This window comes from Barbus barbus (genome assembly GCF_936440315.1).
Source record: "Barbus barbus genome assembly, chromosome: 37".
Classification (NCBI taxonomy): Eukaryota; Metazoa; Chordata; class Actinopteri; order Cypriniformes; family Cyprinidae; genus Barbus; species Barbus barbus.
Window position 1 is genome coordinate 27,579,295 of NC_136715.1, and position 62,114 is coordinate 27,641,408.

The 62,114-nt window shown below is 39.8% G+C and overlaps 3 protein-coding genes across 6 annotated transcripts; all 3 read right to left on the minus strand.

Annotated features, from left to right (window-relative positions):
* Positions 1 to 13,600: 13,600 nt before the first annotated feature.
* On the minus strand, positions 13,601 to 23,137 carry LOC306857174 (5-aminolevulinate synthase, non-specific, mitochondrial-like). 3 transcript variants are annotated; one of them, XM_079396937.1, is made up of 11 exons: positions 22,814 to 23,137; positions 21,659 to 21,873; positions 21,399 to 21,575; positions 20,138 to 20,263; positions 19,828 to 20,050; positions 19,509 to 19,693; positions 17,781 to 17,960; positions 17,536 to 17,700; positions 16,119 to 16,387; positions 14,776 to 14,938; positions 13,601 to 13,954 (listed from the first exon to the last, which is right to left on the minus strand). In XM_079396937.1, the coding sequence occupies exons 2-11, from the start codon at positions 21,852 to 21,854 to the stop codon at positions 13,794 to 13,796; spliced, it is 1,845 nt and encodes a 614-aa protein (XP_079253063.1). In that variant the 5' UTR covers positions 21,855 to 21,873; positions 22,814 to 23,137; the 3' UTR covers positions 13,601 to 13,793. The 3 variants fall into 3 exon arrangements, with proteins under 3 accessions (XP_079253063.1, XP_079253064.1, XP_079253065.1); XM_079396938.1 differs by having other exon boundaries at positions 22,804 to 23,092; XM_079396939.1 differs by having other exon boundaries at positions 22,850 to 23,046.
* A 9,213-nt stretch (positions 23,138 to 32,350) lies between these two features.
* On the minus strand, positions 32,351 to 33,848 carry npffl (neuropeptide FF-amide peptide precursor like; the record flags this gene model as incomplete). Its single annotated transcript, XM_079395880.1, has 3 exons — positions 32,351 to 32,560; positions 33,356 to 33,477; positions 33,693 to 33,848. 3 exons carry the CDS (start codon positions 33,846 to 33,848, stop codon positions 32,440 to 32,442), a joined length of 399 nt encoding a protein of 132 aa, XP_079252006.1. The 3' UTR covers positions 32,351 to 32,439.
* A 3,166-nt stretch (positions 33,849 to 37,014) lies between these two features.
* Positions 37,015 to 58,010, minus strand: slc11a2 (solute carrier family 11 member 2). 2 transcript variants are annotated; one of them, XM_079396106.1, is made up of 18 exons: positions 57,721 to 57,833; positions 55,626 to 55,766; positions 54,721 to 54,857; positions 53,957 to 54,016; positions 52,645 to 52,760; positions 50,727 to 50,846; positions 50,023 to 50,142; positions 48,621 to 48,727; positions 47,467 to 47,537; positions 47,315 to 47,382; positions 47,067 to 47,222; positions 45,797 to 45,955; positions 45,611 to 45,697; positions 44,459 to 44,578; positions 44,222 to 44,371; positions 40,920 to 40,993; positions 38,715 to 38,868; positions 37,015 to 38,298 (listed from the first exon to the last, which is right to left on the minus strand). In XM_079396106.1, the coding sequence occupies exons 4-18, from the start codon at positions 53,991 to 53,993 to the stop codon at positions 38,191 to 38,193; spliced, it is 1,647 nt and encodes a 548-aa protein (XP_079252232.1). In that variant the 5' UTR covers positions 53,994 to 54,016; positions 54,721 to 54,857; positions 55,626 to 55,766; positions 57,721 to 57,833; the 3' UTR covers positions 37,015 to 38,190. The 2 variants fall into 2 exon arrangements, with proteins under 2 accessions (XP_079252232.1, XP_079252231.1); XM_079396105.1 differs by lacking the exon at positions 54,721 to 54,857 and having other exon boundaries at positions 57,721 to 58,010.
* Positions 58,011 to 62,114: the final 4,104 nt, after the last annotated feature.

Here is a 62,114-nt window from a genome sequence, read left to right on the forward strand (position 1 = left end):
AAGTAGTAATATCGTGAGATCTCGCGCGCTCCCAAAAGCTGGGTGAAACGGATGATTATAATAATATCATATCGGCGTATGTGAATAGCAAATAAAGAAACCACTCACCATTGCTCCAGAATAAAACAGCAATTCCACGGTCGAAAGATTTACATTTTGCCACAAATGTAAATCACTGTAGTGATGTTCAATTCCTGAACGAATTGTTCTTTAAGCCTGTTCATTCATAGGAAGTAACTGAACTGAATCGAATTTTAGTTCCGGCTGATGACGCAAGAAGCACAGCCGAAATCTGTTGATCTGTTGATAAATAACATTAAAACCTTCAAATTCTAGGCCAGGGGCATGTCGAGTTCGAATCCCCACCCCTCTCTCTTTTCACTTCTCTTGTCAGATCTAAACTGTCTTATCATATTAAAGGCAATACCACCAAAAATACATCTTAAAAAAATACCAATGCAAAATCATTACTGTAGAGAAATGTAAATAAATTGTACTATAGTTTATTGTGCATGCAGATTAGGCTATATTTTAAGTTGTCACACGAAATCAAGGAGCTTATAAGGAGTTTATCTCTATATACTTTAGAACATCAGCGTTTCTGCATCAATGTATGTAATGTGTGCTGTAGGTGCGAAACTTTTAGGAATCGTATCAAAGATGTAGATGATCTTAGCCCCAGTGAACGGTATTTAAAGTGCCTCCTTACAACCTGCTCAAAATTGAATTCATAATGAGCTCATGTATTACTCTCACTGTGAGGATCGTGTGATGTCACTGTGGTCATCGCATGATCTCACGTGTTGACTGGGCTTGTCATCTTGTCATGTTGTTCTGTAATGTTGTCATGTTGCGTGTGGTTTAGTCTGCTGTTGTTGTGTCAGCGCCGCTGGAATGTTTCTGGGTGGGAACATGATTGAGATTGTGTAGTGGAGCAAAGGCACCAGACACTGAAAACGTATTGACAAGTTCATAGCACTGCACTGCACTATAAAACAATTTAATGTGTTATCTACATTTAACATATTAGTTTACTCTTGTCACCAGGGCGTTGCTAGTGGGGTGAAAGGTGGTGACCATTATAGGGGCCCACGGCTGAGGGGGCCCCCCGGCGATCTCAACCGACTGGCTGAGGCCAGCCTAAAAAGACGCTCAGGACGGTTGATGGGCTTCTGCTGCACATCGTCACGAAAGCTAATCATTTGCACGTGTTTTAAGCCTTGCCAATTTATACATTCAAAAGAGTTTAAAGCATTCAAACTAGGGATGCATGATATTATCAGAATCGGCCGATAATGGCTTTAAATGTAAATATCGGCATCGGCCCGATATGAAAAATTATCCAGATATGTCTTGCCGATAAAGGAATGGGTTAACTCGCATGTGTTCAGGGTGTGCTAGTAATTAGATCACGTCAGCAGTGTGGCTCATTCTTGAAGCAAAGTTTTGTCTGAATGACGATTAGATTGACTATTTTGGATCGCTGCATTTAATCTGTGAAAGCAGGTACAGAATGAAGGTTCGGTGTGTGATAGAGTAAACAGTAATAGCCTCCCCCGGGTCCTAAGGCCCGCTCAGTAGGGAGCTTTAATCTGTAGGGGGCGCTGTTGGTCTACTTCTAATTAAATTAAAAGTAAAATAGCCTACACAAATAACATTTAGACTGTGTTTCTGATTAAATAAAGTGTATTAAAATAATGAGTATATTTTGATTTAATGGTCAGAAGCTGTAGCTTACATGGGGGGAAAAATCACAAACATGACACTTGTAAATTAAACAATTTTATATATACTGATTTATTCATTAATATGTAATATGTTTTATTTTTTAAACAAATCATGAGCTCTAAAAGATTTTCAGAATTTTTACATCTCTGTTGTTTTATACCATCTACAAATGTTAAATCTTAATATAAAATGTTAGGGTTAACCCTGCATCTTTCTGGGGGACTAATGCAGCGATTGATATGTTTATAGTTATTTTCAAAGGTTGTACTGTCAAAAATCCTTCATTATTTTTTTATTTAATTCTAATAAATAAGTTATTGTTAAAAACTAACCAAAATTAAAAATATTTAGCTTATAATTCTGCACAGGAGAGACTTTGTGTTGTTTCCAAACAAAAGGAAATATATCGGCATCGATATCGACCAAAATTAGTTTAAAAATATCGGCATATCCTGCATCCCTAATTCAAACACAAGACGTGGAAAAGCTCAACTACTCTACTCGCTCGCAGAGAGCCACGTCTCACAGACAGCAAGACCGAACCAAGCTCTCATTCACGTCCTCCTGCACCTGAACGAACAAATACAAATCGCAGTTTAAACATGCAAACAGAAAAAGATTTGAAAGACCCCAATTTAGCACCCACGTGCGGTGTTCTGTGCGCATAGGGACACACAGAGAGATGCGTCTCAAAGCGCATCAACACCGAATCTTTTTGCTCTTGTACCGACAAATACATACAAAATTGTCAAAATACCTTTTGGTCTTGGAGAGTATCCTTGAAAAAAACTGTCAGTTATGTCTTAAGTGAAAGTAAACAGTTCGGATGTTCATCATTAAATTGGATGCATTGTCTCTTAAAGTGACCGTGCCTAATATTGCTGTCTGCTTTCGGTGTCCTTGATGTTAATCCAAGAAAATTAAAGAAAGAAAATCCCTCTCTGCTCTTGACTGAATTACTTTTTAGTAGTTTTAACAAGAATTAATCCACAGTCAAACCAAAAATTATTCTGAAACTAGATATAATTTTTGATAGACTATTTTTTTTACTAGTGGGTGCAGGACACTATAGTTCTTTTATGTAAGTGAGGATAGCAAAATAAAGTAAACTGTGACATATTACACCCAAAAATTCTTCATACAGTTGTGGACAACCAGTAATTGATAAAATTTGGGACCAACAATTATTCAGACACTTTGACCTGACCGTGTTTTGCTTATGTGTTTTTTCTTTAATTGCTAATGCAACCATTTTACAGACTGAACAAAATTAAACATTGCTTGGTAATTGGTTAACAAAGTATCATAGTTGTGTAAATATTGTCATACTAACAGTTGTCTGAATTTTTGGTTGATTGTAATCCATTACATACCTTTCTATCAAAGTTATCTGACATTATCAATATGAATTTGTTCTGACACAGTTTAACTCTGAGTTCTTGTTATATTTTATTACCATTTTTTAAACTATTTACAAATAAACTGTGATAATGTGAGAAGGGTTGAATGTGTCTGAAGAAATTTTGGTTTGACTGTATAGCCTATTTAATTTTTACAGTGAAGACTATGCAGTGCTATTTTACATTTAATTATTTGTTTTCTGTACCTGGACACCTACAATCTTGAAAAACTTAAACATTGTGTAAATAGCACAAGTAAATAAATAGAACGGACATACAAATTTCAAACAGGGCCCACTGGCACAACCTGCACCGGGGCCCCGCAAACCCTATTTACGGCCCTGCTTGTCACTGCTGTAGCATTTGACTTTTAAGGTAAGACAACAATTTTGAGATCTTGGTCTATTTTGCTTCCATAATATGTCATCTTTCAGATTAGTGGAAAGAAAACATCTAGTGTTGTCAAATGATTAATCGCATCCACAATCAAAGTTTTTGTTTACATAATACTGTATATGTGTGTGTATTGGTATATTTATTACATGTGTGTGTAATAAATTTTCATTCCCCCAGCTCCACCTTGATCCTCCGAATCCAGGGCTCCACCTAGGCCAATCGACCCATCGGTACAACCATGGTTTCTCCATCTTCACTGGGGTCCCTTATCCTACCATCTCCACCTTGGTCCATCTTTCTCCTGGCTTCCTTCAGACTTCCAGACTTGTGGATACATCTGGTCCCTCCACTCCTTCATTTCCACCAGGCTCCTCCATCCCTTCAGCTCCACCATTATCTTCATTCCCATGGCTCCACCTTGACCCTCTGAGCCCAGGACTCCAACTAGGCCAGGGGTAGGCAAGTTCAGCTCCAACCCTGAAAAATAAACCTCACCTGCCTATAGCCGTAGTAATCCTAAAGACATTGATTCGTTTGTTCAGGTGTGTTTGATTAGGGTTGTAGCTGAACACTGCAGGACTACGGCTCTCTAGGACCGAACTTGCCTATCCCTGGCTTAGGCCCATTGACCCATCGGTTCAACCATGATTCCTCGCTCTCGACTCCACTGTGTCCAGTCAACCCTCCAGCTTCACTGGGGTCCCTTATCCTACCATCTCCACCTTGGTCCGTCTTTCTTCTGGCTTCCTTCAGACTTCCAGACTTGTGGCTACATCTGGTCCCTCCACTCCTTCATTTCCACCAGGCTCCTCCAACCCTTCAGCTCCAGCGTCATCTTCATTCCCTTGGCTTCACCTCGGTCTTCCTAGCCGCCAGTTCCTTCTTGGTCCTCTGATCCCTCGGCTCCACTTCGGTCACTGTTCCAGCAGTGTCACCCCGGTTCTCCAGGCCTCCAGCTCTACCTTGGTCTCCAGCTGACCTGACTCCACCTTTGCTTTCCGTCTCCCCGGCTCTGCCCTGGACTGCTCTGCCATGGGGCTACATCCCAGATGCACTGATTTGTGACTGCGTGTTTTGAGTTTGAGCTCCATCAAGTTGATTCTTTATCGTCTATTTTCTATCTTAAAAACTATTTTATACACTATCATTTTCGTTTCTATAACGTGTGAATATATCCCCTATAGCATTCTAAAACAAAAACAATCAGAGCGCCTTGTTATCACTAGTTTTATTTTGATTTCTCGAGTCTGCTATTAGCTTATAGCCCGTTAGCATCGGCAGTGTGGCTACCGCTAATCTCGCTTACACTGCTAATACTCTATTCACACACATTACCACTGTTTCACTGGTACTTGCTTAAATGGCGGATTTGTGTCTACCTTTCAGTGCAGGTGAGGACACATTCGAGCTGCATTCGGTGCAGCTGGAGCTGAAGGCCGTGGAGAAGCAGATCCGTGACCTGGTGGAGAAGCAGGCCCAGCTGAGAGAGCGGAGAGCCGCGCTGGAAACATCCCGGGCTGACGCTCACAAGTCTGGGGTAAGTATACAGCACGCTGCTAGCACTCCCACCACCTCTACTCCGTGTGTTCCTCTGCACAGACCCTGTGCACCCAGGACGCGATCTTCCCAGATGTCCTTCACTCCAGCGCCGGGATGCCACAGACCAGCAGCGGAAGACGTGAGCCAGGCCCCGGGCGACGACCTCTCCCCCTCCGCCGCCTCCGGTCTTCAAGATCTCCACCCGGAACCGCTTCGCTCCCGTCCACGAGACGGAACTCGACACTGTGATTGTCAGAGACTCCATCATCCGGCACGTCCGTGCTAGGTTAGCTGAAGGTAAAGTGCACACTCACTGTTTCCCCGGTGCTCGTATTCTCGATGTTTCTGACGACGATCATCGTGTCAGGACCGCTTCCTACTTTTTGACTTTTTGACTTCCCACTAAGACTTTTTTCATTAAGCGAATGGTTATTGTCATGGTGTAAAGAACAGAAACTGCTCTTTGTTAATAATTGGAATCTTTTCTGGGAGCATCCTAGGCTTTTCCGTGCTGATGCCCTGCACCCCAGCAGAGTCGGAGCGGAACTCCTGTCGGACAACATCTCCAGGATGCTCCATCTGACTAGTAAGCCAATTCTCAAATAACTGCTATGATGACTTTTGTTCTACCCACTTAAAAGATAGAAGTACTTGCGTTGTCCAATCTATACAGACTGTGTCTGTTCCCCGAATAGCGAGGTCAAAATATAAATTTAATGCAGGATCTAGAAAAAATCTGATCGTGATTAAATCAGAAAAACGCAAAATCAATGAACAAAAACTATTTTTAAAGCTTGGGCTCCTAAATATTAGATCACTCGCACCCAAAGCAGTTATTGTAAATGAAATGATCACAGATAATAATTTTGATGTACTCTGCCTGACTGAAACCTGGCTGAAACCAAATGAATATATTGGTCTAAATGAGTCTACTCCACCAAGCTACAATTATAAACATTAGCCCCGTCAGACTGGCCGTGGCGGCGTTGTGCCAACAATATATAGTGATATTAGAAGCTGTTGCTCCCCTCAAATTGAAAAAGGTTAGAGAAAAACGTACTGCGCCATGGTACAACAGTTATACCCATTCTCTCAAGAAAGAAACTCGTAATCTTGAGCGCAAATGGAGAAAAACTAAATTAGAAGTTTTTAGAATTGCGTGGAAAAACAGTATGTCCAGCTATAGACGGGCTCTAAAAGCTGCAGGGTGGAGCATATCCGCAAACTCATAGATAATAACCAGAACAATCCAAGGTTCTTATTTAGCACAGTGGCTAGATTAACAAATAAACAGACACCATCCGATCTAAATATTCCCTCACAGTTTAATAGTAATGACTTTATGAATTTCTTTACTGATAAAATAAAGGGGGCAACACCTCCCCCTTTACCTTTTGGACGTGGCTCATTTTTATAGCAGTAATCTTGGGGGGTGGACTCATTTAAAGTAATGTATTCATCTGGTTTTAGCCATGTTTCTGTCAAACAGAGCAAATCTAGGTTATGATCATTGATCAAATCATTTACAAAAAGTGCTTTTGTAGAAAGGGACCAGATATTCAGTAAGCCAAGCTTTATCAATTGTTTCTCTGTATTGTAAACATTTTTTATTTGTTGAGCATCAATTAAATTGTTACTCTTAATTTGGTTTGGACGGTTTTTGTATTTGCTAGTTCGGGGAACAGACACAGTCTCTATAGTGTAAGATATCACAGACTGAATCAGACAAAGTTAAGATTCCATCACACCATCGAAACATGAGAAGCTGAGATTCCAGATAGAGGGGCCTCAAAGCTGTAGCAGGACAACGTCATAAATCGGATTCCTGGCTCCATCTAGTCTGAAGCAAGCCTAACCAGCAAGCCTCTTTCACAAAACAGCTTGCAACATTGAGACAAAAGAACACTTATTGATAATTCCAATTCAGGAAAGAGACTGTCACATTTGGGGCAAGTAATCAAGACTGATGGTCAAAGAGATGGCCGTCACATGTAAACCTGTGATAGAAAATCACGAGCTACAGACTCTCTTGGGCAGGTCTTCCCCCATACAAGACAAAGACAAACCAAAATTCCTTTGTCTAAAGAACATGCCTTCGTTCTCCATAGAACTACACAAAGACTTTCTTTTTCATATGCACATAAAATCATCCTAAAAGGACATTTCTATGCAGAACACCATATTATGTTTGTAACCTACATATTAGACTATCCATGTTTTAATCACTCATTGTGTATGTCTTGCTATAAGTATTGAATAGCTTAAGCCTTAAAGGGTAATATTCATGTTTAGAATGTATGAGTTTGAAAATTCATGCTTTAAATGTTTCTTCCAATCAATTCTTTGTCAAATGCATCATAGTCTTGTTATAGAAATCATGTTCAAAAATATACTTTGCAAGAGCCTGTAAAGTTCGGACCTCTGTTTGAACAGATAACAACAATTTATTAGTGGGGTGGAGAAACAAAGTCCACATCCTCTGCCAACGCCCAAGACCTCACTTCAAAGACTACTGAACTTCCAGCCAATCAGCAACTTCGGGGAACCCCCTGTCTGCAATGATGACACAAAGGAAACCCCTTAACACAGGCAAAGCAAGCAAGTAACACCTCCAGATTCTAACTGAATCAGGCGCATTTAATACCAATTTTAGCCTCATTGAGAAACTCAAAGCGAGGGTTAAATAAGTGATTGATGGTTGTTCAGGTCTATGCAATTGAACATATTGCTGTAAACTTGGGATTTCACATTTCCATTCTCTTAAACTCATCCTTTCCTCACTTTCTCTCTTTCTGCAACGTGTGAATGCTTGTGTTCATGTGTTAGATTAGTTTATGTCTTAGGTTTATATAAATAAAATCTGATTTATATTGAAAAGAGAAGTATTTTGTGTTTTGTGCTCACAAGTTAATGTCTTAATCTGCCGATTTTGTTACTGTTCTGTTTAATAGTGTTTTCACTATATTTTGGATTTTAATATCCAGTGCAGAGTTTGTCATACGGCTGGTTCAGTGAATCGCCGTAACACTGATTCTGTTCAAATCCCTATAAGATCATAAATGATTCCCTTTGAGCTAAATTAAACTATTTCTTTAAATTACATATTAATATTACGTATTTATTATGTTACAATAGTGTGATATCTAGGTGAGAAAGTCTCTATGTGCTGAGAATTAACTGACTTCTGTGACGTGAGGCGGCTAGCAGACGGACGGTTTAGCCAGTCTGTCTGCTTCCTGACCTGGGCCCCAGTTAGTCAAGTACCAACTCTAAGACTATGTGCCATATTTCTAGAGAGAAGAGCGGCACCACCCCAGGAGGGATGAACACCATCTCTTTTCAACAGGTCAGTTCTGCCCCAAAAACTCTTCCAATTGTCTATAAAGTCTATGTTATTCTGAGGGCACCACTTAGACATCCAGCCATTGAGTGACAGCAGTCTGCTATGAATCTCATCACCCCGGTAAGCAGGGAGCGGACCAGAGCTTATTACAGTGTCTGCCATCGTACTTGCAAGTTCACACACCTTTCACACACCTCTCAACGTGTATTGAAATGGCATCGGTAGTGGATCATTTTTGGGAGTCTCCTTCGGAGGAACTGCTTTTGTCTTATACAAAAGAGCAGTTATTGCAGATTCGTATAATATTGAAATAGCTCCTAGGTATAGGAATTTAAAAGAGACCCTGCGTAACGTTTTGAAAGGCATCTTGGTGGAGTTGGGCATTTTAGAAATGCCCTTAGAAAATGTTAGTGTTGTGGAGGAAGATTGCTGATCCTTCAGTAAGTGTAACCATTATTTGTTTGAGAGAATTGGCACTGAAAGAAAAACAATTAGAGTTAGAGACTGCAAAACTAGAGTTGCAAAATTATCAGTTTGCTTTAAAATGAATGGAGGTAGAAATGAGTGCTAGTCTGTCGCTGTTGCCTCTAGTGAATTTGATGTCGAAGAGGAGGATGGTTCCTCCTTTCCTGGAGGCATATAGACAGCGTTTTAGATACTACATAAAGCTTCCAAATCAGACTTACGTGGAGTTTGTGCGTGAGAAGGAAATTTAGTTTGATCGTTGGTGTGCGTCCCAAAAAGCTGAGAGTAAAGAACAAGTCAGACAGTTAATTCTTATGGAAGAATTTAGACATTATTTACCTGCTGCTCTTTCTACTTATATAAGAGAACAGAAGGCAGACACACTCCGCAAAGCTGCTACTTTGGCTGATGATTTTATTTTAAGGCATACAGTCACGTTCAAATAGAGACTACTGTGAACTGTGATCGTAATTCGTTAACTTTTCTGAATTCAATGAGCCACATTAATCAGTGTTTCATGAGCTGGAGTTTATATTTGCAGCCATATGACCTCGACATTGAGTATGTGAGAGGCTGGGATAGCGTGGTGGCTGATGCACTATCCCGGATGTTTTTGGGAAAGATGTTTTTTAATAGATGCTTGTTTCTCTTATGGTGACGGTCACTTTTTGGGGGATGAAGGTGTTACATGCGCATGTATTTGTATTATTATTTGTCTGCTCTCTAGGGGGCTGGAAACCTGTGTTGCCTATGCTTGTAGTTGAGCAGATTTCCTACAGCTGTGGACCATTAGCGCGTGCTGAAAAGAAGCCACACAGCTGCACTTGAGTGGTGGGACTTGAGAGGCCGTCCACACGTGGTGATGACTAATTCTGCTCCTATTCGTGGTTTATATTTTGCATCATTTCCAATACGTTTCCCTATTAGACCGAGCCTTTGTGTTATCCCTCTTTTGTGTTATGGCAGTGGCTGTAACAGCCCCCCCATGATCCTTTACAGGGATTCGATCCATGATGACGGCGCCTCCATATGGGCACGGGATGATGACACAAAAGGGCACTTCAAGGAACAGTTGTTTGGTCCCCTACACCCTTCAACCCTTCAAAGCTCTCACTCCGGAGGGTAAACCCTTTGAATAGGGCATAGGGATGAGCCCTCCCGAATGGAACGCAGGGACAGACAGACATACTCCTCCGTGGTCTCCTCCTACACCAGCTTATCATGGTCTCTTCTCTTGCTGGCTGCTCTGTACTAGTACTCCTTCCTGGAGGTCCATCACCTCCCTCCTCTTTCTCGTTTCTGTTTGCGGTGCAGAATAAGACGAGGAGCTAATGTAACATACAAGGACTCCTGTTGTGTTTATTTCATCCAGTTGTTTTTGAGATCTAGTTTCCTGTGTTTTTTGTTTGTTTGTTTGTTTGTTTGCTTAGTTGCCTTGGATTTTGATTTAGTCGTAGTTTGTTTCTATGGTTTCTGGGTTTAGTTTTTTTAACCTGTGTTTTGTTTGGTTGTTAGTTTTTCCATCTGTGTTTGAATCAGTGTTAGTTAAAGTACAGTAATTAATGTTCTAGGGAAGTATGGTGACATCTGTTAGTTAAAGTGTTTACCGTATTCACCTGTGACGTCTTGCCCTTTTGCAGCCTGGCTGGTTTAAGATGAGTGAGTCTTCATTTGTGTAGTATGTTGTAACATGCTTAAGAGCTTCAAAAACACACACATTTCATCTTTGAATAAAGGAAGTGTTTAAAGTGACACACTAAGGTGATTAAGTAATCAAGGAGTTTGCTCACATTGTGCCTGTAAACACTGTTAACACCTTGAGTGGCTTATTGCTTAAACTCATGGCAGCAGTGATAAAGCCAGAGATTTATTCAGTTATAAAAGTTAATCTGCTAATATCATTTTAATAACTGCAGCTGTTGAGTAGTTTATTTCTTCATTAATGCTGGCCTGTTTTCTGACGGTCTATCATGACAGCTCTCGTGAGTGTCAAGGCCTCTAAAGAGCAGCTCCATGAAGAATCACTTGACTGATTATCATGTGCTTGACATTTCCCTTCATAATCATTTCAAATGAACCATAGACGTGTCTGACCACACTTGGAGTTTCTGCAGTTGAGACATATAATGACATTAGTTTCACTGTGACGATGAATTACTTTCATGTTACAGAAAATGCCAACAATAATCGCTTTGTAATTACAGTATGTGTGTGTTTGCAGGTCACTCTGAGCTTTCTGCTGGAGGGGTTTGGAGTGAAGCCTACGTGACGTGAGTGTGATGCTGAGTCACATGACCACATACCAGATGCGCCTGAATCCCTGACAAACAGGCCTTAATGAGCTCTGCCTGCTTTCACACAGATATAATGCACAAATTCCGGCGCTCAGATCAATCTGTGTGAAAGCATGTGGGAATTTCCTCGGTGAAAGCAGCATTGTTCCTGGTCTCAGGTGTGTGTTTGCCAGCGGAGGATTAGAGGACCGGCTGACTTTGATGTAAACGAGCCCGAGCTCTGAGCGCGGGAGATCTGTACATCACGTGCGTTTGACACCTGTAGATGAAGGAGGAAGTGAAGCGGCAAGTGTTTCCTGTCATGCTGCTCATTGAGGGCTGCTGAAGGAGGCAGAGAGATTAATTCGGTGTGTGTTGAATGGAGGCGTCAGCATGAGATGATGCTTTAATGAGTGTTTGGCAGAGAACCTGTCCAAAACATGTGCACAACACACTTCACGTGGAGCAAAGAGAATGTAGGCAAAGGGCTCCTGAGTTGTAGTGCTACGTCATTCTAGGCTTTTTATCAAATTTTTTGTTGATTTTGATTGCTTCCATTGTCCTGATTTGTATGATGCTTTGGATAAAAGCATCTGATATATGAATAAATGTAAATGTTTAAGGGTGGGTTAAGGTGTAAGGGATAGGTCAACAGTGTGACTATAGATGTAATTACAGATGTAATTGCATGCAGGTATGATTTATATATATATATATATATAGTGGGACCAAATAAATAATGAAAATGCATTTTAATTACTGTAATGCAAAAAATCTAACTAGTTTACTATTTAAATTATGGTAGTATATCATACTACTCTTCGGGGTTGGTAAGATTTTTTCATGTTTTTAAATGAAGTTTCTTCTGCGCACCAAAGCAGCATTTATTTCATTGAAGTCAGGAATACTAATAATATTGTGAAATAATATTTCAATTAAAAACAGCTGTTTTCTCTGTGAATATGTGTTAAACTGTAATTTATTTCTGTGATCTGCAGCTGTATTTTCAGCATCATTACTCCAGTCTTCAGTGTCACATGATCTTCAGAAATCATTATAATATACTGATTTATGATCAAGAAACATGTATCATTATTATCAATGTTGAAAACAGTTGTGCTGCACAATATTTTTGTGAAAACTGTGATATATTTATTTTTCAGGATTCACAGATGAATAGAAAGTTCTAAAGAACAGCATTTATTTGAAATAGAAATCTTTCACATTATAAATGTCTGTACAGTCACTTTTGGTCAATTTAATGTGCCCTTACTGATTAACAGTGTTCATTATTTATTCAAATAAATCTTAGTGACCCTGAACTTGAATGGCAGTGTGTGTTAGCCTTATTTGTTGAGCAAAGGAATGATTGTGTCAGACAGGTTTGTATGAGACATTAGTGCTCTCGAGCGTCTTCTCTCGTCATCTGTCTGTCTGGACAAACAGCCTGATCTGACAGAAACACAACCCTCACATGATGGATCTTCAGTGGCTGAACGCAGAAAAATCACACACTTCTTGTTTCTGTGACGGAGATGGTTGTTCAGGGTTATTCAAACAAGCATCTTACAATTGTGTTTCCTCTAGGGTTGGCAATCAATTCAACTTCTTTTTAAAATTACATTTATAAAATGATAACTTATATTCACATTGAGATTGTGGAAACAACAAAGACAGCATTTTAAATATTTGATATGTTTGTTTGATGGCATCTTTTACTAAATATTATAAATGAAGGCCTCGTATCAATACTGAAAACACTTTTCATCCGTGGCTGTTTGGTGATGTTTCTGTCAATACTCGTTTTTTTCACCTATATATAGCTACAGTTTGCATATTCAGTTTCATGATAAAGTAATGAAATTACTTATTAAAAATATTTGATACCAACATATTTATGCAGAATTTATACAGGATTTGAACTTGTTTAACTCTAAATACTATATGAGGAAATGAGCAAGTTATTTTCCCCAGCTCTAGTTTCCTAGCCAGACTCAAATCAAAGCAATTTTATTTAATGGCTTCCTACACTGATTTTCTCAGAAAATTGTGTACCATGTGACACACTTCACCAAATTAGGAAGTGACTTGTGGAAACTCAGCTGACGTCTGAGGGGCGTTTATCATGGTGTTATGATGGTGGCCACAGATCGTTCCTCTTTCTGAAAAGCGTTGCTCATTTGCTCCAGACTCAAGTGACGGTCACTGCAGACCTACGCTCATCTGAAAGCAGTGTTTGTCCTCTGATGTGGGTCAGATGATGATGTCACACACACCTGTTTCCAGCGCATGACCCGTTTGTTACCCGACCAGTGCAGATCCAGGTTAGTGTGCCAGTTACAGACGTGATTTACAGCGGTCACTGTCACTAACCCAAACAGCAGCGAGAAACAGGTCAACATCGTCACAATCATCCAGACGCTTCTCCGGTTCAAACAATAAACACAGCCAGTGTGTGTGTGTGTGTCATCAGTTTATTAAAATCCATCCATAATGCTTGATTGATTAAATACGACTGGCCTACATCAGCCAAACATCTTTAAATATAAAATACTTCAGATTTACTCTGTTAACAAAATACATACATACACAGAACAAGATGTCTAAATATTTATTCTCTGGATGCGATGCACATGGAGCTGCGGGGGGTCAGCCGCAGGCAGATATGGGCTGGCTCAGGCCGCTGAAGTAGGATTTCTCTCTCTCGCTCATCAGCTCGAAGTGCAGCGGCTGGCGGCAGAAGTTACACTCGGCGGAGGAGTGCGGCTTCAGCTCCAGACCCACCTCCTTCCAGGCCTGCGTCAGCTTCTCTGTGAGGCACAAACACACACAACACTCAGCACACGCTACAAACTCAGACTCAATGCAGGTTTGTCATGCTTGTGGAGAGAGGAACAATCTGGCCAAAACTGTGTGATTAGATTGCAACCCTAGTAGAAAAAAAGTCATATATTTAAAATGCATTTATTTCATACTAAGTACAGTTCAACTCTATTATCATATCACTAGAGACTTACTGATATAGAAATGATAATTAAACTTTATTTGGAGTACTGTTTGTGCACAATGCACATTTCTTAATATTAAGCCTAAAAAGTGTTTTAATATCACTATTGATGAGGATTGTAAGAAAATAACAGTGAAAGAAGTCTTAACACATTCTGGCACGGGGCTAGTTGTGCTCACGAGCCCTGCGCTAGTGTTAGTGTTGCCAGATCTTCATAGAAAAATACAACAAACAAACAAGGACAAGCACAAAAAACACGAAAACACCCAAATGCTTTGTTTTATAACACCAAAAAAAATCTTTATGAGCTAAGACCAAACAACAAGCCTAAAAGCGTGTGTAAATATGAGGATATGGCAACACTCCAAGACAGCGCTCTCTAAAGCAGAAACAAAACACAGCACGTCTATCAGCGGCAGTTTTAGTTCAGTTTGACGGACAATAGAGTCTTTAGCCAAAACAATGTCAGAAATCAAACGTCTAAATTCTTCTTCACTCCCTCAAGATGGCAAAATGTTGCAGTGGTTACAAACGCAGGAGTGACTGCTGCATTTAAATGCGTTTTTGTGAAGGTGAGTGTGAAGGTGGCCGTCGTGATTGAGTTTAGTTTGCAGACGGACTCACCGACGAAGTAGCTCATCATCTGCGGCGTGTGGTGTGGCGTAGGAGCGATGCGCAGCAGTTCCTCTCCGCGAGCCACCGTGGGGTAGTTAATGGCCTGGACGTAGATGTTATAGCGGCTCATCATGATGTCGCACACCTGCGTGTTCTTCTCAGCGTCTGCCACCTGAGGACACACGTCAGTGTCAGTCTGAGCCGCGTTCACATCAGGAGATTCCTATTACACTTGTGCACAAAACTGGAATATCACATAAAACATCTGTGAATAAAGCGAACAAAACTGAGAGAGTAAGGAGAAGCTTCAATGAGAGTTAGTCAAGTTATCCCGGCCCTTCACGCAAAGTCACATGACTCTTTTGATGCGCATGGTGGAATTTATTCTGTAAATGTGTTTCCATCGTAGTTTATGCACATTTTCTCTGATCAGATAAAACATTTTAGTCATTTAGCAGTTAGTAAATGAATAGAGTGCAAGTCTAAAAGGGGCAAGTTTTTTAAGAATAGAATTAGAATAGAGAGTGCTAGAGTTGGAGGGTCAAATAAAGATGGAAGAGATGTGTTTTCAGCTGATTCTTGAAGATGGTTCAGGACTCAGCTGCTGGGATTGAGTTGGGCAGGAGGGAACAGTTCATGTAAAAGTCTGTGAAAGTGATTTTGTGCCTCTTTGTACTTACTATATGGTTAGGATTAGGGTTTGGTTTAGGGCTACTTGCATGTAATTATGCATAATTTATTGTTATTATAATAGTAAGTACATGTAACGTGTAACAAGGACACCTTAAAATAAAGCGGGTAACACTATTTTAAGGTGTCCATAATACAGAGTAATTACCTAGTTAAGTACTTAGTAGTAACTAAGTAAGGGAACAGCCTGTAATTACAGTTAGTAATTATGTAGATGTAATAGTCAGCTGCTGTTACACACATGTATCAGACCGAGTCTGTTACACAGCTACTAGTACACTTAAGTACAATCTTGATACACTTTATTTTAAGTAGCTTATGTCTGTGTACTTACATTTATAATTACGTTGTATAAAGTCTGCAACACATATGTAACAATCTTTTGGTTACATAAGTAGCTGTGTAACAGACTCGGTCTGATACATGTGTGTAACAGCAGCTGTCTATTACATCTACATAATTACTAACTGTAATTACAGGCTGTTCCATAACTTAGTTACATGGTAAGTATATTATTGTTTCATGTACGTACAGCGGCTACTCCTAAATACTTAATTAGGTGATTACTCTGTATTATGAGTGCTTAAAATAAAGCGTTACCATAAAGCGTTATTGCGTGTATTTATGCTGATTAGAGGTGTGGAAACAGCGAGTGTGCGCACCCTGACGGGGATGATGTGGCTGGGGCAGTGCACCACCGGCAGGCCCGTGTCCAGCAGCATCTGCCGCAGCAGCTTGACGTTGCGCTGGTGTTTGCGGCGGAGCACGCGGCCCTCCTCGCTTTTCAGGATCTGGACAGACTGGCGCGCCCCGGACAGCAGCATGGGCGGCAGAGACGTGGTGAAGATGAAGCCGGCGGCGTACGAGCGCACCGTGTCCACCAGAGCGTTAGTGCTGGCGATGTATCCGCCGACGCAGCCGAACGCCTTCCCTGCACAAACACACACACAGAGGTCAGACGCAGAAACACACTACCACTGTCATCACTGATCACAAGCTAAAACACACACACATGAATCACGGTATCATGAATAACAAAATACAGACTCATTGATCTAAATACAGTCAAAATCACTATATGATCTAATCACAAAGACCAGGATTTCATTAAATAATCCTGTTCATTACATGCTTTAGAGTGAAGCAGTAAAGCTATAAATGTTAGTATTAAAAATGCGTTAACTACTAAAAAGACAAGATTATTTCACTGTATACATGTTTAAAACATAAAATACATTCTTCAATTTTTCATTCTTACAGTGAAATCATAACAGTAGTTCTTATTAATTTTAGCAATAGGCAAAAAATAAATTACTAATATAATTTTGCTGTAAAATAATATTTATTCTTATACTCATTTTTTATTTTACAGCCAATTACAAAGGCAATTTCTTATTTTGATTTTACTCATTTTCTGTATTTAATAATAACAGCACCACAGTATTATTTATAGCGCTGTCAAACAATCATCCAAAATAAAAGTTTTGGTTTACATGTGTGTGTGCGGTGTATATTTATTGTGTATATATAAAGACACACACATGCATGTATATATTTAGAAAAAATGTACATGTATATTTTTATATTCATATAAATTGTATCATATATAAAGTTATTTAATATATAAACACATTTTTTTCCTAAATATATACATGCATGTGTTTGTATTTATACATACTTACAATAAATATACACCGCACACACACATATATTATGTAAACAAAACCTTTTATTTTGGATGTGATTAATCGCGATTAATTGTTTGACAGCACTAATTGTTGTTTTAATAGCCATATTATATAAACCAAACTAAACTTTGGCTAAACTGCGGCGCCCAACAAACAAGCACAGCAAACCTGGATTTAGAAATAAAATAATCAGAAAAACAAAGAGCAATCATGATTTTTATCAGTAAAATTACAATCCATGCCCCCGAACCGTGCAGCCTTGGTGTGGAGTAACAGGAACAAACAGGTTTGGTTGGTTTGGTCAGAGGCCATTCAGCGGCCGTCAGTGTAATTCGATGAGAGCCAAACGAGGTCTCCGGTCTCTAAGCAACAGCGGATGAGGCCGACTCACCCAGAGTGCCGGAGATGATGTCCATCTTGTGCATGACTCCGTCCCGGTCTCCGATGCCGCCTCCTCGGGAGCCGTAGAGCCCCACCGCATGCACCTCGTCCACGAAGGTGATGGCGCCGAACTCATGAGCCACGTCACACATCTGCTCCAGCGGACACACGGCGCCTGCGGCACAAACCAGAGTCTACGTGAGCCCCGGAGCACAACCTGACCTCAGATCAGATAACAGAGGGCCTGTGACTCACCGTCCATCGAGTGCACCGTCTCAAAGGCCACGATCTTGGGAGCGGAGGGATCCGATTTCTCCAGCAGCTCGCGCAAATGCTTGGCGTCATTGTGACGGAAGATAAACTTCTTGGCGCCGCTGTTCCTGATGCCCTGAATCATTGAGGCGTGATTGCCCGCGTCTGAATAGATCTCGCAACCTGAGGAGAACCACAGAAGCGCCGCTCTCAGAAACCTGACCGTACAAATATTACAAAGCAGCACAAAAGGAACAGAAATGGAAATAAAGCCTGTTTTCAGACTTACATGGTCATTTTCTTCATGAGAATCACATAAAAATAAATCAATCTCATTGTGAGGTTTTTTATGTATTTCTCTGCATTACAGCAATGAGGTTTTGTAGGGGCCTATGAAATCCGTTTCATTTTTTCCCAAATTCTGCTTCCTTTTTTTACATTTAAATTTTTCTGGACTAAATCAAACTCAATTTTATTAATCAGAAAGCCTGTTTAAATAAAAAATCATGAACCTTATACAATTTAACATAATTTTATTAAAAGTTTAACAAAAATGACACGTTTAGGATCCTATGAAACATTGAATGTTTTATGGTTATAAAAATATTTGAATTATTTTTCTGATTATTTGAATGCATAAAAACTATTTAATTTATTCTTACATTGGCCTTATGAATTTTTTTCTGGTTATGTATTTAAATCTGGTTATCTGGGGGGAACCTGGGGGGAAGTCGTGGCCTAATGGTTAGAGAGTCGGACTCGTACTCGAAAGGTTGCGGGTTCGAGTCTCGGGCCGGCAGGGATTGTAGGTGGGGGGAGTGAATGTCCAGCGCTCTCTCCACCCTCAATACCACGACTGAGGTGCCCTTGAGCAAGACACCAAACCCCCAACTGCTCCCCGGGCGCCGCAGCATAAATGCTGCCCACTGCTCCGGGTGTGTGTGTGTGTGTGTGTGTGTGTGTGTGTGTGTGTGTGTGCATTTGTTCACTACTCACTGCTGTGTGTGTGTGCACTTGGATGGGTTAAACGCAGAGCACCAATTTCGAGTATGGGTCACCATACTTGACAATACGTCACGACTAGACTTATCAAGTGACAGCATAAATCATCAATTTAATTAATCCTTTAATTATTGAAAATTAAACAATCTATTTTTTGACAACCAAAGAGGGTTTACTATTAAAAGTAAACCATGGGAGAAATATTGTGTGATTATTCCTTTAAAAAAATTAAGTTTTAATAATTTATTATGAGTAGTAGTAGCAGTATGTACATTCTACTGGACAATAATAATATATTTCTGTCACAATTTCTTCAAGTAAACTGAATTTTTATTTCTGTTTGTATTTGATATGATCTCAAATAAAGGGTCAAATGCTCATGAAGTGACTCTCAGAGCAGTTCTGGAGATGTTGTGTGTGTATTTATGCTTCAGTGTGTGTGTAGTAAACGAACCCATGCGTCTGCTCCATTCATTCACACAGAGACACGCAGAACATGCAGGATTCATGTTAAATAGTCTTTTTACAGCTTAATATTTACAGATACTAGTCCATATTTGATGTATGTGTAATGACCTACTTTTGATTAATTCATCCAAAGTTTCCATGACATTCTGCATTACACAGTAAATTCAGTTTTTATTATGACTGGATTCATCACGGAAATCATAAGACCCTAATTTTGGCAGAATGTGCTTCGCATGCAAAATATGAAAGGGGAATAATCACCAGGCAGCATCTTAGCCAGCGTGAAGAGCGTGGAGTCATTGGCCACGAAACACGAGGTGAAGAGCAAGGCCGCGTCCTTCCCGTGAAGATCGGCCAGCTCGTGCTCCAGAGCCACATGAAACTTACTCGTCCCCGATATATTTCGAGTCCCTCCGGCTCCTGAACCGTGTTTCTCTAAAGTGTCCCTGTCAAAAGACATCACAGAGACGTTCATTTCAGCCCAAAAGCATTATATTTGGATCTATTTTAGGACTTTTTCATGAGCCATCTGCTGAAGAGATCAAGGCTAGACCCAAACCATGGTCATTAGGTCACTCACATTATGGTCTGCACCACCCGCGGGTGGCGGCTCATGCCGAGATAGTCGTTGCTGCACCACACCGAAACGTTTCTCTTGAAGGACAGCGACTCGGTGTAATCGTCTGCCATCGGGAACTCCGTTGCCCTGCGGTTCACCGTTTTAAACACGCGGTACGTGTGATCCTCCTTCTTCTCCTCAATCTTCTTCTCAAAGAACTCATCATAGCGAAAGTTGGACACGGCTGGAAGAGAACAGCGAGTGTGAAACTGCGTTTCAAAATAGGAAGTGGTTTTCTGTAGGAGTTTCTTCACTTTAACAGAACACATACTTTTGGGCATGTTCTCCTGCAGCAAGTGAGAGACCCTGGTGGGCCGCTGCTTCATCAGCTTCTTCATCAGGTTTCCTCCAGTCATGGTGTCCTTCACCAAAGGATTCAGCTCAGATGGAGAGACGTCTGGAAAACAGAGACGACAGCACAACAGTGGGTGGATTAGAGAGATCGAGTAGTTTGCAAAGCACCTTAACAAAAGAAGAGGAAAAGCTGTAGTTGTTAACCAATTTAACGACAATTACTGAAGGAAGTCATGGTTTAACGGTTCAATGTTTGAAAATGAAGAAATTAGGACAGCCATAAATATTTGTATTGTAATTTGGGAGGTATTATTATTATTAAATTAACATTTTATTATTTTTCTTACTCAGTGAAATATTACAATAGCATTTTTTCATTTTGCTTTTCATATTTTTAGTAATAACAATAATAATAGTATAATAGCAGTAGTTATATTATTTTTCATTAAGACTCAATTTTTTATTTTTGTGTTTTTATAGTATTTGTTTATATTTAAGTAATAATAACAATATAAATAATAACCCTATAAATACAAATAATAGTAGTTAAATTTCTTCCTAAGTACTCTGTGTTTTATTGTTTAGTTTTCTATTTTTGATGAGAAATTTCTTGTATTTTTAGTAATAACAACAATAAACATAGTAATAGTTATAATTAATTTGGAAACACTTTACAATAAGGTTAATTAGTAAACATGAACTAAGAATGAGCAATACTTCTACAGCATTTATTAATCTGAGTTCATGTTCATTTCAGCATTTACTAATGCATTATTAAAATCTCAAGTTGTGTTTGTTAACATTAGTTAATGCTCTGTGAACTAACAATGAACGACTGTATTTTTATTAACAAAGATTAATATTGTAATAAATGTAGTGTTCATTGTTTGTTCATGTTAATTAATACATTAAGTAATGTTAACAAATGACACCTTATTGTAAAGTGTTACCATAATTTTTTGTTCAGTACTCAATTTATTTTTAATTTTTTTTCTGTTTTCAATTAGTATTTTTTATATTTTAGAAATAATATATATTTTTTTTTTCTGAAGTACTCAATTTTTTTATTTTACATTAGATTTTATTTTATTTTTTTATCGCAAATTGCAATTTTTCCCCAAATCGTGCCATATCATCAGGCCTCTGACCAAACAGTTTTGTAAATGTGTTACTTCACAGCCCCTAACACACAGTAAACCACAGCGGAGCCAAACACAACAAAACCCTTCCTCACAAACCTTTGCAGACGGAGCGGACTTCAGAGACGTCCTCCTGAAGCGCCATGCTGGCCTGCCGCACCACGCCGCTGTTCCCCTGCCCCATCTCGGCCGCCAGGAACGGGCATCTGGAGGCGGCCGCTTGACCGGCGGGCGGCACGGGGTGACCCGCAGGCACTCTGGCCGCCTCTTTGGATTCTAATGCAAAGACAAGAGGGGACATCCTTCAGCAAGACAAGCAAACGCACTGAACTCAAGCACGAACGGCGGTGGATACTGACCCTCGCCGGCTGGAGGAGTGCTCTCACTCTTCTGGAAGCTGGAGGACGAGGAGCAGAGGGAACGCACCAGCGGCCTCGACGCAAGGTCCATCATGACGGGACACTTCACGGCGTACGCCACCAAGGACTTTCTAGCCTGCTGCAGGAAGGTTTGAGGGACGCGAGACAGGAACGGGCAGCGGATGATGGCGTCCATGACTGATTGTCCAGAGAGTCTGGAAAGAAACACAGCAGAAGGTCATTCAAACAGTCACCTACACTGTATTGCCAAAAGTACTGGCACCCCATCTAATGAACATGTTTGACTACTTTAGTAATTTCTATGAGTACAAATCTTAATGTTGAAGCATATTATGATATTCTAGGGAATTGTGTGCTTCTAGTTTTATAGCAACAGTTTGGACAGAACCCTTTTCTATTCTAACATGACAGTGTCTCTGTGTATCAGACACAGTTCAAAAAGACATGATTGATTGAGTCAGTGTGGAAGAACTTGATTGGTCTCTGCTGTGACTTTTTGGAAGTGCCCGTTTCTGTTCCAAAGAAGGGTGTGTCCCAATACGTTTTTCTACACAGCATGTCATACAGGAACGACTCTAAAGGTCAGCAGCACTGGCTGGAGCGGTCTGCTTCTGTAACTCTCACACGCTTGGCACTGAGCTGTGACTGTATTACAGGGACAATGGCTCAGGGTTAAAGCAGACACATGGTTCGGTGTTACAGGAATCAAAGCACACTACACTGAGTACAGTCTGTATGACAGCAATGCTCAACCCCTTACAGCAATATGAGCCTCCAAACACCATTGAGCCCCTTTCAGACAACACTAAACCATGAACATCCTCCTGCAGCATCACTACAATAATCCCAGATATCCTCATTCAGATCATGACTCATGATGATTACTGTATCTGTGACCAAACACTCATATGTATCTTCACTACAGGCTCATTAGGAGCTAAACCCGACGAGTTCTGAGTCCTCAGCCATGGTTTTACTGTAGTAAACGTGTAGTAACCATGGTTTTACTGTAGTAAACGTGTAGTAACCATGGTTTATCTCCACTGAGCTCTCATGCTGTGATTTAAAGACCATCTGTCAGTAGTTTACAGCATGAACGCGTCGATTCTTCATTAACAAACTACCTTTCCTCACCTCACGGATGTGTGTCTGAGATGCTGGTTTCCTCACTCTGGGACTCTCGGGCTCTGGGGCTGTCCGGTTCTCGGGCTGTCGGGCTCTCGGGCTCTCGGGCTCTGGGGCTGTCCGGTTCTCGGGCTGTCGGGCTCTGGGGCTCTCGGGTTGTCAGAGAGCAGTGTTTGCGGTCTCTGGCCTGGTTCTGTGTCGCGGTGAGCGCGTGACCGTTATCCTGCACTGAGGACGAACGAGAGGACACACGGACGCGCCGGGATTATATCAGAGCCCAGCGCCACCAAATATCGCGAGACTTGCGTAACTGTGCGTCAGCGCCGCAGACACGCCCAGGTCCTTCCTGGAAACCTTCAGCTCATAAACCCTTTACTGACTAAAAACATTCTGATTGTTTGTGGTAATAAACTCACTACTTTATTATTTCTTCTTATCTATAAGGTCTGTTTATGTTATTAATGAAACTTGAGGAAGTTAAAAGATACCAGAGACTGAAGGAAGTGTGGGCTCTGACCGGAAGTGAGCAGAAAAACATGAAATAATCATTAAAAAACTCACATGACTCGTTCCAGAAGTTTGCATAAAATCTACTGTTATTATTCACTTTATTGTATCCAGTGGTGTAAAAAGTGCTCAAAAATTTTACTCAATTAAAAGTACAAATATCTGGCCAAAAACTTACTTGAATAAAAGTAGAAAAGTACAACTTCAGATTGTACTCAAGTATGAAAAATGCAGAAGTACTTTTTTTTCTAACAGATATACAGAAGTTTTGTTAAAGAGAGAGAGAACGAAACAAAATGCAGAGGCCAAACACATACATCTAGTAGTACACATACAACAACAACATTTAAAGTTCAGCACAGTGGAACACACACACACACACTCACACACACACACACACTCATAGACACACACACACACACACACACACACACTCATAGACACACACACACACACACACACACACACACACACACACACACACACACACACACACACACACACTCATAGACACACACACACACACACACTCATAGACACACACACACACACACACACACACACTCATAGACACACACACACACACACACACTCATAGACACACACACACACACACACACACACACTCATAGACACACACACACACACACACTCATAGACACACACACACACACACACACACTCAAAGACACAAACACACACACACACACACACACACACACTCATAGACACACACACACACTCATAGACACACACACACACACACATGTTGGTTTTGCTATATTTGAGAGGACTCTCATAGGCGTAATGGTTTTTATTCTGAACAAACTGTGTGTGCTATTGCCCTACACCAACCCTACACCTAAACTTAGCCCTCACAGGAGACTTTGTGCATTTTTACATTTTAAGATAAACTTCATTTAGTATTTTTAATAATTTATTTCCCTTGTGAGGACCGGCCAAATGTCCTCACAAAGTCAAAAATCTCAGGCTTTACTATCCTTGTGGGGACATCTGGTCCTCACAAGTATAGCTAAACACGTACACACACACTCACAGACACACACACACACACTCATAGACACACACACACACACACACACACACACTCATAGACACACACACACACACACACTCATAGACACACACACACACACACTCATAGACACACACACACACACACACACACACACACACACACTCATAGACACACACACACACACTCATAGACACACACACACACACATTAAAATTAATTGCCTTTCATTTATCAGATGACCATAAAGTAAGAGTTTTAGAAAAAGCCCATCTCTCTTTGTATAATGCAGTGTAAGGGACGTCTAAAAATCAATATTACAGTAACTCATTCAACCCATGTCTATGAATCAATGTCTTCTTAAGTGAAACGATAAATGCAATAAATACAAATACCAATATTTTAAATTCAGCCATCATGTTCACTTTGTGTGGTTTCTGAAGTGGTTCTGTCCTCTTGCATTAGACAGACTAAATATGTTCTTGTGTTCATCTGAAGAAAGAACGACCCGAGGGTGAGTAAACGATGAGAACATTTTCATTTTCGGCTGAACTATTCCTTTGAAGAGCAAGATGTGATGCAGAGGCTCAAACATATCCCAGACAGATTACAAGAATGTGTTGCATTAATGAGGAGAGTCATAGAATTAAAATATATTACATTAATGTTTTGAAGCGCCACTTTTTAGTGTTGTCTATTCAACATGACTGTCTAAAACAGGGATGGGGCGCGTTGATCCTGGAGGGCCGTGTCCTGCAGCGTTTAGCTCCAGCTGTAATCAAACACACCTGAACGAGCTAATCAAGGTCTTCAGGATTCAGGTTGGAGCTTATCCACCTGGTAAGAACATCGCTAGGCTTAAATTACTATTTATTTATTATCTTTTTTTGGAGATGTGTAACATTTAATAATAATAATAATAATAAACAATCATTCACACAAAAATATTAGTTGTATTTAAATTCTCATCACTGATTTATTTGCACTCAATCTTGTTCATTCAGCCAATATATTCCACCGCTAAACACTCTCTTTTCTACCTCAACATGCCTCCTCAGATGTGGTGATCTTCTGAAGCCTGACACTGACCTGATGGACGTCATAACTGAAGCAGAAATGTGTGCTTGATGCTGAAAACAGCATCTGAGATTGGTTTTATAGTTGGCTATATATCATAAAGTAAATAAAAGAAGCAACACGTGTGAATGTTGCCTAATCTTCCTAAACATAAATCTGCAGAAATATTATTTTCTTGTCATTCGGGTTTACAATGACATTCATTTTTTACTTAAAAAATAAATAAATAAAAAGTCTTAATTGAATGAAGGACAGGCATAGAAAATATGTCGAGAAGTGCGACACCCTGCGGTCACTTCATCATTATAACAGAAGTTTGATCGCGCCACCTAGTGATGAAGATTGATGTGATTAGTGTAATACAATGAATAAAACAGCTGTAGTCAACATGATCTTCAGAGAAAACCACAGATAGATTTGATTAATGTGATATCTTAAAACCTCCTCGCATAAACAGAGTCTGAAAGGAAGCGACATCGGTGCTATTTAGATAAGAAATATTACATTTAATACAAAAATACTGCCACTGAAAGAGAGATTTAATGTAACAAGCCCTATTAAACCATGTCTGTGGGCTAAAACTCTACTGACGTTCTATTTAAACTATACTTTGGGTGCCTTGGACTACTATTTTTGTATTATCTTAACCTTTACTTTACATCACCATTATTATTGTTCATAAATACTGAAGAGCCACAAGAAACTGCAGAGGACAAAGTAAAAAAAAATATTAATGAATAAAATAGTAGTCGTACATCAGTATGAAGAAACAAAAGTCAATATCAAAACTCCATTGGGTTATTCATTTAAACAAAGCACTTTTTTAACCTTTTATATAGACAGTATATATGCATAAGGTAAAATGAATGTATGCTTGTCTGTATTATGCATTATTATAATACTATTGTGAGCCTGTAGATCTGTAACGTGAGCAGATATAATATGACAATGAGCCTGACATCATCTGGCATGCTCTCTACTTTGACACTTGTAAATATTATTGAGTAGCAAACCTTTTTTAAATGGCAAAATGTCACAAATTATGCCCATTTGGTCAAATGGTAGATCACAGCACTGGCAACAACCACAAAAGTGTCTGCATGTAATGAAATGTAAATGTAGATGTACCTCCTGAGCAGGAGAGAATAAAATGTTAATGACAAACTTAATGATTTGAGTTAATGATCTTGAATGCAATAATTGTGTGTAGCATTTTCTTGATGTTTGCTGCAGGGATGAGACATGTGATTTCCTACTTATAAAGTCATTACTCATTATTCTGTCCACTGACCCAAGCACATTTGTCCAGATATCCACTCACTCTGGTTCAGTGGTGTGAGAGCATCCTCTACTGACACAGAGCAGCTCGTGTTAGTGTGTGGCCCTCCCATCCAAATCTGCTGGGCCTGTGTTCACAAAACATTATATCTTACCACTAAGAGCTCTCTTAAATAGCAGTAAACGGTTTCTCTTAAAGCCTATTCACAAAGCTGCTGAGACAAACTTTTACTAAGGAATAGAGAGTAAAGGGCAGGGTTGAGCTTGTAGCTATGCACACAGTGATGGGATGATAGTCTCTGTCAGAGATTTAGTCATGAAATATTGTAGAGTGCAATATTATGTTGCCATATTCAAATAAAGGTTTAAAAATATTACATTTACATTTAGCTGACGCTTTTATCCAAAGCGACTTACAATTGCTATATATGTCAGAGGTCGCACGCCTCTGGAGCAACTAGGGGTTAAGTGTCTTGCTCAGGGACACATTGGTGTCTCACAGTGGATTCGAACCCGGGTCTCTCACACCAAAGGCATGTGTCTTATCCACTGCGCCATCACCACCCCAAATAAAAATGTTAATAATTGCCACATTCAAATAAAGATTTTAAAATGCAGGCTAAGAGTCACTAATTAAACAACTATATGTTCAGCTAACTGTCAGCCTCTTATATGTATGCTTCCCGTAAACAATTAGTGAATATGCATATAAACAGCCTTTTAATTAATAGAGTAGAATAATCATGGATGAGAGTAAGACTTGTAAACGTAAATGAAATCCAATCTGGACATAAGAACAGCTGTTACTTCTTGTCCAGCTGGTGAATGAAAACAAGGATATAATCAAAGGAAAATCTGGAGTTGGGATAACCTCCAAAACCAAAGGCCATACCTTTATAAAAGCTCATTGTCGTCAAATGTTTCTAAAATGTTTACGTTCTGAGGCAGATTGCCGGAAACAGTTATTTTAGGATAGTTTGTGGCTTGGTCTTAGTGACTTAGGAGTCCTCTTCTCTACTCAGATTTAGGAGCTAGTTTTAGCGCTAAAACACTTTGTGAAACACTCTAGAGAAAAAAATTAGGAGTCCTAAATTTAGGACTGACACGCCCATTATTTTTAAGATTTTCTCCTAAATTGGCGATATATAAAATAGTGTCTAAAATGTAATTCACTTAACATTAACTTATTGTTTGTTGAACATTTGTATAAAACCAATATCACGTTTTGCAATCATTCTCATATTCATGAAAACAGCTCTCTTGCTCTTATTATTTAAAATATAAAAACAAGATCTCATACAAGTACTTTTCTGCAATCATACCTTGAATCTTTTGAGCATTTGTAATAATTCTGGTGAATTCTTTTGACAGACTGAATTCTGACCAGCGCAGCACTATCAAATGTTGTTGTTAACAAATAAATCAGACAATGCACTGGCAATTTAGTGATATCATGCAGTTGTGGTCTTGACTGGTTTTGAAATAAAATCCCAAGTCCTTTTAGTCTGAGACCAAGTGAGTTCAAATGAGGTTGAGACCGAGACAAGACCAAGACCTTCAAAAAATGGTCTTAAGACCAGCCTCAAGACCAAATACTGGAGTACTTCAACACTACCAACAGGTACAAAGACATAGCTGAAGATCTGCTGTCTCACTCTCTGATTCTGTGGTGAATGATGTCTCACTCTCTGATTCTTTGGTGAATGATGTCTCACTCTCTGATTCTGTGGTGAATGATGTCTCACTCTCTGATTCTGTGGTAGATGATGTCTCACTCTCTGATTCTGTGGTAGATGATGTCTCACTCTCTGATTCTGTGGTGGACGCTGTCTCACTCTCTGATTCTGTGGTGGATGATGTCTCCCTCTCTGATTCTGTGGTGGACGCTGTCTCACTCTCTGATTATGTGGTGAATGATGTCTCACTCTCTGATTCTGTGGTGAATGATGTCTCCCTCTCTGATTCTGTGGTGAATGATGTCTCACTCTCTGATTCTGTGGTGAATGATGTCTCACTCTCTGATTCTGTGGTGAATGATGTCTCACTCTCTGATTCTGTGGTAGATGCTGTCTCACTCTCTGATTCTGTGGTGGATGATGTCTCCCTCTCTGATTCTGTGGTGAATGATGTCTCACTCTCTGATTCTGTGGTGGATGATGTCTCACTCTCTGATTCTGTGGTGAATGATGTCTCACTCTCTGATTCTGTGGTGAATGATGTCTCACTCTCTGATTCTGTGGTAGATGATGTCTCACTCTCTGATTCTGTGGTAGATGCTGTCTCACTCTCCCATTCTGTGGTGGATGATGTCTCACTCTCTGATTCTGTGGTGGATGATGTCTCACTCTCCCATTCTGCGGTGGATGATGTCTCACTCTCTGATTCTGTGGTGGTTGCTGTCTCACTCTCTGATTCTGTGGTGGATGCTGTCTCACTCTCTGATTCTGTGGTAGATGCTGTCTCACTCTCTGATTCTGTGGTGGATGCTGTCTCACTCTCCCATTCTGTGGTGGATGATGTCTCACAACTTCTTCAATCTTTTTACAAAAAGGATTTAAATGTCATAAAAATTTCCCATGCAACTCATTCCATATTCCAAGTGTTCTTAAGGCATACGGTAGGGTTTGCCAAGAAACAAATTGAAAATGTAATCTTTTAAGCAAAATCTCCAGTCATCGCCTTCGTGCATTTATATGAGGGGAGCACTGCTAGGCTCAACCAAATTGTTTTGAGTCACAAGATGGTGTCGATGACCTATTCTAATTCTTTTTGGTACAGTATGAAAAGAAAGACACATGACAATAGCATGTTGTCCAAATATATAATTTCTTAATCATTATAAACCTATTTGTGAGTAGACCATTGCATAGAGACGTGTTTCATGCATTACTGAATCAGGTGCAGATAATATTGTATGTTTCTTCGCCATTAGATTTCTGTGGGTTGACTCTGGATCTGAACATAATGAATAAACGTCTCCATCTGTCTGAGGGGAACACAGTGATCATGTCTGCTGACACAGTCCAGCTGTATCCTGCTCACTCAGACAGATTTGACTGTGAGCTGCCGGTGTTGTGTAGAGAGAGTGTGTGTGGATGCTGTTACTGGGAGCCGGAGTGAAGTGGGAGATTTGTCTGTATCGCAGTGTCATATAAGAGCATCGGCTGGAAAGAAACTGGTTCTGCATGTGTGTTTGGACGTAATGATCAGTCCTGGTGTTTGTCTTGCTCTCCCTCCAGATACTTATGCTGGCACGATAATATATATAAATATATATATATATATATATATATATTACAGTGCCTGTTTCCTCCAGCTGCTCTAGAATAGGAGTGTATGTGGATCTCAGTGCAGGAACTCTGTCCTTCAAAGGATTCAAAGGATTCAAAAGGATTCAAAGAACTTTTATTGTCATACCAACTCACATTTCCATGTTATGGTACGAAATTAGAACTCAGGTCCCGGTTTAAAAGCAAGAAGAAATTGTCCAAAGGAGATAATCGATAGTATTTCGCCTATAATAAATATTACATTTAAGGTGGATAAAGTGTTTGTAATGCAGATCAGTGTGTGTATGTATGTATGTGTGTATATGTAAGTGTTCAAAAGGAGAGATGGAATGCCTACAGAGCATGGCTAGAGTTCAACAGTCTAACAGCTTCAGGAAAGAAGCTATTTCTGAGCCTGGTGGTCCTACTCCGGATGCTCCTCAGCCGTCTGCCTGAGGGGAGGGGTTCGAAGAGTCCGTGTGCAGGGTGAGTAGAGTCCTTCATGATGCGGAGGGCCCTCCCCCTACATCGTGCTGTGTAGAGGTCTGTGATGGTGGGAAGCCTGCTCCCCATAGTCCTCTGTGCAGCCCTTACAACCCTCTGCAGAGCCCTCCTCTCAGCAGCAGTACAGCTGCCATGCCACACCGTAATACAGGTGCAGAGGACACTCTCCACCGCACAGTGATAGAAACTCCTCAGGACTGAGCTCCCAAGTCCAGCTCGCCGCAACTTCCTGAGGAAATAGAGACGCTGGTGGGCCTTCCTGACCAGCCGGATGGTATTGGTGCTCCAGGTAAGGTCCTCGGTTATATACACACCCAGGTACCTGAAGCTAGAGACCACTTCCACAGCTACTCCTCCAATGTACAAAGGAGGAGGAGGGCGCCTGTCTCTTCTAAAATCCACCACCATCTCCTTGGTCTTCTTCACGTTGATGCAGAGGTTGTTTCCTCTGCACCACTGCATCAGGTGTTCCACCTCCTCTCTGTATTCCGACTCATCATTGTCAATGATGCGTCCCACTACTGCTGTGTCGTCCGCAAACTTCACTATATGGCAGCTAGGATGTCTTGCCGAGCAGTCATACGTCAGCAGAGTGAACAGGAGGGGGCTCAGCACACAGCCCTGTGGCGAGCCAGTGCTGAGAGTGATGGAGGAGGAGATGGTGTTGTGGATCCTGACAGTGTCTTGAATGTGAGCCTCATCCTCGCATTCAAAGAAGTCGTGAAGTCCTGGCCTAATGGTTAGAGAGTCAGACTCGTAATCCAAAGGTTGTGGGTTTGAGTCTCGGGCCGGCAGGGATTGTAGGTGGGGGGAGTGAATGTCCAGCGCTCTCTCCACCCTCAATACCACGACTGAGGTGCCCTTGAGCAAGGCACCGGACCCCCAACTGCTCCCCGGGCGCCGCAGCATAAATGGCTGCCCACTGCTCCGTGTGTGTGTTCACTGCTGTGTGTGTGTGTGTGTGTGTTCACTGCTGTGTGTGTGCACATTGGATGGGTTAAATGCAGAGCACGAATTCCGAGTATGGGTCACCATACTTGGCCGTATGTCACTTCACTTCACAATCCACAGAGAACAGGCCACATTCACTCAGCCGCTATATCCAGGGTTTTTAGTCAGGTCCAGGTCGACATTGATCTAACATTATTATTGATCTAACTAATTTTTGTCTATCAAAAGTAATTTTAAGACTCATTCATATGTAGTTCTTGAAAGATTAAATAATCAGATTTTTGATTTAGACATTTTAATATTTACTCATTGATTACTCATTTCATTGATGTTCAATAATTGGAAATGAAAATAACATGTATCACTTTCAGTGCTTTGGAATATTAATAAAAAAAAAATATTTGTCTCAAAGAACAAATTAATTCAGTGTGCCAAACAAAGCAGGACTGTAATTGCCATAGACAATGCAAGTAAATATGTGTTTGCTAGTAATTATCACTAGTACTAACTTTAAAATGCTGCATAGAAATATCATAGAAATTAAATCATATACTTAAAAAAAACCTCATCATTGTATCGCATTTAAAAAAAGCTTGAATAACCCATGACATTTCTCTTGCAAAATATGTTTAGTAAGTTTGATAAAAAAGAAAGCAAGAAAGAAGGCTCAGGCAAAATGTGAAGAACAAGAATGACCAGAAATGTCTCTGAACAAGCAGCTTGTCATTTATTTATACACAGAAAATACAATACACAACACATATGATTTACAGTGGATGGATAATCACAACATGCCCTCACATGACTATTTCCTTCCACTCATTCACAACTTATGAAATATATTTACTACATTTAAATATTTTTGATTTGGTGTGTTATAATTACTATCACAGGGTTTGATGAAATGCACAGAAGAGTGACTGATTGCCTTGGATCGGTTGGGAGAATGAGATTCTTATAGATGTTTCAGATCTACTAATTACAAAACTCTAAAGACCTCAGTCTGGGGGGTGTTATTTTTTGCCGAATCTTTGTGGCACAGCCATGCTCCATATCTGTCCGGGAACAGTCTCCCAGTCGCGAGACTGTATCCTTTCTTCTGTGGACAAGCCGCTCCGAGTCCCCCGACCAAATCTGGAGTGCGAAAGAATAACACCAAAGTAAATCCTATAGACATTTCTGTCATTTTTATAGTAGAGAATATCTTATAGACCACCCACAATCTTCCATACTCACACTTCCATACTCAAATGTTATGCTACTGCTGAATAGGGGATCCAATTATACACTGTCTTTGACAGTAAATCACCAGATCTTCTTTTCTACTGATAGTGACACAGGCATCATGCAAGCTGTACTCTGCCACCTCTCTGGCAGGACTTTCAGGGTTTTGTGTTTGAGGTAAGCAATGTCTACGCCACATCAACTAACCACTGGGGTACCTCAGGGTTCGGTCTTGGGCCCCTTCCACTTCTAACATTACTGAGATACTTCCAACCACTGCTACACCACACCAGTCTCATTATCCCAACACAGATCTCCACTGGACTATTGCAATGCTCCTCTTGAGACCCTTCCTCTGTGTGCAATCAAAACTCACAAATATAGGTTTTCAGTGGAAGGACTTGTGCTTGCATGCAGAACAGCAGCTGAATCTACACTACACAAGTGTATGTACAGTTGTATGTAGAGTTTTTACCTTGTTGACAGTATTGTTTAAGATGGTAACTTTAAAGATGTCGTTATAATGTCATGCTCATTGTGCCCTTCTAAAAAAGAAGTGTGCTTAATTGTATTGAATCTTAGAAATAAAAAAAATTAAAAAATCTAGCTGCAGATAATATAATATTAATGAAATGAAAGGACACTTAAGTGACAAAGAGAGACACTTTCATGACTTGTCACAATGTTTCTTAAAACTATACGCACCGCTGTGGCTGGTGCAGCACTGAAGGGTTGCGTTCGTATCTCTGAGAGCCGTGGAGTAAAGAGCGCAACATTTCCACCAGAAGACGATCCTCCAGAAGATGATCCATCTGCTGTTCGATGGCCTGTTACACATCAGGGACAGTCAGTATCTCCCTCCTTCACAAACACTCAAGCTGCTCTTTTACTTGAAAGTCTCCATTCTGATATGCCACGACTGAGTAAGGAGTTGTAGTGAACTTTCTTTAAATGTATGAAAATTTTCATGGCCAAAGGCATCTACCTTCTGCCATGCACTTTTGAACTTATATCGTCAAACATAGAAAAGTGTGCATCTCACCCCTTGACTCTGCAGCATGTTGTCGCTGTCTGCGTCCTCGCGTGACTCCAGCAGGAGTTTGCTCTGCTCCAGCATATCATCTTTGGGGATGGACTGGCCCATATCGGTCATGACCAGCAGCACACCTAGCAGCATGAACCACACGCCCGCTTCCATCACAACAGTAATGCTACAGCCGCTGGACCTGCACTGGTTTAGTGGGGTGTGTGTGGAGCAGAACTGGAGACTGGCCTTAAATACAGAGAGCATTCGACCCCTGAGACGGATGAGGGTCCATCTGTGATGCTGGGATTGGTGATGGTCTGTATGATGGATCCCACAGGAGATCAACACGCTCATTCAATCTCATTAACAGCTCAGCAAATACACTCCCAATACACTGGCCAGCTCCTGCTTTCCTCATATCAATCAGGAAAAACGACACTCTGATGACATGGTCAGAATCACTAGAAGATATCTGATGTGACTGAAGTCCTGGAGATGTATCTCTAAGCGTTCCCATTCATCTCAGCCTGCAGGAGCTTACAGCAATGGTAGAATAAACAGCAACTCTTGAATGGTCATCAATGGAAAAAATATCCTTTTGCCCTCATGATGAGGTTGTTACAGTGTTTGCTAATTAAAGCCTGACACACACACACACACACACACACACACTGGGATCAGCCATTAAAGTGCTGCTCATGTCATCAGGGACGAATCTACGCAACACTTCCATTAACCACCATGACTACTAATCGGATTACAGACTGAAGAGCTGATGTGTGTTTGAGGTGTTTGTGTCTTAATAAGACCTCATTTGCAAGATGAATGTGTGCATCACAACAAAATGACTAAAACTATGTAAATAAAACAGGAAAAAAAACAAGTGTTAACTACACAGTGGGGTCTAAAATATACTAGCATTCTAGCAACACAAGGGCATGGGTTCGATTCCACAGAACACATATACACACTGTAGAAAATGAATTTTTGTTGTAAATTGGTATTATTGGAGTGTTTTACAAGAAAATAGGGTCACACTTTAGTTTGGGGACCAGTTCTCACTACTAACTATTAACGATGACTTTTGCCTCAGTAAACTCCTAATGTGCTGCTTATTAATAGTTAGTAAGGTAGTTGTTAAGTTTAGGTATGGGGTGGATTAAGATATCTATCTAGAATATGATCATGCATTAATATCTGCTTGATACTAATACGCATGCTAATAAACATCTATACTAGTGAACATTTGAAGCAGATCGAACTCTGTTTTGTTTTGTTGATTACTGTAGTTAATAATTGGTCTTTATTTAAAATTAAGTTGTACCAGTACTTGATATTTCTAAGATTTCCAATGTTTTTCAGTGCAAGTCAAATGTGCTGTAAGCGAGAGACTCATTAGATGAAAGCATCTTCCAGTGAACAGGAACATGTTGGTCTCTGAAGCCACTGCACACGTCATCACACTGAAGCGGCGTCTCTCAGGAGAGCGTTGTGTTTTAGAACAGATTTATTTCCAACCCTGACAGCACACGCACATCATGGAGATGTCTATGTGACGTCTGCATTTACATCTGATTCACATATATCATGATTCACATATTTTTAGAGTGTTTGCTCATCTGCAATACGTCTATAGGACGTCTCCTATCTGATGTCAAGTAGACATTTACTAGATGTCTTTAAGATGTTTATGGTTTAGAATGTATGTAAAACTGACATCTTACAGACGATGTTTTCCAGATCAAGTGATCTTTAACAGACATCTCGCAGATACGTGTGCTATCTGGGAACTGATGAAGCTTTACACTAGACTCTGGACTCTTAATAACTGACCTGAAATGATCACTTAGCTGCTGAACTTTTATTGACTCTACAGCTGATCTCAAAGAGACATAAATGCTATATATAGTCCTTATGTGAAAAGACATGGTTATCGTAAGTTAACATACGCTTTGAAAAATCTGAATAGATTTGTATTCTTATTGTAAAATTATGGAACTTTAGGTCATATTGTCTCAAAAGTCATTGAATATTATTGACAAAAATTGTGTACGAACCCTGATACTATCCAATGTGTGTTTCAGTATTCCAGGAAAGCAATGTAAGGGTCACTTTTGCCACTCTGAGCTTTCTTTAACAGGTTTTTTTATGGTTTGGACTGCTCGTTCAGCTTGTCGATTGGACTGTGTGTCACATGCTCAAATTCCTACACTTTTGCAAAGTCCCTGAACTCTGTGCTGGTGTACGGTGGACCATTATCTGAGAATCTGGTATTGCATGCCTCGTGAACATGGACTTCATGGCCACAATTACACTCTGAGTAGTTGTGTCAGACAGTTCGCTGATTTCTGGGAATTTGGAGTAATAATCAACAGACAGTGAGTAATCTGAACAATTGAAATGGAACAGATATGTGCCAATTTTTGACCAAGGTCTTCCTGGTATTGGATGTGGTATCCTTGGCTTGCTTGGATTGCTATTCTTGTATTACACACAGGACTTTGGGAAACAAATTCTTCAATTCAGCCAATACAGAACATCCCTGGCTCTTTCTTTACACCTCCAACATGTGATTCATGAACTTTCATCAGCATTTCATGCCTCAATTTGCTTGGAACAATAAGCTTTGCCGAAATGAAAAGAAGTCGTTATGTGAAGCTTATTTCTTCTTTGAAAGTCCTGCTTATCTTCTTCACATCAACTAATTAAACTAGCATTTTCATTTGATTTGATGTTATCTCGTTGGCCCTGCAGGTGTCTATCGCTTTTTCCAATGTGAGCTCTGCCTCACACAACAGTCTGGCGTGAACTTTGTCTTCTTTTAATGCCATATATGATTCGATCCCTTATAAGTGAATCAATCAAATCGCGGAATTCAGTCTTTCACCTTGTGTTTAAGATCTGTGACATTTACAAATACGAGTAGCACACAAAATACCTCACAGTGTGCATGATTAATAGGAACTCGTGAAGCAAATTGGAGGCTGTTCCACGAGGCCCGTTTAACTCAAACTCACGTCTCTGTATGATTAGAAACAGACTGGAGTTTCATCATCTGTGTGTTAACGTCTCATTCAAATCTGCACGCTCACCTGCTTAAGGCAGATCGGACCTGAAATCAAACGGACACCCAAGAGACAAACAGATGGACTTGAAGAAACACAATAGTTGACGTAAAGTGCACTTGCTCTGTATTTCAGATGTATAGGCACTCATATTATTTGACTGTAACTTAAATGATCTTCTGTCTTTGACAGACGGCTCACTCTGGTTTGTTTGCACTCATTCCTTAAATGCTGTTTGTTTCTGTAGCACGAAAACATTTCACATCATACTTCATGAAAATAACATTTTGGGCTTTTATTAATGTCAGCTACACATGTACAGTGTGTACAGACTCGGGTTGATCAGTGTACATAAGATTCATGTCTTAAAACAAATACATCTCAGCTGTTCTCTCTCAGCATGGAACGGGTTTCAAACATACAGCAGATCAGAACACAAGTATCTGCCTCATACACCAACATCTACTCCTACATAAAATCAGAGAAACAGTAAATCAAAATCATTTCAATGGCATTTCAAAACAGGAATGAAATGATCTGGCATGAAGGGAAACTTTTAATGATAGTCACATCTCCTAATGAAGACACATCAGAATGCACAATATGACAAAACAATGAAGAATTTAAAGGCACTTTTGTTGTTTCGGTTTTCTCTTGGTAAGGAAAGCTGCATAAACTAATGCTTTTTATTTTGCTCAGAAACTCGTTAGTAGTCAAATGACGGCAAATCTGTTCAGCAAACAAGTTTCAAGTAGCGATGCACCTAAACTAAATAAACAGCCAATAATAACAGAATCTTTGAAATGAAAAAAAACAAGATGAATGAAAATAATAATAGATCATTTATTGACATAAATGAGGTCATTTATTTTCAGTTTCAGGTTTTGGTTTGGTGTGTCAGTCTTCTGTGCGTGTCTGCGAGCCGTCTGTACTGTTTCTTCAATCAAATAAATATTAATTTCTCTTTCATTCAGGCGTTAAAACACATGTGTATTAGGGTGAAGGCAGGCTAATATTCCTGCGGGTCATAAAATCACTTCATCGGCTTATTCATGTTAAGAAAAGCAGAACCTTTAAATAACGGTTCAAACCATCTAGTCTGCTGTTCATCAGCAAATGAGTCATTAGTTAGCGAGTTATTAACTATGTTTAATTTGCACTGTTAAATTATCTTGACTTTACACTGATTGTACACAGACCGCTCAGTGTACTTTCTGTAGGGAATCATTTTAAGCCCATATTTCTGCAGCTGTTGTAGTTAATAAGTTATCTGAGGAGCACAGTACATCTATCAGTTCTGCCAGACCTACAATAGTAGATGTATACAAAGTGGCAGAGCCAGGAACTGATGCAGGAAAACCAAGGAAAAGACTAATATTTGGATTGTACTGTTGGTTACAGTAAGGACGTTCCTCACACTGGAAGAACAAACAAACATTCATACTGCTTCAGGAATCAAACTCTGGCTGTTCATCCACAAGAACGGCCGGCGGATACTGAACCGAACCTCTGAAATCCAGACGAGAGACGCCCAGAGCGATCAGACAGCGCCACACCTGAGGACACACACACACACACACGTTTGTGAATTGTGGGGACTTTTCATAGACTTCTATTACTTTCATACTGACCAAACAATATTTTCTATCCCCTAACCCAACCCTGACCCTAAACCTACCCCTTACAGAAAACCTCTTTGCATTCTTACACTTTCAGATAAACTATTTCTTTTATAATGTTTGCCCTCGTTGGGACCGCAGGCCAGTACCCACAATATCAAATAATTCAGGTTTTACTATGCTTGTGGGGACATTGTCACACATACACACTCATACACACACACTCTCACTCACGCACTCACTCACTCACACACACACACACACACACACACACACACACACACACACACACACACACACTCAGTGACTGGACTTGAACAGTCATCTTTGTCTGAAACGGAGAGACGTCTCACCAGGTAGCAGACGAAGCTGAGATAGGCGATGGAGAGTAGGGCAGAGAAGACGTAGAGGACGGTGCTGTTGAGGGCCGTCACATACACCACCACAAAGTACATGTTGATGGCACACACCACCAGGATGACCAGACCTCCGCCGATCTTCCACACACTGCAAACACAACACCAAACCGTCATCCACCGCTGATCACAGCTCAGGAGTGCTCAACAGAATCAGTGAATACAGCACTGATCCACACGCAGCACCACCTGCTGGACGCTTATGCTTCAACTACAGACTGATTTGTTTAGTTGCATGTAAGAAAGCAGTTACTAAATCTTGGCTCAAGAGAAGCTCTTCTGTCAGACAAATATGCTCTATGGAAAAAATGATCTTCTCCCTCTGGTTACAGAAGAACACAGGGGAAAATGTTTGGAGGAAATAGGATAAATAGGTTATATGCTTCAAACAAGCAATGGCTAGACTTCCAAAGTGCACCTCAACTTCCATCTGTACCTGTGGTTCTTCATTTCTCATAAGACCTCATGTAAACTGTTGTTAATTTTTTATTACTGCAATTTGTTTTCTTTTTTCTCTGTGAATGTGAGTATCTTCTTGTAGATATTTTGGTTTATTTTTTGACAAATTTTCTGTTTTATTAGACACAAATTGAGAACAAAGTATAAAAAACCAGACAGATTTCACCTTATAAGCTCAGACTGTCTGATGTCATGGAAGCTAATGAGATTCATTATGTTTAACACACTGACCTAATCAAGCAAAGCACAGTGATTTGTGAAGACTATATGTCCTACTTTACCACTTGCATACAGTACACTCACATAAAGTGATATACTGTATACAAAATCCCAAATGATTATTTACATCATCGATTATTATCGACCAGCTCTAATCTGTTAAATATGACTATAAGGCATGAAGATATTTATAATAAAGCTTGGCTGCCTTCGCAGCAGAAAGGTGAAACGGTGTAATCAGTGCAACCAGAACACTGAAAAAACACCCATAATGCACTGGGCACGTTTCCGTCCAATGGCACTCTCAGTCTGCTCTTACTGGATAGTCTTGACCAGAGTCAAATCGTTTCGTGGGAGCGTGGGTTTATTTTGACGGGTTTCTGTAAAGACCTTTAGGTTTCTGTGTGTAGATGATATGTCGATAGTTTTTCTCCATTACCGACTTTGCAAAATTTGCTAAAAAACTGCAAATGTTCTGCGTCATTCAGTAAGTTTAATTTCTCCATCTGGATTCTGCATCCCAGAAATCACACGGCCTTAAGTAACGTATCCAGAGCCCTGCAGACAGTGGCTAAACAATCACAAATGAAAGTATTGTGAAGAGCACAAATAAATACACTCGACTTGGCTTTACTTAGACTTGGATTTAGTTCACAAATAACTCTTGTCATAAGTATAATATTCATTTATAATAATTAGGGATGGCCATTTTTCAAAAATACTGTATTCAAATATTTGGCTCATAAAAAAACTAATATTTGTTTATTCAAGTGACATTTAACTAAATAAAAAGATGTTATTTTTTAATAATCAAATTGTGTCACTATTTCTGAACAAGCTTATGATTAGGCATTATACACAACAATGTTCTACAACAAACTTACGTTACATCGTTAAAGTAACGTATATAGTTGTATAACGTATATACAACTATAAAGGTTCTCTTTTAGTTGAAAACATGTAAATAAATAAATAAATATTTACTTACATATATTTAAAGAACAAAAGCATTCAAGCTCAAGCAGAGCAAATGGAGAAATCAAGCAGACTCGAGTCGACCTGTGTGCATCGTGTTTATATTGTTTCACATGTTAATATTGAGAAAAACAATAATATCCACCTGCTCGGGTGAAAACTTTTAACATGATGCTGCCATCTTTCTCCTTCTGTAATTTGACTCTAAATTTATGAAAATAATGAAAATGTTCATTTTGACCTCTACAAACCAGTGGATTAGTATATTTACATATTTCTTTCACCAGAAAAAAAATACATTAACAAAAATGTGGTTGGGTTGACACAGAATGACTCTACTGTGTTAATGAATGGAAAAAGAAGTAGTTCATCAAAACATCTCGCAAATGGAAAACCCTGTCCCTCATCTGCTTCCCTTTTCTACCAAAGCTGAGCTTCTCGACACGTTCTCAGTTGGTCTGCGGAGTGAAGCTCAGCACAGATACTCACAGCCCGTTGGCGAAGTCATTCATCAGCGAGGTCAGGCTGGTGAAGGTCAGGATGGGGATCAGAGCGAACGGCAGCTGTTCAACACAAAGAACCCAGATCAGGAGCGCATCACAGAATGTTTCTTAGCTTAAGTCTTCCCTTACAGGGATAGTTCACCCAAAAATGAAAATTCCATCATTAATTACTCACCCTCGTGTCGTTCCAAACCCGTAAGACCTTCGTTCATCTTCGGAACACAAATTAAGATATTTCTGATGAAATCCGAGAGCTCTCTGACCCTCCATAGACACGATCAAGGCTCAGAAACGTAGCAAGGACATCGTTAAAATAATCCGTGTGACATCAGTGGTACAACCGTAATTTTACGAAGCTACTAGAATATTTTGTGCGCACAAAGAAAACAAAAATAACAACTTTATTCAACAGTTTGTGCAATGTACGCGGATACGCTGTTTGTGTATGTGATACTCTCCAGAATGGAGCTATAGGGTGATGCAGAGGAGACCAATTGTTGAATAAAGTCGTTATTTTTGTTTTCTTTGCACACAAAAAATATTCTCGTAGCTTCATAAAATTACGGTTGTACCACTGATGTCACACGGATTATTTTAATGATGTCCTTGCTACGTTTCTGAGCCTTGATTGTGTAAGTAATTAATGCAATCAATGACAGAATTTTCATTTTTGATCCCTTTAAGATATGATACGTTAAAGTAGGATTTTTTGCAAATTCATATTACAGAAGCAAATCTTAACTTGATTCGGGATTCTTGTCCTCTCTTACAAAATCGTATGTTATCTGTAGTTAGGAAATCGTAAACTACATCATCAAGTTCACTAATCCACTCTCAGGTCTGTTGCCAAGCAACCAACACTGGAGCTGCTGATGAGCTGAACAACGGACGAACAAAACCGCCGAGCAGGAAACTGAAACTCTGAGAAGTTCGGTAGAAAAGGCAAAGCGATACTATTTGGTATGTTTTCAGCTTCACTCGCTCACGAAGACAAAGACAGGGAGCGGGAAATAGTCTGAATGTGAAACATTGAAAACATTGTTGGACGGCGCTAGTGTAAGCACTTTTTCCATTAGCTTCCAAATCATTTTTTGATCACAGCTGTGGGCTTACCCTAAAGTTAAGACAGTTTTTAGGATTTTTTGAGCAGTTAAGAGGTTTGTGTAACACCCCTCCTATCTGTAGTTAAGCACTGAGGAAATGCTCTTCTGTATTAGCCTTTATCCTACATGTGTTCCTAACTGAAATTACCACGCTTACCAAACAGATAGGATCTTTCTGTAACACCCCACATGAAAAAACACTATAGTCATTTATTTCTGAACCATACTATAGTGAAGTACTTGAATTAATGTGTTGTGGTAATTCTATAGTCCCTGTGGTAATATAACAACTATAGTAATATAATATTATTTATTACAGTAATATTAATATTTATTACAGTATATCAGTTCATTATCGTTAATACTGCAGCATGCTGTAGCGTTTATTAACAAACTGTTGTAAATTCTATAGACCCTTATCATGTGAGTAAACACTGAGATCGCCCTGACTGCTTCACTAACGCTGGCTATGAAGTCTGTTAGCTTGTTTGTTTAACAACACCTGGAGAAACCCTGATTTTACCTGCATACTGTCCAGGGCCGCATTATTTGAAAAGGTTAACTTTAACAGACGAAACTGGCCGACCTGTAGTCACTCAAAGCATGGAGGATCTGACCGGATTCCCTCCGGTGGGGTGACTCGCATCTAACGTGTATAGTGAAGACAAACTCACCGTATATCTAGTCATGAAGATGTAATATAGATTTCAATTTCAGCAGCCAACTATTGTTACAGCTACATTATTATTCCAGCCACAATTACTCATAACAATGTATATACAATTACATATGATTAAGCATATAAATCGTCAGTTTGTTGTTTTACACGCAAGCACACAGACATTATTTCATACACGACGTGATGCATACGAAATCTTTAGACGCGCCCATAACAACAAAAGACAATACTTTATTGAACCTTTTCTGATAAGAAGTGTGCGCTGCCTGCAAACACGAGCATTTTTGACGATCGTGTCTGTCCAGTCCGCTCGTTTGATCTCGTTTAACCACAGCTGTCGTCGGGTTTTTTTGTCTGGCAGTGGCAGCAGCGTTAAAATTACAATTTCAAAATTCTGACTTTATTCTCGCAATTCCGAGATTATATCTCATAATTCTGATAAGACAAATCAACTGGTCATTCTCTCTTTTGAGTTATATCCCACACATCTGCCTTTTTTTCCCCTCAGAATGGACAAACTCGCTATTGTTGAGTTAAATCGAGTTATAAAGTCCGAAATACGAAATATAAAGAAGTCTCAAAAAAGAATTGTGATAGTATCTATGATAGGTTTAAATAGTATTTCATGCTGTAACTGTAGGGCAAATATAATATGTTCCCTATGAACTGTATATGTGAATATTATGGAGATCAATTGTTTAAATCAAATTTATGCTTTAAAAGTAGATTAATCATAGCAGGTTTCATTCATCTGTCTGTCCGTTTAAACATCTGCGTTTAGCTTCAAATGGTGTTTTTGACGACAGTATTCTATAAAAATGATTTGCATTCCGATTCTGACATCCAAAGGCTCAACAATACATTCTCTCTTATTCCGTGGATCTTTCCCACAATGCACGCGCAGCTGTGAGTGACGTAACTGTGATGTCTACACGAAATTGGTCTATAACATAAGTGTCCCTGCAGCACAAAAGCAGTCATCAGTAACACAGGTATATCTGTAGCAATAGACAACAATACATTGTATGGATCAAAATTATACATTTCTCTTTTATGACAAAAATCATTAGGATATTAAGATCATGTTCCATGAAGATATTTAGTAAATTTCCTACTGTAAATATATCAAAACTTCATTTTTGATTAGTAATATGCATTGCTAAGAACTTCATTTGAACAACTTTAAAGGAGATTTTCTCAATATTTAGATTTTTTTGCTTCCTCAGATTCCAGATTTTCTAATAGTTGTATCTCAGACAAATATTGTCCGATCCTAACAAACCATACATCAATGGAGAGATTATTTATTCAACTTTCAGATCATGTAGAAACCTCAATTTCAGAAAATATTGACCCTTATGACTGGTTTTGTGCTCCAGGGTCACATATACAGGACATTACACTTTACTCTAGTATGGCTCAAAACCCCTACAGTATTTACTATAAGTTGCTACAGTATTTCTCCGCCCCCTGGAGAGCTGCTGGAGCTCAGTGTCATGTGTGTACCTGCATGCTCTGCAGCACGTTCAGGAAGTCGTTCATGCCGGTGAGATGCTGCACGTCCTCGAAGACGGCCACCAGGAGCGTGGGGAAGATGGCGATGGAGCGCGTCAGCAACACGCGAGCGAAGCGCGACCAGTGCAGGTTCAGGAAGCCCTGCAGGAGCCGGAGACAGACAGACGTCACATACGTGCCCAAACATCACGCCATTCAGTCAACCGAACGCTCTGGAGACCCACATACCTCCATCACAAACTGACCCGAGTAGGTTCCAGTCATGGTTGAACTCTGTCCAGCGGCGAGGATCCCGATGGCCCAAATATACAGCGCAGCCGGGCCGAAAAAACAGCCCAGAACCACACCCTTCAAACACATCATTCACAAGCACACAAAGATCATATAATGCATGAATATTTCTCTCAATATAACATCTGAATGATTAAATATGACACTTTCAGAGACCTATGAAATCCCTTTTATATTTTCCAGATTCTGTTTTTTTACACTTTAATTTATCTGGATTCTGTTCTTTTTCCCGTTATACATTTTCAAGACTTTTTTATTAATCAAAAAGCATATCTAATTAACTGATTAATTAAATTAATCAATTAAACTTACACAATTAACACAGATTTATTCAAAGTTTGACAAATCTTACATTTTAATGCCCTGTGAAATGGTTTTTTTTTTTCTCAAATTCAGTTTTATTTTTTTACCAAATACTTGGATTCTATTTTGATGATTTCATTAAATTGTGATTATAAAAAGCATCTCTAATTATTTGATTTTATACAAATTTATTTTTACTTTATTTATTTCAGAAATACGGTGTTGTGTAGTTTTTCTGCAAAATAAATTCTGATATATATTTTTCTGGTAAACAAATAATGTTTTAATAATAATTTTATTAGTAGTAGTAGTAGTACTATCATTAAATGAATTATTAATTCTGCCACGATTTCTGAAAGTTAAACCCAGCTTGACCGGTTGCTGTGAAGACCTTTAGTTTCTGTTTGTATATGGTATGAGGATTAGTTTTGAAAGAAACACTGTACTGACCTACTTTTGATTTATTCATCCAAAATTTGGCAAATTCTGTGTCATTCCACGTTTAACGGTAAATTCAGTTATGACTGGATTCCGTCTGTGTTTTCTATATTCTGGAAATCATAGGCCCCCCTAGGCGCTGACACAAACTCCTCCGGTCATGGGATACATACAGCCTTGACATTTATGCATTTGGCAGATGCTTTTAACCAAAACAACTTACACTGTGTTCAAGGTACACATTTATACTTGTGAATGCCAGCGTGGTTATCATATTTAGTAAATATATATTCATAGTGAGATTACTCCAAACAATGCAGCAGAATAAGGTGTTGGTTTGCGTCATACCCCTTTGTAGATGTCCACCTCCAGTGTTTCATTGTTGGCTGGGAAAAGGTCACTGTGAGCACTTCCTGTTTCATTACACTGCTGACCCTGAAGAGGAAACACCAATGGAGTGCAGTTATAGATTCATCCATGAGCTCAAATGTGAAACACTCACTGCAAACCTCTATAACAGGAAGTAGTGCTCACCACTTCCATGTTGGTCTTGCCATAAAAGGCCTGTGCAAAGACGGCCACCACAAACACATTGATGAGGAACGAGATGAAGAGAGCGATGGTGGACTCGATGAAGTAGTACTTGTTGGCCTCCTTCACCTCCTTCTTGTTGGCTCGATTTATGTCTCGTGACTGAAGCAAAGAAAAAACTCTGATTAAACACATCAGACGGACTTCATGGCAAACAGACAAAAAAGAATATGTTCATTTGGGCTTCGTTACATCTTCTGTTGTTTAATGAAAGTTTATTGCATTATTTAAGCATCATGTGTTACCATGATGGTGTTTAGTGTTTGCATGAATGACTCTGTGCACCTTCTATATATTAGTATATCAGAATCAGAATCAGAATCAGAAAGAGCTTTATTGCCAAGTGTGTTTGCACACACAAGGAATTTGTCTTGGTGTTATGAGCTTCCAGTACAGAAAGTACAAACATAGTGCAGACAACATATAATATACTTCTGCTTGTGGCGAAGCTTCTTGTGATGAGCTCTGATTCTTCATGTGGCTTTCTCTTTCACCACCCGCATTATTATGGTGTTGTCAGTATGTTTAAGGTACAAAACTGATTTTAATAGCAGTGTGTGTTGAATTTACTGGTTTACATTCAAATTTCCCTGTTTGTAAATTAGCTTTATACTGTAAATTTTACAGTTTGTTCTGTAAATGTCTTTACTGTTTTTCTGTATTTTTTTAACAAAATTATTCTGGCAACCACAGCTGCCAAAATTATTTGGTAAAAACTACAGATTTCTTTTTTTACAGTGTAGTACATCTCGGTGTTTGATCCTACAATGGCTTATTTACATTGAACTACGGCTTCAAACACATTTGTGACCCTGGACCACTAATCTGAGAGCTGCATAAATAATCTCTCCATTGATGTATGGTTTGTTATGATAGGACAATATTTGTCTGAGATACAACTATTAGAAAATCTGGAATCTGAGGGAGCAAAAAAATCTAAATATTGAGAAAATCTCCTTTAAAGTTGTTCAAATGAAGTTCTTAGCAATGCATATTACTAATCAAAAATTAAGTTTTGATATATTTACGGTAGGAAATGTACTAAATATCTTCATGGAACATGATCTTAATATCCATTTTTGTCATAAAAGAGAAATGTATAATTTTGATCCATACAATGTATTGTTGTCTATTGCTACAAATATACCTGTGCTGCTCATGACTGATTTTGTGCTGCAGGGACACTTTTATGTGATGTGAGCCATTCACTGACCTTCACAAGAGCAGAATGCAGGTAGATGTTATGAGGCATTATGACAGCTCCCACGATCCCGACGGCCTGCTCCATCTGCGTGGGTCCACAGCCGCTGCAGTACGGCACAAACATGCCCTTCAGCACCTCGCCCTGGTCTGGAGCCACACGCACATACTGCAAACAACCAGAGAGCAGAGAGACACGTCACACACCGAGCGCTTACACACACACACACCCGCTGACAACATGCTGCAGCTGCACTGAACCTCGTAACCAAAGCTGAGAGCCATGATGGTGATGAGGAACCCAAAGAACGCCTCCAGCTTCCTCAGACCTGAAGAAGACAGACAGACACTCGCATTAGAGCCACGACACGAGCCGGTGCGATCACTCTCACGCTCCTTCAGTGCAGACCTACCGTACTTGTCCAAAAACAGGAAGACGAAAGTGTCAATGATGGTTATCAACACTCCAGCCCACAGAGGAATCCTGCAGAAGAACATCAACCATCACCAAGATGAATGAGCTCCATTCCATCACATCCTCAATCAATTAAACTTTCAACTCCTCAATCCCTGATAGCAGCAAACATACTGAAAGAGCTCAGTATTACTTATCAGACTGACAGTCACAGCTGTTTTCAGAGGAGCAACTGGTTAGTGTCTTAAATCACTCTGAACAAATAACAGCATAAAATGTCAGTTTGTTAAAAGAATAGTTCAACTAAAAATGAAAATGCACTCACCCTCAGGTCATCTGAGATCAGGATGAGTGTTTCTTCATCAGGTTTGTAGAAATGTGTCTCTGCATCAGTGTCTCAGCAATGGATGCTCTGCATTGAATGGGTGCCGTCAGAATGAGAGTCCAAACAGCTGATAAAAACATCACAATAATCCACACCACTCCAGTCCATCAGTTAACATCTGGAGAAGACTAAAGCTGAAACAAACCAGCATTGAGACGTTTTTAACTCAAATACAAGTCCATAATCCATAATAACACTTCCTCCAGAGAAAAAGTGTTCTGGTCTGAATCAGGAGAGAAATCTGCACAGATCAAGCAGCGTTTACAAGACAAAACAGCTCTAAACTAATATGTGGCTGGATTTTGATGTGAGAGACAACAGGAGATGCACTTTATCACTGGAGGAAGCGTTATTATGGATTATTTTGGCCATGCAGCTTTTCTCTTTAAAAGGATGGACTGGAGTGGTGTGGATTATTGTGATGTTTTTATCAGCTGTTTGGACTCTCATTCTGACGGCACCCATTCACTGCAGAGCATCCATTGCTGAGACACTGATGCAGAGACACATTCCTACAAACCTGATGAACAAACACTCATCCTGATCCTGGATGGCCTGAGAGTAAGTAAATGTTCAGCACATTTGACATTTTAGGGTGAACCATTGCTTTGAAAAAAAAAAAGTCCAGTTGGTGTCACATACATTAGCATAAAAAAAAACTTGAATAAATTGTCAGCTGCTAATCATCCTCACAGCTGAAGCACACATGAAGTGACTCAATCGCGTGATGAAGATGATGACTATGATGATGATGATGATGACGTTACCTGCCGACCGACAGCAGATTGAGGGCGATGGCGCAGCCGATGACCTCCTGCATGTCAGAGCCGATGATGGCCAGCTCCACCATCAGCCACAGGATGATCCGCGGCACCTGTAGACACACCACACAGTTACAAACACACACCAGCCTCTCCAACGCTGATCTCTCAAGCCTTCAAAAAACAGCAGATGTGCTGGTACGTAGTAATACAGTATGTGACCCTGTACCACAAATCCAGTCATAAGGGTCAATTTACTGAAATTGAGATTTATACATTATAGGGCAATATTTGGCTGAGATACAACTATTAGAAAATCTGGAATCTGAGGGTGCAAAAAAATCTAAATATTGAGAAAATCTCCTTTAAAGTTGTTCAAATGAAGTTCTTAGCAATGCATATTACTAATCAAAAATTAAGTTTTGATATATTTACGGTAGGAAATGTACAAAATATCTTCATGGAACATGATCTTAATATCCTAATGATTTTTGTCATAAAAGATAAATGTATAATTTTGATCCATACAATGTATTGTTGGCTATTACTACAAATATACCCCAGCGACTTCAGACTGCTTTTGTGCTGCAGGGTCATGTATGATGTACTGTGATAATGAACATGCACAAAATTGCTGTGAGAACTTAAAAATACTAATAAATAAATCTTAAATCTTATGATTTCTGATTGGCAAACCCTGCATGAGTGCTGTGTACAGGAAGCGCACACTGATGTAAACAAGCTAAACGTCACAGAACGAGAGTTCGGCTGAATGAAAACTCTAGTTCACTCTCTGACAGTAAATCCTGCTTCGAGAAAGACTCGGATTACACCTGCAAACAAAACACACTGCGCTGCTTTCTGTTTCTGCTCACAGAGAGCAGCATTTACATCTTTTCAAACAGCCTTCCAGATTTTTGCATCAACTTTGTTTATCAGATAACACTTATTTAGATGTAATATTTGTTTTCAAGCACTTGTATACATTTTTGCATTTTAAGCTGCACTAAAGCATGCCAGATAAGATTTCTTCAGTATATTATTATGATTTCTGAAGATCATGTGACACTGAAGACTGGAGTAATGATGAAGCTGCGCATAACAGAAATACATTACATTTTAACACATATTCACATAGAAAACAGCTGATTTAAACAAATAATATTTCACAATATTACTACTTTATTGGATTTGTGTTTAAATAAATGCAGTCTCGATGAGTAGAAGAGACTTCTGCTAACCAAGACTAAAAGAAAACATGATTATTTCAAACTTTTGAATAGCAATGAGTGTAAAATGAATGGAAATGTTATTAGTATTATATGAATAAAGCTGAACTGGTTATTAAACAGTCCAGTGGCCAAGCAGCAGAAGGTGCAGTATTTCTCCGGCAGGTCGTGTGGCTCACCGTAGGGTAATGGCGGTTGCAGACCTCGGCCAGATGCATACCGGTCACGACACCGAGACGAGCGGCCAGACGCTGCAGCAGCAGCCCGATGATGGTGGCACCCAGCAGAACCCACAGCAGCTGCAGGACACACACACACACACGCTGCTGTAGTCAGGGTCATTCAGAAAATTAACAAAGCCATTGATAACACATATGCATTATTGTATTATAGGTGCTCATATTTAAGTTAGAAGCAATTATTTGACTACATGCGTGTCAGCAAAAGTCACTATCATCTCATTCTGAAAAACTACATTATATTGCCAAAAGTATTGGCACCCCCTTCTAATGAACATGTTTGACTACTTTAGTTATTTCTATGAGTATAAATCTTAATGTTGAAGCATATAATGATATTCTAGGGAATTGTGTTCTTCTAATTTTATAGCAACAGTTTGGACAGGACCCTTTTGATTGACATTTGAAAAGACATGATTGATTGAGTCAGTGTGGAAGAACTTGACAGTGCTAAAAGCATTGTTAATGAAGTCATTCAGGAGCAGATTCATTAAAGGGAATCAGAGCTGGCGGCAGAATCATTCGATTCTTTACGATGTCTATCGTGTGATGACTGCACCTCTACACAGAAACTGTGTAAATGCGGCCAGCAGCATTAGGACTGACCACAGCGTTGTCCAGCTGAGTACAGATACATGACTCACCTTGAAGCCCGCTCTAGCCCCAGACTGGAGATCGGACTCGATGTTCCCCGGGTCCAGATAGGCGATGCTCATCAGGAAGCCTGGTCCAGTGAAGGCCCAGAGTTTACGAAAGCTAAACAGCTGGAGAGAGAAAGAGTAACACATTAACCAAAGAGTTCGGGGTTGAGAACATGCTGATCTCTGAAGATCACATGACAAGTGTCCACAGAATGGGATGCCAGTGCTGTTTTCATAACAGTTTGCATTTGTTTATTTTTCCACTTGTTTCTCTTCCTCTTGTTTGAGGAAATCAAGATTCGTCTTGTTGTTGGACTAATTCATGAGTTAATGAAACATCACTCTCTGATAAAACACTTTTCTTACCCATCAGCTATCTCTCTCTCTCTCTCACTCACACACACACTCACACTCTCTCTCTCTCTCTCTCTCTCTCACTCACACACACACACACTCTCTCTCTCTCTCTCACACACACACACAAACACACAAGCCTGATAACGGCTCCGTCACGCTCATAAAACAGCACTGCTATAACCTGATACACCTTACAGCCTATCACGATTGTTTCCCGTCACATTTCCTGAAAGGAAATTCATGAAAGGACATTTAATACAGTGGCCTGCAGTTCTTTAGATGTTGTTGTGGGGTCTTTTGTGACCTCTTGGATGAGTCGTCGCTGTGCTCTTGGGGTCATTTTTCACACTTTTTCACACAGGGCCATGTGGGTTTGGATTTTGCTTTCCCTTCATAATAAAACCCTTCATTTAAAAACTGCATGTTGTGTTTACTTGTGTTATCTTTGATTAATATTTAAATTTGTTTGATGATCTGAAACATTAAAGTGTGACAAACATGCAAAAAAATAAAAAATCAGGAAGGGGGCCAACACTTTTTCACACCACTGTATATGCCTAAAGAATGTGTCTGATAATTAAATCAGGGACTTGTCTCACAGTGAATCTGGTTGGTGCCCAAACACACTCTCATTACGGTTACCGTCTGAGTCTGTGTACACTGGAACTACCACAGCACATCTTCATCTTCTTTAAATAGTTCAACCAAAAATTTACATTTGCTGAAAATCTCCTCATCCTCGGGTCATCCCAGATATAGATGAGTGTGTTTCTTCATCAGGTTTGTATAAATGTGTCTCTGCATCAGTGTCTCAGCAATGGATGCTCTGCAGTGAATGGGTGCCGTCAGAATGAGAGTCCAAACAACTGATAAAAACATCACAATAATCCACACCACTCCAGTCCATCCTTTTGAAGAGAAAAGCTGCATGGCCAAAATAATCCATAATAACGCCTCTTCCAGTGAAAATCTGCTGTTGTCTCTCACATCAAAATCCAGCCACATATTAGTTTAGAGCTGTTTTGGACTGTTTTAAACGCTGCTTGATCTGTGCAGATTTCTCTCCTGATTCACACCAGAACACTTTTTCACTGGAGGAAGAGTTATTATGGACTCTATGTATTTGAGTTAAAAACATCTTAATGCTGGATTAGTTTCAGCTTTTATCTTCTCCAGATGTTAACTGATGGACTGGAGTGGTGTGGATTATTGTGATGTTTTTATCAGCTGTTTGGACTCTCATTCTGACGGCACCCATTCACTGCAGAGCATCCATTGCTGAGACACTGATGCAGAGACATATTTCTACAAACCTGATGAACAAACAAACACATCCTGATCTGGGATGACCTGAGGATAAGGACGTTTATAGCTCCCTATTTTGGGTGAACTACTCCTTCAACATGGAATCCTCTGGACTGATGTACTCTTGGCTTATTATAATAACATTAGTTTGGTTTACTTGTGTATTTGATGAGAAACAAATGATGAAAGAAGTCACAAATATAAACAGAGCAAATGCTGGTTGTATTGTTGAACAGAATGATTTTTCAGGTCGAGGTACCTTAGTTACTTCTTCCTCGGGGATGGGAACCTTCTCCTCGAAGTATGTGGAGATGGGCTCCTGCTGCGGGCCTGGAGACGCAGGGCTGTAGAGGTCAGGCTCCTGCGAGCTGCTCTCTGAAACACAGCGTTACGTCACACATCAGACAGAGACGTGAGCTGGAGAGTTTCACAAGAGTGTTCAGAGCGACAGAGCATGTGATGGAGAAACACGCTTCAGTCACATGAGCCGCTGAACTACGACTGAAACATCATTAACACCATCACACTCCTTTATTGTCTCCTGTAATATAACAATATAGCCAACACTGACATCCATCAAACCCCGGCGTGCCCAGGATCTGCTCGTTTCCTTCAGAGCTGTGAGGATCCAGCAGAGCCAGAGCGAGTCAGTGAGTTCAGCAGAGAATATGACACATCATAAACATGGAGAGCACATCATGAGCACCGTAAAACACGAGGAAACAACGCCAGTAAACTACCAGATCATTTCCTCTGAGTCTTACGACAGCTGATTACGAAACGCACTTTTACATACACACACACACACACACACGCATGTTCTTTCACTCATTTAATTACACTACTAGCCAGCGTTCAAGAAATCCTGTATAACCAGTAGTGTTCAGCTAATTTATCAGTCAGCGTTTTAAATTTTTAACCATCAGCCAATCTGTATTTCTGTTATGATATCATACACATGTGACCCTGGAACACAAAACCAGTCTTAAGTGGCAATTGAACATGATCTATACTTAATATCCTAATGATTTTTGGCATAAAAGAGAAATGTATAATTTTGATCCATACAGTGTATTGTTACATGCTATTGCTACAAATATACCTGTGTTACTCATGACTGCTTTTGTGCTGCAGGGACACATACTGGCTTAATATCAACCACTGGCCACCTGCTCTCTAAAATACCAGCCATTAAAAAGCCCATATGGGCTGATCTGTAGTAAAGAGTCACGGGTGGATTCTTGAAATTCAACAAATCAACAGATGCCTCTGATTAAGAAACTACTTTTAGATGCACCACTGCTACTATACTAAACTCACTACTAGTCAACGTCTCTAAATGTATGGTCAGTTATCATCTGTCCAGCTGTATTACTGAAGAGCCGGTGTCCAAATTAACTTCAATAACAACTGCATTTAAGGTTGTTTTAATGAAGAACTGAGGCAGCACTGGTTTTAGTGTTATGAAGAATCATTGAGTTTTCCTGAAGCTGGTATAAAGCACTGGACCTCTGGTCATTCTGGACAGGAACCCTAGAGACTCGCATGATCATAGGTGATGCACATCTCACCTTCCAGCACGTCGTCCCCATCCCGTTCAGTCTTCATGAGCTCCACGAGTGCCTCTGAGTCTGAGAGACAGAAAGCACAGAGACAGCAGAGCTGAGTGATGGAGAACACGCTTCAGACTGTTACCTGGACCGCACTCATGTCTACACAAATAAACCAGACACATCATAAATATGCACCTATTTACTCCACTAACAACTGTACTCACATATTTCTGCACATTCTCTGTGCATGGGAATACTTCTTGCTGCCTCAGTTTTACTGAATACAGACATACAGTATTTGCACTGCTGCAGGTTTACTTGTGCTTTCATTATTATTTCCATGTTGATCCTTTATGAATTAATGCACAGTCCAGATATACATTTCACCGCACAATATATTTTATGATAAAACCTTACAATGAAGTCTCATTTGTTAATGCATTAATTAACATGAACTAACAATGATCAATATATGAACTAAGAAAAGCGTTCTTAGTTCATATAAACACACCTGTTCTTTGTTTATATTAGTTCACATTGTATTAGTAGATGCTGACATTAGCATTAAGTGCTGTAGAAATATTTCCCATTGTACTTCATGTAAACTAACAAGTACACTTAAGAAATAAAAACCCCTTGCATAATATTAATTACATACATGACACAAAATGTACACCTAAAACTAAAAAAAGAGAGTTTAATCTTTAATTTGATACTATTTTTTCCCTTGCAAACTAATGAGATCTCAATGGCAAACATGCAGACGTGTGTTTTAGATGCACCTCAGGTTTTTCCCCTCGGGAGCAGTAATTCTAGTATTAACTGGAAGATATTTGACATAAATACGGCTGTTCAGAGCAAACCCCACACGGCCAGACCACACACACGGCTCAGCGATTCTTGAGAAGCAGGTGCAATACTGAAAAGACAAATCCTTGTACTCAGAAAAATGAAACCACATTTATGCATCTCATATGTTCTAAGATACTGAGCTATGCTTTGATGCAACCTCCCAACTTTACTCTTTCTTCTCTTATTTTTATCTGATGGTGGTGATGAAAACCTGAATTTGTAGTCATTGTAACTATCAAAGACATTAAATCAGTCAGTTACTGTATTAAAACAAGCAGTGAGTGTGTCACGGTTTATTAAGCTTTTATTAGAGTATTTTGATATTTCATAGGAACACAAATGATCTGTTTTCTCTGATCTCAGAAAAGTATTGTGATTAATCACGATTAAATCGCATCCAAAATAAGTTTGTTTACATAATATATGTGTGTGAGCTGTGTACATTTATTATGTATATATATATATATATATATAATAAATAAATACACACATGCAGTATATATTTTGAAAATATTCCCATGTATATATTTATATTCATATAATTGATATTATATAAATATTTTAATTTAACATTTTTCATAACTATACACATGCGTGTGTATTTATATATACACAAATATATATCACACACACATATTACGTAAACAAAAACTTTTATTTTGGATGCGATTAATCATGATTAATTGTTTGACAGCACTACTTTTACATTCTATTATTAATCCCACATAACATTTACAATTGAAAATATTTTCATTTTTAAACCTAAAAACAGTTATAATTGTGTGTGTGTGTGTGTGTGTGTGTGTGTGTGTGTGAGAAAGCAATGTCTACTTACAGACAAACCCAAGAGAAGATCAGTAATCCAAAGAGAGATAACGACCGGTACTGCCCTTCACAGCGTGCGCTTTCATTCAACTGATCTGCAGCAAAGGATTGTGGGAAATGGAGGAAGTGCTTGTGACCTCGCCGCTTTAATCTGGGGAAAGCAGCAAGAAACATCTCTGATAAGTCCAACGGCACAACACACGCCCAGATTCACACACACACACACAGAACAAACACACACACACACACACACAGAACAAACACACACACCCCCCGCTTCATCCGGCCTTCAGTCTGAGAACGACTCTAATAAAATATGACTTTATCATTCAGTTTTACAAGAACAGGAACAGCAGGTATATTATTATTTACATGATCATTTAAATGAACATCTCAGGAAAGGGTCAGGGAGTTTGTAGTAATAAAAAGATCACAATAATCCTCAGCACTCATCTGGAGAAGACAAAAGCTGAAACAAATCCATCATTAAGATGTGTTTAACTCAAATATGAGTGCATAATAACTCTTCCTCCAGTGAAAACATGCATCTGCTGTTGTCTCTCACATCACAATCCAGCCACATGTTTGTCTAGAGCTGTTGTAAACGCTGCTGGATCCGTGCAGATTTCTCTCCTGATTCAGACCTGAACACTTCACTGGAGGAGCCGTTATAGACTCATATTTGAGTTAAACACATCTTAATGATGGATGTGTTGGTTGTGTCTTCTCAAGATCCTGCCGGCGATTATAAAAGCACTCAGTCTCAAATCATGACAAAATACTTTATTCATCCTATAGAAAACAGTCCTAGAAACGGTTTGAATGCTATAAGAGCCAGGTGTTTTGAAGGCCTCGTGGCCTACGTGAAACGTCACAAGGTTTTAGCTGAAGGTGCTCTGATACGAGGCACAATGCTAATGAGGAGAGCAAGGGAAAGGAGTTTGTGAGTACTGGGAGGAGATGATTACAGAGCAGGTCTAGTGGGTAAACATGAGATATATAATGAGGGGAACTCAGACCCCAGACCCCAGGACACGAGGGAACTAAACACAGAGCCGGGCTTGAGCAGACTTGTCTTCAGTGGGTCCCTGATCGCTTGTCTTTTTCCAACATTGGGACTAATGTCATGGAGTTTATTCAGAGCTGAAAAAAAGTCAGAATTGCGAGTTTATATCTTGCAATTATGACTTTTTAACTCGCAAGTACAAGTTTATATTATGCAACTATGAGAAAAAACTCGCAATTACCTTTTTTTTCTTTCTTTTTTTTACAGACTTCCATAGATTTCCATTTGTTATTAACACAGGAACAATTAACTTTAAATCCATAAGCTTCCTCACAACAAAACCAGATATTAAAGAGATCCTCCTCTAGATACAGCAGCGTGTGAAATATACAAGCATTATCAGCTGAAGATGGAGAAGGACAGTAGTGGAGTATTCTTACTGTACTCCAGCAAATTTAATCTGTAGTTTATCAGACTGTTTTTCTTTGGAAATTCACTACATTTCGAAGCATAATGTCGTATTTTATACTGCACTACATCTCAGAAACAAAGCCTGTTACCTTTAATACTTAAGAACGTAAGAAGGTAGAACTTGTACTCATCTTTGAACCACTTTTACTTCAGTAACAGAAAGAAAGTACTAGATTTCTAATGTAAGCAAGTATTAAATGATATTTCATATGAAACAATATTATGCTTTGTTGTGAAGTAAAAGCTTTCTAAAGAAACACTCTGATAAACTACAGACACTTTTAAAGCAGAGTAAAAATACTTTGAATCCAGAATTAAACAACGACTGGACAAACACATGATGAAGATGAGGATGAGGATGATCAGAGCTCCAGTGAATGACTCGCATTAACACAGCTCTGTCCAGAAGCACTACATGATGTTTTATATTCATATATTCATCTCAACCTGCTTTTCTTGCTCCATAGACTGTGCACCTTTGTTTATATTCATCTCTATTTCTGCTGGAGTCAGTAAAAGCCATGCAGCGCTGTTTCTGTCATCTGGACTTTATAACAGATCCTGACCAAAGAAACACTAACACAGCTAATGAACTGCTGCCGAGCACTGAATAAACACATTCACTCACACAGTCACCGGAGGATGAGGAAGATCCTCGGATAATGATGAGTGTCTTCAGTCAGAGAACCGAAGATCTGCTGTAATCTCCAGCCATGAGAACAGCGAAGGAGACAGCGTTTCATAATAAGAGTCCTGAGAGCAGGAGAGTCACGAGTCAGTCTGATGCTGAATCTGCAGCGGTGTGTTTCATAATAAGAGTCCTGAGAGCTGGAGAGTCACGAGTCAGTCTGACGCTGAATCAGCAGCGGTGTGTTTCATAATAAGAGTCCTGAGAGCTGGAGAGTCACGAGTCAGTCTGACGCTGAATCTGCAGCGGTGTGTTTCATAATAAGAGTCCTGAGAGCTGGAGAGTCACGAGTCAGTCTGACGCTGAATCTGCAGCGGTGTGTTTCATAATAAGAGTCCTGAGAGCTGGAGAGTCACGAGTCAGTCTGACGCTGAATCAGCAGCGAGCGACGTGTTTCATAATAAGAGTCCTGAGAGCTGGAGAGTCACGAGTCAGTCTGACGCTGAATCTGCAGCGGTGTGTTTCATAATAAGAGTCCTGAGAGCTGGAGAGTCACGAGTCAGTCTGACGCTGAATCTGCAGCGGTGTGTTTCATAATAAGAGTCCTGAGAGCTGGAGAGTCACGAGTCAGTCTGACGCTGAATCTGCAGCGGTGTGTTTCATAATAAGAGTCCTGAGAGCTGGAGAGTCACGAGTCAGTCTGACGCTGAATCTGCAGCGGTGTGTTTCATAATAAGAGTCCTGAGAGCTGGAGAGTCACGAGTCAGTCTGACGCTGAATCTGCAGCGGTGTGTTTCATAATAAGAGTCCTGAGAGCTGGAGAGTCACGAGTCAGTCTGACGCTGAATCTGCAGCGGTGTGTTTCATAATAAGAGTCCTGAGAGCTGGAGAGTCACGAGTCAGTCTGACGCTGAATCAGCAGCGAGCGACGTGTTTCATAATAAGAGTCCTGAGAGCTGGAGAGTCACGAGTCAGTCTGACGCTGAATCTGCAGCGGTGTGTTTCATAATAAGAGTCCTGAGAGCTGGAGAGTCACGAGTCAGTCTGACGCTGAATCTGCAGCGGTGTGTTTCATAATAAGAGTCCTGAGAGCTGGAGAGTCACGAGTCAGTCTGACGCTGAATCAGCAGCGGTGTGTTTCATAATAAGAGTCCTGAGAGCTGGAGAGTCACGAGTCAGTCTGACGCTGAATCAGCAGCGAGCGACGTGTTTCATAATAAGAGTCCTGAGAGCTGGAGTGTCACGAGTCAGTCTGACGCTGAATCAGCAGCGAGCGACGTGTTTCATAATAAGAGTCCTGAGAGCTGGAGAGTCACGAGTCAGTCTGACGCTGAATCTGCAGCGGTGTGTTTCATAATAAGAGTCCTGAGAGCTGGAGAGTCACGAGTCAGTCTGACGCTGAATCAGCAGCGAGCGACGTGTTTCATAATAAGAGTCCTGAGAGCTGGAGAGTCACGAGTCAGTCTGACGCTGAATCTGCAGCGGTGTGTTTCATAATAAGAGTCCTGAGAGCTGGAGAGTCACGAGTCAGTCTGACGCTGAATCAGCAGCGGTGTGTTTCATAATAAGAGTCCTGAGAGCTGGAGAGTCACGAGTCAGTCTGACGCTGAATCAGCAGCGGTGTGTTTCATAATAAGAGTCCTGAGAGCTGGAGAGTCACGAGTCAGTCTGACGCTGAATCAGCAGCGACGCATTTCATAATAAGAGTCCTGAGAGCAGGAGAGTCACGAGTCAGTCTGACGCTGAATCAGCAGCGACGCATTTCATAATAAGAGTCCTGAGAGCAGGAGAGTCACGAGTCAGTCTGACGCTGAATCTGCAGCGGTGTGTTTCATAATAAGAGTCCTGAGAGCTGGAGAGTCACGAGTCAGTCTGACGCTGAATCAGCAGCGACGCATTTCATAATAAGAGTCCTGAGAGCAGGAGAGTCACGAGTCAGTCTGACGCTGAATCTGCAGCGGTGTGTTTCATAATAAGAGTCCTGAAAGCAGGAGAGTCACGAGTCAGTCTGACGCTGAATCAGCAGCGGTGTGTTTCATAATAAGAGTCCTGAGAGCTGGAGAGTCACGAGTCAGTCTGACGCTGAATCAGCAGCGACGCATTTCATAATAAGAGTCCTGAGAGCAGGAGAGTCACGAGTCAGTCTGACGCTGAATCTGCAGCGGTGTGTTTCATAATAAGAGTCCTGAGAGCTGGAGAGTCACGAGTCAGTCTGACGCTGAATCAGCAGCGACGCATTTCATAATAAGAGTCCTGAGAGCAGGAGAGTCACGAGTCAGTCTGACGCTGAATCTGCAGCGGTGTGTTTCATAATAAGAGTCCTGAAAGCTGGAGAGTCACGAGTCAATCTGACACTGAATCATCATAAACAGGCATTACTTGCATGGTCATTAATCTCTGAGCACAATTTCATCCCTCACCTGTACTTCATTTGGAACAATCAAGACAATGAATATAAGAGAAAATCTTAGTTTTTTAGTAATTGGTTTGAGAAAAATATTTTGATTGTTTCCCAGTTATTTAACTCAGAAGAAAGTCTTATTTTAAGTTACAAAGAATTTTTATGTAAATTAGATTTTCCAGTAATTCCCAAATAATTCTCCCTTGTCATGGACGCTATTCCTAAAGGAGCGACTCTGTTAGAGCATCCAGCACTTTACCTATTTCTTTAAACCACAGATTTTACCCAGCTAAAGTGTTTTTGAAAAGGTTTAAATCAGACATAGATACAAGCTGTTATTTTTGTGTTGTCCTAAATGAAACTGGTATGCATATCTTCTGGAATTGTTCTCACACACAGCTATTTTGGATTGAATTCTCTAATGTTATAAACCGCAATGAGCTCCAGGGTTTTTCTGTGCTTTTTGAGGATGCACTGTTTGGCTTCTTTAATACACAAAAAGATCAAATTATATTATTAACCTACTATTACTTCTTGCTAAATGTAATATTCACCGCAGCAAATTCACTCATTAAAATCCTTCATTTATTGTTTTTTTAAAAAAGAGGTTAAACAGTATATCCAAACCATTTCATCTTCCAAGAACCTTAAATCTTTTAAAACAGTTCATTTATTTCATCTTTTGAATTTATTTTATTAAAGCTTTCATTTTGTATTATTTACTTATTGTTATACATGTATAAATGGTGCTTTGTATGTAATGTTGATATTTTATGTACTTTTATCTTTGATACCTTGGCGTTAATAATAATAATATAAAATAAAAAAACAAATAAACAAATAAATAAATAAATTCTTCTGTTCTTGTGACTCTGAGAATCATTACAAACTTGAAGTGAAATTGAAAGGCACTGCTGGATAGATTACTCAGAAAACTGTAGTCGGTTACTGATTACACATTACATGACAGACACATCTGTTACGACAGACGATAAGTGTTGTGAAGATCTGCTGACGGATGTGAAGATGATGTTCAGAGTATATGGGACTAGAGTAGTGGGTAGCAGGAGTTTCTACTCAATCGAGTTCTTCAAGTGCATTTTGTAGTGATTGTGCTTTAAATCAAATTATTATGATCTTAATTCAAGTGATGAATGATTTTGAGAGTCTGACAGTAATCGGTGTTGAGGCTAACCCTGCCTGCTTTACGTTTCAAAATGACTAACAGCTGAAAACATTCATTAGAAATTTAGAAAAGTCATGAAAAAGTCATCAATAAAGTAACTGAAAAGTTACCCTACTTATGACATTTTAGATAGAGTAACTCGTAATCTGTAACCTCTTACATTTCTAAGGTAACCTTCCCAACACTGCTAGGTATTATAAATAATGCGTGTTCACACTGAAAATACCCAAAAGAGAAAGTGCACTTTACCCGGATGATGCACTTAAATAACCGAAAAACCATGTGTGTAATGTTGGCAGTTCATGCACTCGACTGTCACAGCTTTAATTACATATCAGACTCTGGTTATAAATGACTAAATAACCGTATAATTCATACACGACATACTTGAGTACATAGTGCATAAGTGGACATGAAGTGTGTGTCATTTGGCATTTTGCATTTTCAGAAAAGCCTACTTTTCTGAGCTCCTCCTATGCCGTTGGTTTATTTGGAATGAAACGCTCACATCCCACATGACAAAAAGAATTGTGTTATTACAGATCTTTTACAAAGTTATACACTAAATATACACTGACTCTTTAATCTTATATGTGAGCCTGGAGCACTAAAGCAGTCATGAGTAACACAGGTATATCTGTAGCAATAGCCAACAATACATTGTATGGATCAAAATTATACATTTCTCTTTTATGACAAAAATCATTAGGATATTAAGATCATGTTCCATCAAGATATTTAGTAAATTTCCTACCGTAAATATATCAAAACTTAATTTTTGATTAGTAATATGCATTGCTAAGAACT

Bases quoted from the DNA above. Each gene is read 5' to 3' on its own strand.
- LOC306857174 (XM_079396937.1), bottom strand. From the start codon at position 21,854: ATGGACGCCATCATCCGCTGCCCGTTCCTGTCTCGCGTCCCTCAAACC. The intron at 20,051-20,137 runs GTATGTGTTCTG...GTTCTCTTCCAG, and splicing joins GCAGGAGAACATGCCCAAAA to CCGTGTCCAACTTTCGCTAT. The intron at 16,388-17,535 runs GTGAGTCGGCCT...GTGTTTGTGCAG, and splicing joins CATCATCTCCGGCACTCTGG to GGAAGGCGTTCGGCTGCGTC.
- slc11a2 (XM_079396105.1), bottom strand. From the start codon at position 53,993: ATGAAGACTGAACGGGATGGGGACGACGTGCTGGAAG. The intron at 48,728-50,022 runs GTGAGCCACACG...GTGTGTCTACAG, and splicing joins GCAACCGCCATTACCCTACG to GTGCCGCGGATCATCCTGTG. The intron at 38,869-40,919 runs GTGAGTATCTGT...TTGTGTTTGCAG, and splicing joins AATGACTTCGCCAACGGGCT to TGTGTGGAAGATCGGCGGAG.